This window comes from Trichomycterus rosablanca, chromosome 15 (assembly GCF_030014385.1).
Source record: "Trichomycterus rosablanca isolate fTriRos1 chromosome 15, fTriRos1.hap1, whole genome shotgun sequence".
Classification (NCBI taxonomy): Eukaryota; Metazoa; Chordata; class Actinopteri; order Siluriformes; family Trichomycteridae; genus Trichomycterus; species Trichomycterus rosablanca.
Genome location: NC_086002.1, coordinates 28,235,376 through 28,307,464, shown reverse-complemented (window position 1 = coordinate 28,307,464; position 72,089 = coordinate 28,235,376). Strand labels below are relative to the sequence as shown.

General features: G+C 39.9%; 1 protein-coding gene across 1 annotated transcript; it reads right to left on the bottom strand.

Annotated features, from left to right (window-relative positions):
- Nucleotides 1–23,800: 23,800 nt before the first annotated feature.
- LOC134328461 (NACHT, LRR and PYD domains-containing protein 4-like) lies at nucleotides 23,801–50,262 on the bottom strand. Its single transcript, XM_063009554.1, has 11 exons — nucleotides 50,195–50,262; nucleotides 49,177–49,293; nucleotides 39,282–39,398; nucleotides 36,820–36,936; nucleotides 36,548–36,605; nucleotides 35,901–36,105; nucleotides 33,393–35,148; nucleotides 31,910–32,068; nucleotides 29,350–29,523; nucleotides 24,234–24,407; nucleotides 23,801–23,981 (listed from the first exon to the last, which is right to left on the bottom strand). The coding sequence occupies exons 1-11, from the start codon at nucleotides 50,260–50,262 to the stop codon at nucleotides 23,801–23,803; spliced, it is 3,126 nt and encodes a 1,041-aa protein (XP_062865624.1).
- Nucleotides 50,263–72,089: the final 21,827 nt, after the last annotated feature.

Sequence of the window (72,089 nt, the reverse complement as noted above, 5' to 3'; positions counted from 1 at the left end):
GGGCATGGAGTTTACCAGAGCTTCACAGGTTGCCACTGGAATGCTTTTTCACTCCTCCATGACGACATCACGGAGCTGGCGGATATTCGAGACTTTGCGCTCCTCCACCTTCCGCTTGAGGATGCCCCAAAGATGTTCTATTGGGTTTAGGTCTGGAGACATGCTTGGCCAGTCCATCACCTTTACCCTCAGCCTCTTCAATAAAGCAGTGGTCGTCTTAGAGGTGTGTTTGGGGTCATTATCATGCTGGAACACTGCCCCGCGACCCAGTTTCCGGAGGAAGGGGATCATGCTCTGCTTCAGTATTTCACAGTACATATTGGAGTTCATGTGTCCCTCAATGAAATGTAACTCCCCAACACCTGCTGCACTCATGCAGCCCCAGACCATGGCATTCCCACCACCATGCTTGACTGTAGGCATGACACACTTATCTTTGTACTCCTCACCTGATTGCCGCCACACATGCTTGAGACCATCTGAACCAAACAAATTAATCTTGGTCTCATCAGACCATAGGACATGGTTCCAGTAATCCATGTCCTTTGTTGACATGTCTTTAGCAAACTGTTTGCGGGCTTTCTTGTGTAGAGACTTCAGAAGAGGCTTCCTTCTGGGGTGACAGCCATGCAGACCAATTTGATGTAGTGTGCGGCGTATGGTCTGAGCACTGACAGGCTGACCCCCCACCTTTTCAATCTCTGCAGCAATGCTGACAGCACTCCTGCGCCTAGCTTTCAAAGACAGCAGTTGGATGTGACGCTGAGCACGTGCACTCAGCTTCTTTGGACGACCAACGCGAGGTCTGTTCTGAGTGGACCCTGCTCTTTTAAAACGCTGGATGATCTTGGCCACTGTGCTGCAGCTCAGTTTCAGGGTGTTGGCAATCTTCTTGTAGCCTTGGCCATCTTCATGTAGTGCAACAATTCGTCTTTTAAAATCCTCAGAGAGTTCTTTGCCATGAGGTGCAATGTTGGAACTTTCAGTGACCAGTATGAGAGAGTGTGAGAGCTGTACTACTAAATTGAACACAACTGCTCCCTATGCACACCTGAGACCTAGTAACACTAACAAATCACATGACATTTTGGAGGGAAAATGACAAGCAGTGCTCAATTTGGACATTTAGGGGTGTAGTCTCTTAGGGGTGTACTCACTTTTGTTGCCGGTGGTTTAGACATTAATGGCTGTATATTGAGTTATTTTGAGGGAAGAATAAATTTACACTGTTATATAAGCTGCACACAGACTACTTTTCATTGTGTCAAAGTGTCATTTTGTCAGTGTTGTCCCATGAAAAGATATACTTAAATATCTGCAGAAATGTGAGGGGTGTACTCACTTTTGTGATACACTGTAAAAGGGAATTGGAAGGTGCCACTGCAGTAAAGAAATTGAGCGTGGGAAACCTGGTGCGGACAGATGGGTTTGTAATGTTGTGAATAATGCACTAGCCTCTCAGAAGGAGAAGACAAGTTGCATCTAACTAATAAACAATACAAAAACCAACTATACGTAGATATATGAAAATTGAGGATTGGTGACTGGATTGAAGAATTTATTGGATTTATGTTTTGTATGTGTCTGTGTTGTATGAGACAACGTATGTGTTTGTTGAAATAAGAAGGGGTTGGAAGGTATTGTTTGTGGTGTACTTGTGTGTCTTTGTTCTAAGTGGTACACATAAACAATTTTTTAATCATCTGTCCAGGTGAACTTAAGCAGTGGAATAAAAAGTAAGTTAGAATGGAAGGAATTGTGTAAAGTGGAATTGAGTTGTCTTAAGGGATAAAGTAGTTTGGCAGTTCGACAATACGACTGCAGCAGGTTGGAACAAGTCCAGACAGTATTGTTGTACTGTGGGGATTGATGGCGGTGTTATGTTTAGAAAACAAAGGAATGACCAAGACAGGGACAAGGAGATCGTCTGTAGATAAGGAAGAGATGATGGTAATAGTCAAATCAGAAATGGCATGAAGGGACCAATTGACTATAGAAACAGGTTATGATGACACAAATACCTGACTGGAATGGGTCAAGTACTCAGTATCTTCAGTGAAGATAGATAACTGCTTTGTTTGCGCAGCTGCAAAACCTAATTTGGCCACACATTCAGTAACTTCAGGAAATTGGACATGCCTACTCTCATTGTTCAATGAGATTGAGCCAGTAGGGTGTAAGAATTTATCCATGTCTCACCCAGTAACTCAGGAACCAACCCCAACTAACATCAAAGCCTATAAAGGCAATTACACCTGTTTCAGGAGCAGAGAAAGGTGGAGTTTGCCAGATTGTGGGGTCATCGTGTTGCACCTTCATCCCCAATAATACTGCACCCGATGGTAGTGTGACACGAGCTTTGGAAGGATTAAGGGCTTTGTCACGAGAATGGAAGGAAAATTCAGGGATAAACAATGAATGAATGGATGTCTGTCTGTCCCTAAACCACTGAATGAACTGCCAAAGGCAGCTCACTTGCGGCCCTGACGCTAACCTTCCTTACTCGCCGGCGCCACATTGGTGTCAGAAGTGGGATCGTGGTGTTTGGGTGGCTCTGATGGTTTGGTGAGCCAATATGCCCGGTCTGTCTGAGTGCGCTAGCCCAGGTGGCTGTAGGGGCAGGGTGCCCGGTCCAGCAGTGGGTGGAAGAGCGACTCGGCAGTGTAATGGGGTGCGGTCCGGACATGGAGCCACCCAGTGGACGCTGGTGAGTGGGTCACCGGGACGGTTGACCATTAGGGAGGGGGCAGTGTAGCGTCGCCACTGGGTCTGGCACGGGCTTTACCCAGAAAGCCTTGCGGCAGTGGTGTCGAAGCTCGCCGTGTATCCCGTTGTTGGGAGTGGGGTGGCTGCGGTGAGGGCTGGGTAAGTAGCTTATATGTTTGTCTGTTGTATGATTGTATGTGTGTATGAATGGGTTAAGTGGCTAGAAGGGATGTTTGGGCCATGGAAGGAAGTTATTACGAGTTTGGTGATGTCAGTATGTGTAGGAACGGCAATTTTAGTGGTATGTGGTTGTTGTGTCCCATGTATCAGGGTGTTAATGGGAAGATTTGTAATAGATATAGTGAGTAGAGGAAGCAGATGGGGGCAGGATCCACCAGTTATCCAGATGGTGTTGGCTGATTTGTCGAGATATCAGGTAGATGATGATGAGGAGGATACCCTTGAAGGTGGGCCGGAAGACCCACTTCGAGCGGCATAAGTGCTACTAACTCTGCTTAATTAAAGGTAAAACCGACCAGACAAGACGAGGAGAGAGGACCAGCACTACTAATCACACACCGTGATGAAGGAAGGAGACTCGGAAGGACTGGCAGAGGCAGACACTGAGGGGACTGGAAGACCCACTCCAAGGGACAGAAGTGCCACTAACTGGACCTGCCTACAGGGAACTAAACACAGCAGAAAGCCCGACAAAACCGACTATGTGGAAGAAGAGTCCAGCGGAATCAACGGAGCGGAACAAGACGAGGGGGGAGAATTTAGTTAGGCTAGGAGAGAAAAACATAAACATATAGTTCGCAGACACATAGACCATCTTTGAAAACACTAGTTAAGTGCAACACACATAGTTTAACTACAAAACGCAAGGGGTTAGTTCAGGATTGTTTACAATGTATATATGTTTGATACTCTGTGTTTCATCGTTTAAATGTTTGTGCTGCTGTGGAAACAGGTAAGGCCGACAGGGGAGAATCCATAAGACATTAGGAGTCATGCAGAGACACAGGAGCTATGGGCCCCTTCTGAATATCTGCAGCTCCGTCTGGTGGAGGACAACCTGAACGGACTTCCTGTAGAAGCCACGCACCCATTGTGTTTATTTTATTTTTCTTCTCTTTTTGATTTCCTATTTTTTAAACTACTTTATTTTGATTTCCTGTTTTTATTATTTTTTGTTTGTTTGTTTGTTTTAGGGTTAGGAGCTGTTGCGATAGGTACGGTTCCTTTAGTTTAACTGGTAGCCTTTTTATTTTTAGAAACGTTTTATTGTATAAAATTCAGCCCAGTGGCCATGTAGTCAAAAGGGGTTAAATTGGGGGTTGCTGACGGCTATCCTTATCTCCTGGGATCTAGAAACACCTAACCTATAGTTAAAAGTTATTGTGAAAGCATTAAGATGCTTTCAAGGGGGGGATGGTTAGGTTTTTCGGAACATAAAAACGTACATTTAATATGGGAAGTTTTACGGCATTTTCCAAGCTTTACGACATCCAGGCCACGTGGTCTTTTGTCCAACATGTCGCCGGCTAGGCTCTCTCCCTGACTACCTACAGAGGGGGGGAAGGCAGAGCCCGGGGCTTGTTAGCACACGTCATTGGCTCCACCAGCAGTAAAGGAGGAGGAGCCTAGCTGAGTTTAAAAACTGGCGGGGAGAAAGGCTCGGCCTCTTTCTTACGTGGTTTTTCTAGACTGCAGGAGTAAGGAGCGCCGGTCGGCTTAGCTCTGATATATATTCACAGATTATTTTTACACTTAATAAAGTGTTTTAAAGAGTACTTTCTGGACTTCTCGACTGCTTTCTTCAGGACCTTTTTGAACCAAAAGATTCATCCTAACATAACCAAGTGTAGTTGGACCATAGAAGATACTTTTAAATTAAAATTGCGAGTGGTAACACTGGATTCTTGGATAATGCAATTTATTAGGTAACTGGGTAACAGATCTGCTCCTTACTGTAGGTCCGTGTGTAGTGTCTCAAATCACTCCGTGTTCCCTATATAGTGCACTACACTGTCTGTGGTGGAAGCGCTAATATGTCATGTCCTACGAAGTGCACTACATAGGGAAGGGGGGGTGATTTGGTACGAAGCCTGAGAGTAAACATGAGTGCTGCTTTCTGTAAGAGGGAAAAACAACGAAGTTTCATTTAGACTTGAAAAAGATTAAACTTAAAATGAGAGTTTTTAAATGTCAGTGAAAGTGAGTTTGAGCTTCTGAACTGTTTTGAAACTGTTCATGTACAAGCGGCTCCACAGAGGGTCACTTCAGCCTGGTGAACGTGGTGTTAGGGATAGGAAAATAACTTTGTGGCGAACACAATGTGCTAAAAGTTTAAAGGTAAGGAAGAGGGTAAAAGTGTGGTGATTTATTAGATGCGTTTTGGAGGAATAACTTGTAACCATAAGTAATAAATCAGGATAAATGAATGATTATTGCAATAATATTATTGCAGTATAATCATGTCATGGCTCATGTTGTGTTATTGTGGAGCCTGTAGTGATGAACACAAGTAATAATAAGTAGTTTTGTTCTTTTTTTCTGATTGTTTACTTTGCTGCTATAAAGAACATTTTTAATCAGCTTATGTTTGTGAAATTGTCATTTGATGTATAAGAAACAGTTTTATGAAAAACATTTAGTTATTGTAAAGAATACATTTGAATGCACAGTTAATATCTGCTGTTTGAATTATTTTAGTAATTCTTGTAACTCATCTCTTAGTATTTTGTTTATTTGTAATGTTATGTAAATTATACTTTGTTTCGTTTAGAAGGCCGTGTACATAAATGTATATTTATACTTTTTGTAAACTCTTTGTTTTACATTTACATTTACATTTTCAGCATTTAGCAGACGCTTTTATCCAAAGCGACTTACACAATGAGCGGAACACGATGAGCAATTGAGGGTTAAGGGCCTTGCTCAGGGACCCAACAGTGGCAACTTGGTGGTGGCGGGGCTTGAACCGGCAACCTTCTGTTTACTAGTCCAGTACCTTAACCACTGAGCTATCACTGGCCCGTGTTTTAAATATCTCTTAAATCATATTTTTTTCTCCTTAGGGCCCAAATAAATTGTGACAATAGTGATCTCAGTTTTAGATCAGAAATAGAGATTAAATAAAAATTGAGATGCTTCAGTTCTAGTTCTCTGAAGTATTTTCTCATGACTTTGTGCTTGTTTACAGGTGATGGATGAGTTGGATGGATGAGTTGGATGGATGATTCTTTAATCTGGCAATCACAAGTACACCACAGAACTGATGGAAAGCATTCTGTTCAAAAGTTCAGTTCTTTGGAGTCATGAAAAATGTAATGAAGCCACCAGTGACTCTGGATGAAGGTAAATTCAATATAAGTCATTACTCAAAATGTATTCAGCAGTTTGTACCCCTAGAGGCACCGCTGTCTAAAATATTTTAAAGCATCACTTTATTACTTATAATGAACTTTATTCATGAAAACACATCAATGTAATTTAATATTGTAGTTAGGTTTTTTTGTAATAACTCTTACAATTATAAGTAAATACTGTAATATTGTGGCTCAGAATGCATTGTAACCAGCATGCATTGTAATGGGCATCATACACACATCAGTCGTAACATCAACACCACCTTAATCTACACTCATCGTCTATTTTATCAGCTCCACTTATCATACTGGAGTACTTTGTAGTTCTACCATTACAGTCTGTAGTCCATCAGTTTCTCTGCATGCTTTATCCCTCTTTCATCCTGTTCTTCAGGACCCCCAGAGTATCAACACAGAGCAGGTTTTCTTTGGGTGGTGGATTATTCTCAGCACTGCAGTGACACTGATGTGTGATGGTAGTGTGTTGGTGTGTGTTGCACTGATATGAGTGGATAAGACAGCAGTGCTAATTGAGTTTTTAAGCATCTCAGTTCCACTGCTGAGTCCACCAGCCAACAATGTTCTTTGGGCAGCATCCTGTGACCACTAATGAAGGACTAGTGCATGACCAACACAAACTGCAGCAAGACATGAGCGAACGTCTCAGACTTTACATCTACAAGGTAGGAGTGTCTGTAGAGTGGACAATGAGTGGACACAATGTTTTAAAAACTTCAGCAGCACTGCTATGTCTGATCCACTTGTACTAGTTCAACTCACACTAAAACACCACCACCATGTCAGAGTCACTGCAGTGCTGAGACAATCCTTCAGTGAATTAATACCTGCTCTGTGTTGGTCCTGTGGGGGTCCTGACCATTGAAGAACAGGATGGAAGATGGCTAAGAAAGTATGCAGAGAAACTGATGGACTACAGTCTGTAATTGTAGAACTACAAAGTACTCCAGTATGGTAAGTGGAGCTGATAAAATAGACTATGAGTGTAGATACAAGGAGGTGGTGTTAATGTTATGGTTAATCGATGTAAATAGCTAGCAAACAGTAATTATAAACAATTATTAACATTTATGGCTGAAAGAAAAGCCTAATTTAAGTTTTAAAATCACTAAATTGGCTAATCACTGAACACAAACATTAGATTGTTGTTTGTGAATAGTACTTAGAAGGTTGGCCAGATTAGAGTCTCTAATGTTACTTAAATGTTTGTTAGAAACTTTGTCTGTTTAAGAGTGTTAAACACGAACAGACAACTGTTAGCTTGATGCTACAATTTATTCTCATTAAAGATAGAAATTTGCGTTATGCTTGCAGTAAAAACTTGATGAAATAAAAGTGATTTAAAATAATTTCTGGATTAAATACTGCTTTATTAGTAAATGATTGTTTTATAGATGTTGAGTGTTAAGTCTTTATTTGCCACTCGACCCTGAAGCAAAACAGTTTATCAGTAATCAGTAAAATATCCCATGTGCTATTTTTATCATCCTCAACAAGCGGTAGTCTGAAGCCCCGTCTAAAGTCATGTCTGTTCATGAGAAATGTTGTGAGCTCTCAGGTTGGTCTAGAACTTTGTACACGTTTGGTGGTGTCTGTTTTATTCTGGGTAGATTTAAAGTCTGGTGGTTTCGGTGACTGAAGGTAAAATAAATATGTAATTATTGTAAATCCTGTGGTGTGGCCAGGCAAAAATTAAGTGAATTAGAAATGACATTTTGTAAAAATTCTGGAAGGGAAAAAATTTATTTTAAAAGTGATTTCAATTTCAGTAAGACATTACTTTTCTTTAAATAGTGCAACAGTCCATTGAGCTTTTGAACGGCCTTCCAGCACTCTTCCCATCAGGAGTTGCACCACCACATAAACTGGGACAGCCAAGTGAGGCTCTGTTTCATATTCTCATGGTAAGTATTGTCAACTGTTATGTATTTGTTGTTTAGTTCACTAAACTGCTTGCAAAGAAACTTTAAGTTGTGATTTAAATGCTGAATATTGTTTGTTCTGTTCATGTCTGTGGCTTATAGTGCCTTTGTTTTTTGTTTTTTCAGCCCTCTGAAAACGCTGGTGCTGTTCTTAGTAGATGCCGTCTATCAAGCCCCTGCTTCTAACTGACCAGGATAACTGCATGATCAGTGTTGGGAAGAACCCAGTGACAACATTCCCCAAAGGCCTGCTGCACCAAGGTGTTCTGTATGTCATGGCGTGCTATTACGCGCTGCAAGTCAGGTCCAGGTCCCTTTTTATTATAATTTTTTTATGTTTAAAGATGGTATATGAAGACCAAGCAATGTTGTTAATGTTGTAGACGTAGGGACATTGTTATTGGAAAGCCTTGACATCTAAGATTGACATGTTTTAATAGAATTCTCAGAAGCGGCCTGAACATGCTTGTTGTGTATTTGGATAAAGCTGCCTTGTTTGCACACTTGTAATGTATTCATATAAAGCTGCCATGATGGCACACTTGTTAAAGTTAATAAAATTGATAGCAAAATTCAGATTTTCTGTTGTATTTTTGATAAACGGATTATCGAATGATGTCTTAATTTGAGTATAAAGTACATTCTTTTGAGTCTCAGATTACTAGCAGTGCAGTCTTACCAACAAACTTAAATGAGAGAAACAGACTAGTATTGAGTCTCTATCTTTCTTTTGTGCATGGAAACTGAATTTTTAATGCTTGTCATGATTAAAATGCTCTAATTTTCATATTTTCTGACAGGTTTTAAGGCATTTAGTGTGATGCAAAAATCTATGTATTATTGCTTATTTTAAGAAGTTTTACTAATAATAATTATAATAATGTGAGGGTTTTTAATTGTTTATTTCTTATTTTGAGAACTATTTTCTGGAGTTGATCTTATTTTAAGTTTTAAAGTGTTAATTTAAGAACATTCTAAAGCCATTTTAGCTAAAAATATGTCCAAGCATTCTAATTTCAAGAAATTCTTTACCAAATAAGGTTTTATGAAAATGCTTAAAACAAGATTAATATGCTAGTTTAGCTGATTATGCTAGTTTTTGGATTATTAATATGAAATTAGAGCAAATGAGTGTTACTCAAATCTAGCCATAATGCCTTAAATCAAGTAATTTCTTACTAATTTTAAGATTATAAGATAATTTAGCACAAGATTTTTTTTCTTGTTTTAGGAAATCTTGCTAAGATAAATTTTCTCACTATACTGGCAGATAATTTTGCTTGATTTAAGCACTTTTTCTCTTGATATGCTTTTATTTTTCTTGTTTTTTTAAAGTGATTTTTTGCAGTGTATATTGTTTTGTTTGTTTGTTTGTTTGTTGAAATATTGAATTCTCTTATTTCTGTTTGAATTTTGCCTTAAAAATGTACATAAACCAGCACTGAGAATATATTTAGACATTTGTTTGCTGTAGTAATTTGTTTTTGTTAGTTAAGTCCACATAAAGAAACATTTTACCCTTAATGCACTTCAAAAATGTTCACTGAGACAATATAAATATTGTGTTCTAAAGAATGCATTAGTTTTAATAACCGTAACTGAATTGACAAACAAACAAAAGGCACAGAGTAAAAGCAGGTTAAAATGTATTTGATTTATTATATTAGTAAATATTTATAAAAGTATGCAAACTTGAATTACTTAAATTCATTAAAATGATCATCTTAATTCATGAAACATTTTTCCATATCCAGTGTTGTTTCAACAGAAGCAACATCAACATACAAAAACATCCTCTAGACAATAACCATAGCACCTGAACAACTAAAGAGAAACCATATTTGCTTGAGGGAGAGTGGTTGAGAAAAGTGATGAAAAGGTTTAAGCATGTAAGCAGAGTTTTGTACAAAGTAAATTAGAAAAAATACATGAATCTGAACTGAAGTATTGTAGAACCTGAAAATGACTGTTATTGCACTTATATGTTACTATTACTACAACTATGCACGTTCAAGCAGGTTTATCCTCCTTGATGTCCAGGGGACCCTGATAATTCGACATCAAGCAACAGATGGTCCAAAGTTGATTGACAGAGCCCGTGAGGGAAAGTGGAACAACCCCATCCCAGATGTGGTACTCCTTCACTCTGCGGATTGCCCTTTCCACCAGCACTCTTAGACGTGCTATTGCTTGTGTCACTGCCCATCCGGGACTGTAAATATCGATATAAGTATTATGGACTTGGGGTTGTTTGGTAAATAGGTAGGATTTGTTTGGTGTTCGGTAAGCTTACCACTGAGGGTGGGGATATAGGGGTATTTATATATTGATATTGATATTGATATATATATATATATATATATACAGTATATATATATATATATATATATATAGTTACAAATGCATTAAACAAAGTTTAATTAATCAAAGATGTGTGTAAGTGTGGTAAGCCCCTAAGAGAAACATTTTGCCGCCCCGACCTACAAAAAGGTGTTTTGTAAACTCTCTTATTTACTCATTTATTTAAGCAATGAGAATGTGAATTTGATTTCCTGCCAGAAATCTTTAAAATAATTAGGGAGAGGTTACACACTTATTATGGATGTATTATTATGAATTTTAACTATAAATTAAATTAAATAAAAAATAAAAGCAGTATCTATAAAACAAGTTTTGTAGGATGTGAGGGACACTAATATGTGTATACAAAAATAGTTTGGGTTTATTATATTAAATCATATTAGAGTTTAATAGATTTATCTCTGATACACACTTATTGTGGATTTAATTACCTGAACTATGAATTATTATATTAAATCATATCAGAGTTTAATAGATTTATCTCTGATCCACACTTGTTATGGATTCATTGATCTTAATTATAAATGTGAGGACATTAATATGTGTAAATAAAAAATAGTTTGACTTTATTATATTATATTATTATATTATATATATTATAATATATATAAGTTTTATATATATAAAAAAGATTTATTTGTGTCCAATATAAAAATATTATGGATTCATTGATCTTAAATATAAAAAAAAAAAAAAAAAAACAATAAAACAAGTTTTGTAGGATGTGAGGGACATTAATATGAGTATATTTAAAATAGTTTGGGTTCATTAAATTAAATCATATCAAAGTTTAATAGATTTATTTAGTTACAATATAAAAGTATTATGGATTCATGGATCTTAACTATAAATTAAAATAAATAAAAAATTAAAGCATTATCTATAAAACAACTTCTGTAGCTTGTGAGGGACATTAATATGTGTTTATAAAAAATAGTTTGGGTTTATTATATTAAATCATATCAGAGTTTAATAGATTTATTTGTGTCCAATATAAAAGTATTATGGATTCATTGATCCTAAGTATAAATAAAAATAAAAATAAAAGCAGTAATTATAAAACAAGGTTGACATGATTCCTCAATATTTAAATAATTAAAAGATTTGAATGGATTTATTTCTCTGTAATAAGTGCAGATGAAAGGTTTCCTACGTTTTTCTGTTCGCTGCCTAACGCGTTAGCTGAAGTTGGCGCTTGATCAGTGGTTTCATTTTAATCTTTCTTTAAATAAATACATTTGACCTTAAAATTATTATAAAATAATTTTTGTAGTATATTGCCTACTTCAATCTGTGTAAGAATTCGTAAAATAAGTAGGTGTTAGGTGTTTTTTCAACCATTTATATAGTCGGAATGGCGAATGTTAAACGAATGTTGAATATTAAATTAACTTTAGCGCAGTGGCTTGCCCTTTTGTACCGTGTTTTTCTATCTATTGTATCCGGTTTGCGATCCCGCTTCTGGCTAATGATTTCTCTTTTGGACTGTGTTTTGGATTTTGTTGGATTATGAGGCAGAAAGGACCCAAGGCGCAGATTCTTTTTTTTTTTTTAATGATTTTATTAAATATTTTAATACAAAAAGAACAAAAGAAAAAAAAGGCAAAAAACCAGAACAAAAACAATCGGGAGAACCCCGATTGTGCCGCAGGCTCCGCTGGCAACTGAAAGAGAAAAAGGCAAAATAATAAATAAATGCGAGTTGCGAACCCCGATCGCTCCGGTGCTGGGCGTTCGCGCTACAGTCTCGCCAACGCCTCGGCGAGGCGTGGCGCCAGACGCTGAAATCCTGCTATTAGCAACAGGGGAGATAGCATCAAGCTATAAATAAACAGACAGCGCGAGGGCTGAGCAAAATCGCACCACTTTCCCTAAGATGAAGGAAATCAAAGGACTATACCTCAGCACAGCACTTACAATTCCCGAACGGCCTAAAAACCGTTCGGGCTACCATCTTTCCCTGCAAAATGGGGACGAGAGGACGTTCTCGCCACCGGGCTACACAGGCCAACACAAACAAAAGGTGCGACGCCCGCTGCTGCACACTGGCGGATTAAATAGGCCAGGTGCAGCTGCAGGCAATCACCCTAATTAGCCGCCCCTCTACTTGAGGCCTTGCTGGGTTTGGGTCTGTAACGCCTGCTTCGCTGGAAACCCGGGGTAAGTTTGCCAGCTACCGCAGGCACCCTAACAGTACCCCCCCGTCTAGGGACAGCTCCCGAGGTCCCAAGACCTGCAGCTTGGTTCCTACGGAACTCGCGGATCAGTTCAGGGTCCAGGATCTGACGAGCCGGTACCCATGAACGCTCCTCGGGGCCGTAACCCTCCCAATCCACCAAGTATTGGGTGCTACCCTGCACCTTCCTGCTATTCAGGAGGCGACGCACCGTGAAGGCAGGGGCACCCTGGATGATACGAGGGGCGGGGGGTTGTGGGGGGGGTCTAACTCCTCCGCACATAAATGGTCGGAGTTGTGAGACATGAAAGGTTGGATGCACTTTCGTTCTGGGAGGAAGCTCCAACCTATAGGTCACCGGGTTTATCCGCCTGACCACCTTAAACGGACCAACGTATCTGGGTGCCAACTTGTGAGGGGCACCTCCGACGGGGAGATTCCTCGTCAAGACGAGGACACGTTGACCTGGCCGGAAAGTGAGAGCCAGTTGCCGCCTGCGGTCAGCATTGCGCTTCATGCAGCGCTGGGTGGCCAAAAGGACCCCCCTTGCTTTGTGCCAGGCGGCGCGGCAGCGGCGGATATGAAGCTGTACCGTCGGGACCGCCACTTGCTGCTCCTGCTCTGGAAAGAGCGGAGGAGGGTACCCAAACTGAGCTTCAAACGGTGACATACCCAAAGCCGAGTGATGCAGGGTATTGTGGGCGAACTCGGCCCACAACAACTTATCGGCCCATGCTGCCGGATTCCCTGCAGTTAGACACCTGAGCATCTTGCTCAGGTCCTGAATCAACCTCTCCGACTGCCCGTTGGACTCAGGATGGTAGCCTGAGGATAAGCTAGCCGAAGCGCCAATAAGTTGGCAGAAGGCTCGCCAACACTGGCTCACAAACTGCAGGCCCCTGTCCGACACAATGTCAGAAGGGACCCCATGTGCTCTCACCACATGTTGCAAGATGATCTGAGCCGTGCCCATGGCGGATGGCAGCTTGGGCAGTGGGACGAATATACAAGATTTGGTGAACCGGTCTACGATTACCAGCACTGCCGTGAATCCCCTGGACTTTGGCAAACCTGTCACAAAGTCCAGCGCAATGTGGGACCACGGTCTGGAGGGTACTGGCAACGGGTGGAGAAGCCCACGTGGGCGCTCCCTAGTGCTCTTATTCAAAGCACACACTGGGCAAGAACGGACAAAGTCGCGTACCTGATTCTCCATCCCCGGCCACCAAAATCTTCGGCGCAACAGAACCAGGGACTTAGTCGCGCCTGGGTGTGCCGTAAAAGGGGATGCATGGCCCCATTCAAATACCTGACGGCGAACTGTAGAGGGGACATACAGTCGGTCAGGAGCTCCCCCACCGGGGTCCGGCTCTGCCCGTTGGGCATCCCGGATGACCTTAGATATTCCCCAGGTCACTGGGGCAGCAATCTGGGTCGAAGGGAGAATGGGATCAGGCTCGGTCTCCGGTCTGGTAGGCTCCCACTGTCTCGACAGGGCATCCGGCTTACCGTTTTTGGAGCCAGGTCGATAGGACAGCGTGAAATGGAAGCGTCCAAAAAATAGAGACCACCGAGCCTCTCCACAGATTGGATCTTAGCCGGATCCATGCGTAGGGCGCCCTGTGACACGATAAACCCCAGGAATGACACTGATGGGGCGTGGAATACGGACTTCTCCAGCTTGACGAATAAACAATGATCGCACAACAGCTGGAGAACCCGTCGGACGTGCCCTATATGCTCGTCGATGGATCGACTAAAGATCAAAATGTCGTCTAGATAAACATAGACGAAGCGATCAAGGGTCTCCCGTAGGACCTCATTATAAACCGTTGGAAGACCGCCGGTGCGTTCATCAACCCAAAGGGCATCACTAAGTATTCATAGTGGCCAGTGGGTGTGAGGAACGCGGTCTTCCACTCGTCCCCCTGCCTGATCCGGATCAGGTTGTACGCGCTGCGTAAGTCAAGCTTAGTAAAAACAGTGGCTCGCTGAAGGGCTTCAAAAGCCGTAGCCATCAGCGGCAGCGGGTACCGATCCTTGATTGTAATGGCGTTAAGACCGCGATAGTCGACACAGGGGCGCAAACCGCCGTCCTTCTTCGCTACAAAGAAAAACCCCGCCCCAGCCGGGGAGGAAGAAGGACGGATGAACCCCTGTTTAAGTGCTTCACGCACATACTCCTCCATAGCGACCTTCTCCGAACCGGAGAGTGAGAAAAGGCGCCCCCTAGGAGGAGAAGTGCCGGGCAACAAGTTGATGGTGCAGTCGAATGGTCTGTGGGGGGCAAGTCCTGCGCCCTGGACTTGCTAAAAACCTCTTGCAGGTCATGGTACACGGCTGGTACCTGGGCCAGGTCCGGGAGCTCCATCTTAGGGTCCAACGGTGCGGGAGCCGTGCCAGCCTGAAGGAGGCAAGAATCCCGGCACCGAGTTCCCCAGATGAAGATCGAACCGGTGGCCCAGTCGATCTAAGGGTTGTGCTTGGTCAACCAGGAGTAGCCCAACACTACCTGGAGATGAGGAACCCATGAAGGTGATGTGTTCCTCATGGCTGCCTAGACGCAACGTGAGAGGTTGGGTCTGGTGCGTGATGGGGCTACCCCTAACCGCCCTACCATCAACGGCATAAACCGAGATGGGGGTCGGTAGTGGTTGAACCTCGATCCCCAAGCCGCGTACCAAGTTGATGTCAATAAAATTTTCTACGGCCCCAGAGTCCACACAGACCTTTAGGTTGGTGTCCCCTGAACCCCAACGCAGCTGGGCCTGTAGGAACAGACCATGACGAGGGATGTTAACGCGGCTCACTCCCAACTCCCCGAATCGAGAGTGGCCTACTCGTTTAACCGCCTCCGTGAACGAGGAGAACTCGAAGGCGGAGGAGCGGTCGCTCGAGTGGAACCCAACTGCATGGGTTCAGGATCAGGATACACCGGTCTGGACGAACCCTGAGGCCGGGAAAAAGGGAGTCAAGCACCTCGCTCGCTGGCGGAGGCGAGTGTCGATGGAGGTGGCCAGCAAGTAGAAGGCGCTAAGAGTGGTGGGGAGGTCACGAGCGGCCAGCTCGTCCTTGATGTTCTCCCCAAGGCCCCGGTGAAAGATGGCGGTTAACGCCCCCTCGCCCCAGCCACATTTAGCGGCTAGTGTGCGGAATTCGATAACGTAATCCGCCACCGAACGGCGCCCCTGTGAGAGCTCAAGCAGCCTAGGTCCGGCTTCCCGCCCTCCGGAGGAGTGAAAGAAGGTGTCTTTGAGGGCACCCCTAAACGCACCCTCTGAAGCACACTCGGGAGCATTCTGCTCCCAGAGAGCGGTGGCCCACTCCAAGGCACGGCCTGTTAGAAGGGAGATAATAAAGGCCACCTTGGAGCGTTCTGTGGGGAAACAGGACGGCTGTAATTCAAAGGCCAAAGAGCACTGTAGAAGAAACCCACAGCACTTTTTGGCCTCTCCCGAAAATCGCTCGGGGGCGGAATAGGGGTTTCGCCTCCTGAGGAAATTCCGGGGGGACCAGGATGATGACCATGATGGCTTGGACCGGCCTCAGCAGCTGGTACACGCAGGGCAAGCTCGCTTACCCGCTGTGCCAGCTCTGTGAGCGCTAGCTCATGCCGGCCCAAAGCCACCCGCTGGTAGCGCAGGACGTCAGTCACCGGGGGAGAATCTGCAGGGTCCATATTACTGGTCGCACCTTTCTGTTATGAGGCAGAAAGGACCCAAGGCACAAATTCTTTTTTTTTTTTTTAATTATTTTATTAAAAATTTTAATACAAAAAGAACAAAAGAAAAAAAAGGCAAAAAACCAGAACAAAAACAATCGGCAGAACCCCCATTGTGCCACAGGCTCCGCTGGCAACTGAAAGAGAAAAAGGCAAAATAATAAGTGAATGTGAGGCGCGAACCCCGGTCGCTCCGGTGCTGGGCATTCGCGTTACAGTCTCGCCAACTGGAGGATAGAGAGCCGCTAGGCACAAGCTAAAGATAAGCGTCTCGGCGAGGCGTGGCGCCAGACGCTGAAATCCTGCTATTAGCAACAGGGGAGATAGCATCAAGCTATAAATAAACAGACAGCGCGAGGGCTGAGCAAAATCGCACCACTTTCCCTAAGATGAAGGAAATCAAAGAACTATACCTCAGCACAGCGCTTACAATTCCCGAACGGCCTAAAAACCGTTCGGGCTACCGTATTTCCCTGCAAAATGGGGACGAGAGGACGTTCTCGCCACCGGGCTACACAGGCCAACACAAACAAAAGGTGCGACGCCCGCTGCTGCACACTGGCGGATTAAATAGGCCAGGTGCAGCTGCAGGCAATTGCCCTAATTAGCCGCCCCTCTACTTGAGGCCTTGCTGGGTTTGGGTCTGTAACGCCTGCTTCGCTGGAAACCCGGGGTAAGTTTTGACAGATTTGATGCCTTGGTTTATTGATTACATGGTTTTGACCCACGCATGTTTTTTGACTACTGTGTTTGGATTAGCGCTTCAAATGAAAGCTTCTCTCTATTTTTACCATGAGTCAATACAACTCAGTCTGTATTGTTACAGAATACTTCGCCACCATGGAGACGGCGGATATCGAAGCTTTAAAGTCAGCCGTTAGCAAGCAAAGTAAAACTCTACAACAACATCAGCAGCTGTTTGAAGGTTTTAATCAGTCTGTTGGCGCTATGGCTCAACAACAAGGAGAGCAACAGAGACAACTAGCTGAACTCATTGAAGGTATGAAACAATTATCGGCTCAAATTCAATCTTTGGGTCCTTCTGCTGCGGTAACACCAACTCCTATCTCTGCTGTTCCTGTCTGCCATAGTGAACAAGTATTTCCAGTTAGTATGCCCGATAAGTTTGATGGCTCTCCTGATTTATGTAAAGGCTTCTTGTTGCAATGTTCAATTTACTTTAGCAATTCTCTGCCTAGTTCTGACAAGTCATGTATTGCTTTTGTGGTATCTCGGATGACCGGTAAAGCTCTAGATTGGGCTACAGCAGTTTGGTCTCAGTTTCAGACCTATACTTATGAACAGTTTATTAATGAGCTGCGCACTGTTTTTGATCATCCCCATGAGGGCAAGTCCAGTGGAGAATTTTTGAGCAAAATTCAGCAGGGCAATAGATCAGTAGCTGAATATGCTCTTGATTTTCGTACCTTAGCTGCTAGTAGTGGGTGGAATGAGCCGGCATTGTTGACAGCATTCAGAAATGGTCTTAATTCAGACGTACTAACTGAATTAGCATGCAAGGATGATGATTTGTCTTTGGACGCTTTAATTAAGCTTGCTATACGGCTTGATCAATTGTTACGTGAACGAAAAACTAAAAAATCAGCTCCAGTGTCTTGTCAAACCTTTCAAAGAGACTTTACACTGCTGGTGGATTCTACCGAGAGGATATCTGTACTGAACCGATGCAGTGTGATTCGTCTCGTCTGTCGCAAGAAGAAAGACGTCGTAGATTACATGGTGGTCTATTCATGTACTGTGGTAATGCTGGTCATCTTCTCCGTGATTGTCCGTCCCGGCCACGTAAACATCAGGCAACTACCCTTGGTTGTTGGTGAGTGTTCCAACTATGGGATTCGTCTCACTGTCTTTTTTGTTACCAGTTATCCTGTACTGCCGTCAGTCTGTTTTTGTCTTTTCAGCCTTAATCGATTCTGGAGCTGAGGAAACTTCCTCCACAAGAATTTGGTGGATCAACTTAACGTCTCCGTTCGACCATTAAAGTCTCCTCTAAAGGTGTCTGCTCTGGATGGAGGCCCCGTTGGGGCAGGGACTATTTCGTTTGTGACTGAGCCTATTAAAATGGCTTTTCAGCTTTCTGGTTCTGGACTTGTCTGAATTCTCTGTCATTTTAGGCCTGCCTTGGTTAGAGAAACATGACCCACGTATCTCTTGGCCTGAACAGGAGTTGTTATCTTGGTCCCCATTTTGTATGAAAAACTGTTTAAGATCTGCTGTTAGGTCAGTTAGATCCACCTCTATTGAAAGCCCTGAGAACTCAGTTGAAGTAGAAATGCCTCTTGACTACCTTGACCTCCAAGAAGTGTTCAGTAAAAAGAGATCTACTCAACTACCTCCTCATCGATCTTATGATTGTGCTATTGAACTGACCAATGGAGCTACCCTTCCCAAATCCAGGGTTTACCCCCTCACTCAGGCTGAGGAGAGGGCGATGGAGGAATATATTGAAGAAGTTTTAACTCAGGGTTTCATACGTCCTTCTACTTCTCCTGCTGCTTCCGGTTTCTTTTTTGTAAAAAAGAAAGATGGAGGTCTTCGTCCTTGCATTGACTACCGGGCACTCAATCTTGTAACCAAAAGATACACGTACCCCCTTCCGTTAATCCCTGTAGCTTTAGTACAATTGCGTGGGGCCACTATCTTCACTAAATTAGACCTTAGAAGTGCGTATAACCTTATTTGTATCAAAGAAGGAGATGAATGGAAAACAGCATTTGTGACCACTAGGGGGTACTATGAATATACTGTGATGCTTTTTGGACTCACTAATGCCTCCTCTGTTTTCCAAGCATTCATAAATGATGTTCTCAGAGATAGGTTCTCAGAGAGAGGTCAATTTGTCATTGCTTATATCGATGATATTCTAATTGATTCTGATAATCTACATAATCATGTTCGTCATGTCCATCAGGTTCTCACTAGACTGCTTGAACATCAATTGTACATCAAGAGGGAGAAATGTGAGTTTCACTTACCTTCTACATCATTTCTAGGCTACATAATAAGTCCCTTTGGTATCACTATGGATAACCACAAGGTGCACAATCATTCGAAAATCTCAAAGACTCTTTCACATCAGCCCCTATCCTCAAACATCCGGATCCCAGTCAACCTTTTGTAGTTGAAGTCGATGCATCAGAGACCGGCGTGGGAGCTGTATTGTCACAGAGGCTGGGTATTCCACAGAAGCTATACCCTATCGCGTTCTACTCACACAAGCTTACTCAAACAGAACATAATTATGGCATTGGGGATAGGGAACTTCTTGCTATGAAACTGGCTCTTGGAGAATGGAGACATTGGTTAGAGGGAGCTAATCACCCATTTCTCGTTTTAACTGATCATAAGAATCTAGAACAAGGGTCGGCAACCCGTGGCTCCGGAGCCGCATGCGGCTCATTCATCCTTATACTGCGGCTCCGCGTGGCTTGGGAAAATAAATTATAAGTATATAATTTGTATAATATATATAATATAATATATATAATTTGCCCACATATATATGTGAGCAGCTATTCTCCACCATGAACTATGTTAAAAACAAACACCGCTCACGCCTCACAGACCGCAGCTTACAGTCCTGCGTAAAGATGAAAGTGACTTCGTACAGCCCCGATTTGCAGGGTTCAGGAGCAGAAGTCCCATTAACCAGGTAAAATAAATATTTATGCAGATATTTTGCAAATATTTATTTTTCATTGTTTAGTGGCAGTGTTTTTTTTCCAATTTATTTTTTTAATTCAGGTCAAGGCTCCGCTACAAAACCCCAAAGGCGATATAAGGATGACGGCTCACAACATTTTTTGTTTGCTAAATGGATAATTAAAGTTCAGCTTTTTAATTCAAGAGTTCAAAATGTGTTCATTACATAAATAAAATTTAATTTTCTCTGTAGCACTTCATGGATTTCATAAGCAACACACTATAGTTGTTTATACAAAGCGTAAAGGTAAAAAAAACAATATATACAGTGTCATCTTCACTTTAGATGTCAAAAAGTATTTGCGGCTCCCAGTGTTTTCTTTTCCGTGGAAACCGGGTCCAAATGGCTCTTTGGGTGTTAAAGGTTGCCGACCCCTGATCTAGAATATTTGCAGTCAGCCAAATGCTTGAACCCCCGTCAGGCAAGGTGGTCTCTCTTTTTCTCACAATTTAAATTTTCAGTCTCTTACAGGCCAGGATCTCGTAATGGTAAAGCCGATGCTCTATCATGCCTGTATGATGATGATATTTCGCAGAGCATCTCTTCTGAGACCATTCTTCAACCTGGGGTGGTATTATCCTTCATTAGGTGGGAGGTCGATGATGAGATTGAGACCGCTCTGAGAGAGGTTGAAGTTCCTGTCCAGTGTCCTTCAGATAATGTCTACGTTCCAGCATTATTTCGTGATCGTCTTATCACCTGGGCTCTTCCATATCCTCTGGTCACCCTTGTGAGACACGTACTCTACAACTCTTAAGTAATCATTACTGGTGGGAAAGTACGTCTAGTGACATCCATAGATTTGTATCCTCTGTATCCTATCCTGTTCTACTTGTTCTCAGTGTAAAACGCCTAAAACTTTAAATTAGTACTCCTGCCAGTTCCTGCACGGCCTTGGTCCCATATAGCTATTGATTTTATTACTGATCTCCCCATTTCACAAACCTATACTACTATACTCACAATAATTGATAGATTTTCACGGGGCATTAGGTTCATACCATTTTCGTCATTGCCCACAGCTTTTCAGACAGCCGAAACCCTATTTAACTTTGTATTTCGGTTCTTTGGCACACCTGAAGAAATCTTGTCAGATAGAGGTCCCCAGTTCATATCACAAGTCTGGTCTGCTTTCTGTGAACATCTAGGAGTGTCAGTTAGTCTTACTTCTGGGTATCATCCTGAATCCAATTGTCAATGTGAACGGATGAACCAAGAATTGGGTAAATTTCTAAGACTTTATTGTTTTGAAAACTAGAAAGACTGGTTTAGTTTTCTTCCTTGGGCAGAAATAGCACAAAACTCTCTAACCAGCTCCGTCACAGGAATGACACCGTTTCAGTGTATTTTGGGTTATCAACCCCCACTCATGCCTTGGTCTGGAGCTCATTCGGATGTACCTGCTGTCAACGAATGGATGAGGCGCAGTGAAGAAGTATGGGAATTTGCACATCAACGCATAGAAGCGGTCCTACATCGGCAGAAAACAAAGGCGATTCGTCATTGTGGTGAAAACCCCTTGTTTGCTCCTGGAGACGGTGTGGCTGTCAACTCGAGACTTCAGACACACAGAGGGCAGTAAAAAGTCATTTCCTAAATATGTTGGTCCTTATAAGGTCCTTAAACAGATCAATGAGGTTACCTATAAGTTGGATTTACCTAACCAGTCTTGTATGTCTAACTCCTTTCATGTCTCTCTATTGAAACCTGTGGTCACAGGTCCTTTGGACGAGGTCACGCCTGGTGAGACCCCCCTACCTCCGGTGACTGTTGATGGAACTCCCGTCTATGCTGTTCGTCGGTTGCTGGACTCGAGGAGGCGTGGGGGCGGTCTGCAATACCTGGTCGACTGGGAAGGGTATGGTCCGGAGGAGCGCAGCTGGGTTCCTGCTTCTGATGTTCTAGATCCTGGTCTAGCCGATTTCCATCAGCAGCACCCAGAGAAGCCTGCACCTCGCCCTAGGGGTCGTCCTAGACACAGATGTCCCAGTTCGGCCAGTGTTCGCACGTGTAGATGTCCTAGGGGCCGTCCCAAGAGACACGGTTCTGTCCAGCACTTGAGCAATGTCAGCAGGGCGTCGAAAGACATTGCCGGAGGCCTGGCTCGTGGTCGTCACGGGCGTCCACGTCCCTCGGCCTGCCCGGACTCTTCAGGAGGGGGTACTGTCACGCGTGCCGCTCACCCTACTGACTCATCCATCACAGCGAACTCTAACTCCCAGAATGCATCTACCAATCCCGTGACTTCGTCAGCCAATCCCAATGTGATTACCAAATCTGATTCACCTGTGTTTTAGGTTTACTTCCTGTATAAATACCAGTCTGTTTGTATTATGTGTTGCGAAGTATTGCCACTGCTTTCAGCAGCGTACCGAGTATTCTTTTATTGATCGTGCTTTGACCCGTTTTTTGTATTTCCACCCTGGTTTTTGGATTGCCCTTTTGTACCGTGTTTATCTGGCTATTGTACTTGGTTATCGTTGGCTAATGATTTCTCTTTTGGACTGTGTTTTGGATTTGATGCCCTGGTTTATTGATTACATGGTTTTGACCCATGCATGTTTTTTGACTACTGTTTTTGGATTAGCACTTCATATTAAAGCTTCCATCTATTTTTACCACGAGCGTCTCGACTCAGTCTGTATCATTACACAACTACTGTAAATAAGAACCTCAACACTAACCATAACCTCAATAAAAACCCCAAACACAACCTCAACACCCCACCCCACCCCACCCCACCCCACCCTGAAAAATAACCCCAAACAAACAAATGCTAATATAATTATTGTTATAGTATCAATATAAAGAGGTTTTTTTTTCAGTGTACCAAAATACCTGAGGAAAATGTTGAAATTCAATAAATCAATAAATTGTTTAAAAACAGTGTTTATTTGGTCTTATAATATTATAATTATTATTATTGTTTTGTGGTCTGATACATACAAGTGTGACAAATAGAGAAAAAAATAGAGAAAATTGGAAAATGAGGTAAATACTTTTTCACTGACCTGTATTACTACATGAAGTTAAAAGTAATTAAGAATATAAACTCCAGACAAAATACCAGTCATTAAAGGTAACTAACACAAGGTTTATTCAAAATATTAATCACATTAGTGTTGATATTATTATTGGTATTATTATTAGTGATTAGTCAACAGAACTGCTACACATACTGTCCCTTTTATTAAATATTTACATTATTATCATCTATATTTAACATCATTAATAAGAATCATCACTTTGTTTATCATCATTTTAATCTATTGCAGTTTAATCAACTTTTGGTTATGTAGGAAGACGTTCTGACCTCAAGATCTCACTGTAAATTCTCTGGCCACTCTTCTTCATTTTCTTCTCTGGGCAGAACATCTCCAGTAGCTTTAAACTTCTTTAAACGTCTTCATTACAGGTCAGATAGTGAACAGCATGCCAATGTCACTATGTAGAATCCCAGCGTGAAGAGTAGATGGTGTTTATCTTCACTGATCTTCATCTCATAACACATTTTTCAATGTGTTAGTATCAGACGCTGTAAAAAGATCAGACATGATCAGATGTTTCAGTCACCAATCAGACTCGACACAATCAGAACCAATATAAACACTAGCACACACACACACCCCAGCGGGAACAATGATAGAACATTTCACACGATTCATTGTTCACTGAAGAACCCTGATACTGATGAACTTCTGCTAATGTTCAGCCCCTATTCCACAACATACCACTGCATGTGTGTATAATGTATGCATGTGTGTGTCTAGGTGTGTCTGTGTATAAGTCAACAGTAAGTTACCTTAGTTTTTCTAGGTTACATTGTGGATCCACCTGTAGATCTTTGAGCAGTTTTACTCCTGATTCTCCTCGATAATTGCGGGTTAGTTGCAGTTCTCTCAGACGTGATGATGGATTTGATTTCAGAGCTGAAGCCAGAGCAGTAAAACCTTCATCTGTAATACTGCATCTCCACAACCTGTAGAAGAAAATCTGTTAATAAAAATCATACATCATCTTCTCCCACCTCCTCCTCCATCTCCATTTAGATCCACAATGAGACATCATCACTGAGAAATCTTCAACATGTAAAACTATTCTATTATATTAGTGATAAAGTGTTTTATCTTGTGTGGGGAAAATGAGTAAAATATCAAACTCCTACACACATCAATAACAGCTTCTGTATGAATGATCTTCTGTATCTACAGTGTGAAAGTGAAGATCTTACCACAGTATCTCCAGTTTACAGTGTGGATTCTCCAGACCAGCAGAAAGCAGCTTCACTCCTGAATTCTTCAGTTTGTTGTTACTCAGGTTCAGATGTTTCAGACTGGAGGAGTTTAAACTGAGAACTGAGGACAGAACTTCACAACTTTTCTCTGTTAGATTACAACCAGCCAACCTGGAGAGAAATAATCAGATCCATCAGAGAAATGAAAGACATCACCCTGCAGCAGTAGGTGGAATCCAAGTATCAGATCTGATAATATTACCCAGACTGCAGTGCAGATGAAAGTGAAAGCAGTTGAATTGATTATGCTAAATCAACAATCATTCTAACATGAACATAAAATGTGATTTCATATTTTAAAGGTTTTTAGAGTTTAAATGAGGAGTCTTTAGTTGATCTTTGTTAGCTAGAAGATCATTTAGTAACAATCACACTACAACATCTAAACATTCAAAAACAAAAACCCTCCCAAACACCAACCAGTGGAACCCAGGATTTCGGTTCTAGTTTATTTAATGATGCTTAACTAACTAGTCAGAACAACCTAGAGCTGAACACACTAAAGACTGTAGAGATGACAGTAGATTTTAAAAGAAAACCTTCGACACTGCTCCCCATCACCATATTCAACAGCACTGTGTCTACCGTGGAGACCTTCAGGTTCTTGGGAACTACTATTTCCAATGACCTAAAGTGGGAGGCCAACACCAACTCCATCCTCAAAAAGGCCCAGCAAAGGATGTACTTTCTGCGTCAACTGAAGAAACACGGTCTGCCACAGGAGCTGTTGAAACAGTTCTACACTGCAGTCATTGAATCTGTTCTGTGCACATCCATCACAGTGTGGTTCGATTCAGCCACAAAACAGGACAGATGCAGAATGCAAAACTCATCGGTGTGCCTTTGCCCACCCTCCAGGACTTATACAAAACAAGGATCAGAAACCGGGCAGAAAAAATTATCACAGACTTCTCACACCCTGGACATGAACTCTTTAACCTCCTACCCTCTGGCAGGCGCTACAGAGCCCTGAACACAAAATCAAACAGACACTCTAACAGTTTTTTTCCAAATGCCATCAAACTCATTAATAACTAAAACTGAACTACTGTTTACATGCCACACTGCACTTTATACATGCTGTATAATACTGTAACTGCACCTTACCTTACTTTTGTTACGTGGGGAAGAAATTAGGACCCAGGATGCAGAGAATAGTAACAAAAATTTTTATTAATAAAAGTAAACAAATAATAACCAGGGATATAACATTTAACAAAAGAAAACTTAGCTGAGTCGCGAATCCCCATCGCCGCTTGCGAGGCCGTCGCGACTAGCATTGCTGGGATGAAGCTTCTCCATAAAGGAAATGAGAGAAAACCCCGAACTTGCCTCAGCGCAGCTCGGGGATCAGATGGCTCTGTCACCAGCCGCGTTTCACAACACAGCTGGTGATAGAGCCGACCGATAGGAAACGAGAGAAAACCCGAGCTCGCCTCGGCGTAGTCCGGGAAAACCGGTGGCTCTGGCTCCAGGCGCACTATGCTGTCACCGGGCAGAAGCACACCTATAAGAAACGAGAAAACCCGAGCTCGCCTCGGCGTAGTCCGGGAAACCGGTGGCTCTGGCTCCAGCCGCACCTTGCTGTCACCGGGCAGAAGCACACCTATAAGAAACAAGAGAAAACCCGAGCTCGCCTTGGCGTAGTCCGGGGAAACCGGTGGCTCTGGCTCCAGCCGCACCATGCTGTCACCGGGCAGAAGCACACCTATAGCACAAGGAACACCCCGAACGCGCCGCCGTCGCGACGGCGAGTTCGGTGTGTTCCCGAGCGTTGCGACGGCGGTTCGGGGAATCGGGAGGCTATGTTGTCAGCCGCAGCTGGAAAGAAGCCAACCCGATTAGCGCAAGGAACACGCCGAAACTTGCCGTCGCGCAGTTCGGGGAATCAGATGGCCATGTCACTGATCGCGCCTCAGCACGATCGGGAAGGAGCACACCTGTTTAGCACAAGGGACACACCGAAATCGCCATCGCGAAGTTCGGGGAACCCAATGGCTAAGTCACCAACCACACCTTGCTGTGGCTGGGACTGAAAAAACAAAAAGCCGACTTTAACTAAAATAACCAAACCAAACGAAACAGGGCTAAAGGCATGACAACCTGTGGCTGCATGGTGCCAGCTTAAATAAGCAGGCACAGCTGCAGGTCGTCAGCCTTAATTAGGAGGCCTCTAATTTAAGGCCTTTGTTCCAGAGGATCTGTAATTCCTGCGACGCCGGGAACCAAGGTAGGTTAACCCCAACGCCGCAGGAAACCTTACAACTTTACTATTTATCTTATGCTATTTTTATATTTTCTGTACATATGCAAATTCTGCTGAACATGTACATTTGTACATTGTCCACATATAGGCTTGTCTGTATATTGTATTGTTTGTAAATTGTAGAGAGCTAACAACAGCCGGAAACACATTCCTTGTGTGTGTAAACATACTTGGCGAATAAAGCTGATTCTGATTCTGATAAATCATAAGAGGTGAAATCAGATTAGCTGCTGTTTTTAAAGTGGTGTTTAGAGTCTTAGCTTGCTAATAGAGAACTAAACAAATTAGGTTAATCACATGACACTTTTAATGTATGAAACAGTGCAGCTAGTACTGCATCATTTGTAGTTATTGTGATATGAACACTGAGTTTTTTTATTATGGCTGAACAATTCATTAAGTGGATGTCAAATAATAATGTTCAATTTGTATGTTCATTTTAACTGTAACACCTTTAAACATCTACAATTAACACGAATAATACAAGAAATATGTAAGCTTGACAGCCTCAATATTTTTTATCTTCCCACACAAACTATGTGAACACGGCCAAGTCAGGTAACCGAGTTTGATCTCAGTGAAACCTTCTGCCTGACATTAATTTAAAAGCAGCATCTGTTCAGGGTGTCTTTCCAATTTGTGCTGCTTTTTTCCCACTACACCCCCAACCTGGTTGGTTTTTGATTGTTTATTAGAATTTTAACATCTTGTTTTACACTTTTGTTTACATTCATGACAGAAATGGTAGTTACTCATTACATAATATTCATCAGTTCACACAAGGTTATATCAAACACAGTCATGGACAATTTTGTATCTCCAATTCACCTCACTTGCATGTTTTTGGTCTGCTGTGCGGCGACAGTGCTACCCACTGAGCCACCATGACGCCCAACTGGTTAATGTAACTGAGTCAATTAGTAAAGATGTATAAACTAGGGCTGTCAAACGATAAAAAAATTTAATCGCGATTAATCTCAGAATTTCATAGAGTTAATCGCGATTAATCACATAAAAAAAAATCTGTGTAAATGTTATAGAAAACAAGGATTTTTAAGTGAAATGTTACAGTTAATATGGTGAACACATTTTTTAAGGAAGCAGCTTTTGTACAGACACTGGGAACTATTTTGGCTAGGTTTGGCTCTGTATGTCTCTGGTCTCGCTCTCTTCAGGTTAACTCATGTTTCTAAGTCATGTTTCTAGGTTTTGTTATCATGTTGTTTTGTTGGATTTCCTTGTGCCATGTTTCTGCTCCATGTTTCTGCTCCATGTTTCCACTACATGCTAAGTTAGCCCTTTGATTATTGCTCATGCTAAGTTAGCCCTTTGATTATTGCTCATGCCAAGTTAGCCCTTTGATTATTGCTCATGCTAAGCTAACCCTTTGATTATTGCTCATGCTAAGCTAACCCTTGGATTATTGCTCGTGCTAAGCTAACCCTTTGATTATTGCTCATGCTAAGCTAACCCTTTGATTATTGTTCATGCTAAGCTAGCCCTTTGATTATTGCTCATGCTAAGCTAGCCCTTTGATTATTGCTCATGTTATGCTAGCTCTTTGTTTTGTCTTTTCAATAAATAATCCATTGGTTAAGCACATCTCTGTGTGTGTGTCCGCCCCTTCGTCTCGCCTTAGCCCCCCGTTCGTGACAAAGGGAGTTTTATTCACTCACATACTAGGCAGTAATACGTATATATGTCAGATTGTAGGTTAAAATTTCTCCATCAGCGAATATTGTAGATCAGCGGTGCTTTAGGTGGGATAAGGCGTGGTTATTGTAACAGACTTTTCTGTGGTTGTATCGTGACAATGATTTGATGGACGTTTCTACACGAAGTGAGTGTGTTTTGACCCTTTGGGGCTTCCATAGTTCATGGAATAGCATGCTTGGCTAACAACTCTAGCTGTCTGCTATTCGGTACCGTAACAGAAAAAGTAATAAAAGTGTTCTGCTCCCGACAACTTGTGAATATACTGTGTATTTATTTCTTCATTAAGAAAGTGCATCACTACGACGCTTGGTTACATTTGAGAAACGCTGTCTTAATGAGAGATGCCGTGCGCGGTCAAGTCTCAACATGAACTACGGATGACTCGCAGAGCCAAATAGAATTTGCGTTAACGGCACTATTTTTTTTTTATCGCGTTAAATTGAGATCGTGTTAATGCGTTATCACGTTAACTTCGACAGCCCTAGTATAAAACTTTGTGTCCATGAAGAACCTGATTTAGTTCCACAAATTAATTTCAGATCATTAAACTGCCAGCTATTCAGAGCTAAGTCAGAGCTAAGAAGCTAAATGAACCAAAATAACTGATGATTTCTGGTTAATATCTCTGTCTTAGGATCCTGAAGCAGCAGTAGAGGTGCTTACGCTGCTGTGGAATTGATCACAGATGAATATAAACTGGTTGTTAATGGCTTGTTGCTAAAAATGTCACTGTTACCTCTGTGAATGGTACTAAAGCTAATCCACAAAAATCATTTTATTCCTGTATAGAAGAACAGATAAAAATAGCACTTATGACTTTTTTTTTTTTACACTGGATCACTTTTTCAACAACAGGTTCAATGCCAGAAACTCAAGTGCTGCTAGTTTAGGATCTAATCTCAGGTAAGTTAGTGAGCTACAGTAAATAAACAATCATGATATGATGTGATGATGTATAAAGACTCAGAAGAGTCCTAAACAAACCATCTGCCAAAGTTCTGTTTTTATTAAAATGATGCTTCAGAGTGAAACAGATCTTCTGTATCTACAGTGTGAAAGTGAAGATCTTACCCCAGTATCTCCAGTTTACAGTGTGGATTCTCCAGTCCAGCAGAGAGCAGCTTCACTCCTGAATCCTTCAGTTTATTGTTACTCAGGTTCAGATGTTTCAGACTGGAGGAGTTTAAACTGAGAACTGAGGACAGAACTTCACAACTTTTCTCTGTTAGATTACAATCCCTCAACCTGGAGAGAAATAATAGATCAGTATTTTTTCTTTATTAATTACAAACACAAAACTGCCGTTTCAGCTCTGTATAATGTATAAACTGCTCTATACTGTAGAGCAGGGGTCACCAACACGGTGCCCGCGGGGACCACGTAAGTCGCCCGCAGGGCATGTTCCAAAATAGCACTATAGTGACTATAGAGCTCCGTCTAAAAATATATATTTGTGTTGCTGTTCTTTTTAAATTAATAACACTTGCATTGATGTAGATTTGAAAATGACAATAGTGAATATAACATTTAAAAAACAAAACTGTTTGATGTTTATTTGAGCTCTGATCTCGGAGTGCGGAGTTTTAAAACGTGCGCATAACGCTGAGACAAGCGAGCTACGCATGCGCAGCTGCGATGCGGAGCGAGATGCGGGTTTTACCCTGAAAAAATAATAATAAAAAACACAAGAAAAGCAAAAGAGAACTTCATATTTTCACAGTGATTGGGAGGAATGTGGAGAGACGCTTCAGTGCGTGTCACTAAACCTTCCCTGTACATCGCAGGGAAGGGGCTCGCACTTACGTGCCTGCGTCACACGTAATCGTTCCTTATTTGGAAACTGAACGAGGTGTTCCGTATTTTTATCAATGGGAGAGAAAAGCTGCAGATTAGACTGAGACGGGTTGATGTGTATGAAACAGAAGGAAATTGCTGCTACCGCGGGAATTTTAAAATGGTTCGGTTATTATTGTAAGTAGTGTTCACTTTTAGTCCTAGTAACGCCGTGTGTAGGGCGAAAGTAAAGTAACAGGGTCGGTACTTTTCTCACTGCCCCCCTAAGCATTGCAGTCCAGAACTGGGGCTGCATGTCAGTGTGAAGATGGATTATGTAAAAATGTTGTTTGCACTATTGAGAAATTTTTTTACATGATGTTCTTTATGCATGTTGTTTTACCTAAAATATGGTTTTGATTTATTATTATAAAGAATGAATATAATAAATGTTAAACAGCCTAAATAAAACTGTGTATGACCCGTTATATATTTTATAGGTGCAACCCTAACCGCCTACGGTTTGGGTTGCACAGTTCTGAAAGTTGGCAACCCTAGTTGGAGCAGCTAGCACCTAAAATAAAATGCTGATGAAGACTGAATTAAATTGTTAGTGTGAAGGCTTTACTTAATTTTATTATTAATGGTAAAGCTGGTCTCTCTCCATGTTTAAAGTTATGGGTGAGGGCAAACTAACAGATGACTTAAGATGTTAATTATTTAAGCATTAATTTACCCATTGAACGGGTCACCTTGGCCATCATCGCAACAATTGCCCCCCCTGAGAGATTTGGCAGGAACCGCCACTGCTCTGCACTCATTACAGAGAAATAAATCCATTCAAGTTTTGTAATGTATTGATGGATTAATGTCAAACTATTTTTATACAAACACATTAAATACTACAAACCATATTTTTTGAAAAATATATTTATTTTCCATTAATTTTAAAGTATCAATAAAGTATGAAAAATTTGTCACAAATTTATAATGGAGATGTATAAATCTATAAAGATCTCAATTTTTTTTTAAAGCATTTTTATATACAATCTTCCTTACCAATCCATAATGTGATGATCATTTGTAAAAAAAAAACAATTGTGATTTTGATCAAAATGCTACAGATGTGCTCATTCATACAAAACTGTCAAGAAAGATATTTACAAAAATATTAAAGATGTGACTCTGCTCTGACAGATTTAGATTAATAGAGATAAATAATGTTACATTAATGTTGAAATATATGTTTTCTACCATGGTAAATCATTGTCAATAATTATTCTGAGGAATCATTAACATTATCATATGATCGGACAGTCTCTTCATATATATATGAATATTGATAATAATATTAATAATAATAATAATAATACCATTAAAGGTGAACCATGCAACTTTATGTTATTCAGGAAGTTTGTATCACCAAGTAGCCCTTCGTATTATTCAGTAGCCTTGAAGTAGCTCTCGGTCTCAAAAAGGTTGGTGACCCCTGCTGTAGCGTCTAATATGGAAAAAACACTTTAAATAGTTTTATTTATTTATTTGTCAAACATTTGTTTATTCAATGTTTTTTTACGTTCCACTGTTCACTGTATTTTAAGCAACAAATATATGTAATATTGTATAATTATTTAAAAAATGTTGTTTTCACTATTTGTGGCTCTGTGATTGTGCATGTATTATAATAAAAAAAGTTTTATTCCTGAAAAGAAAAAAAGGTAAAAGAAACAATCCTGTTAGGATGTGATGATGTATGATGACTTCTAAACATTGTCTATTAAATTCATTTTCTGGTTTAAATGATGCTTTTAATGAGAACAGATCTTCTGTATCTACAGAGTGAAAGTAAAGATCTTACCCCAGTATCTCCAGTTTACAGTGTGGATTTTCCAGTCCAGCAGAGAGCAGCTTCACTCCTGAATCCTTCAGTTTATTGTTACCCAGGTTCAGATGTTTTAAACTGAGAACTGAAGACAGAACTTCACCACTTTTCTCTGTTAGATTACACTTACACAACCTGGAGAAGAATTAATTAGATCAATCAGAGAAATGAGATCCAATTATTTAAGCTCCACCTGTTTTATGTGTAAATATGACTGGGATTTGTCTGCTGCTTCATAAATCATTTGGTATTGGAACCCTTTCTCCATCTCTAGTAAAACTGTTCTTTGGTCTGGTTTCCTGCTCATGTGTTCAGGGTGGTGTAGTGAGCTACACAAATAATTACAGCAGTTTATTTAACAGAAATCATTAAAACATTTTTTTCCATAATTACTCCTTACTTTACTCTGTAAACGTTTCACTCTCATTGCTGTATTTCTGCACAGCATGACTATGAATTAACTATAGTTCTTCTGATAGTAACTGAGGAACCCTACAGGAACCATGAGGGTAGAAGTGAAACCAGAATACATTTATAAAAGAGAAAGTAAAAACAGTTTCATACCAGCGTACAATAAACAAGAAAGAACATCTCTAAAAAGAAAAACTTTGTAGGAACTGCAGTCAATAACATTCTGCTTTCAGGTGAAATTCTACATTCTGTATAAAACTAGTGCATGAGTCAAAACATGTAATTTGCACGTCATGTTTATGTAAACTGAGCTCTGTTTACTCCACATCTGATTCATGATACTGTCAAATCTATCTAATTATTATTAGTGTTTTCATCAGTAAAATTAAAATCTAATTACACATCAGTCAGATCAATTCCCTCCATGCTAACATCCTGTCACAATTGCAGCCTCTCTGCTTCTAGAGCTCCTAAGTACCACACCCTCCTTTAGATTAGTTAATTAGCTTAGCTTAGAGTTTAGGTTTCTGTTTCATGTTTAGCTTTAGCTTAGCATAGGTCTTGTGTAAACCCTGTCTTGTCTTTGTTATTATTTAATACCTTTGTCTATTCATCTCTGAGTGTGACCACCCTCTTGTTTCGTCCAAGCCCAGTGTTACACATCCTAAGATCCCAGCAACATTAAACTAGTGTACTTTACCGCTGCACCACCTGAGCGCCCCAGTCATGCTATCATTATTATTAATGCATTTCTCTCTTTATTACTGAACTTCACCATTCAGTCCTGATGTTTTTGGAGCGCTGTGGTTGATGATTTCCACCATCTCACGTCAGATTTTTTACTCGGTAAAATGAGCAGAGTGCAAGTTAGTAGGTGGTGCAGAAACAATTAGCATTATTATTTAAGTTATTAAATTAGATGTAAGTTTCAGACACATTTTGAGATTAGACTGCAACACTGCAGTTTTGCACCATCTCACTTTCATACATTTAACTATTAGTGTTTGTGTGATGAACTCAATCAAACATTTATTAATAAATGACTCACTTGGCTCTTCTAGAAACTTTCACCACTGGCAGCATCTTCAGAAGACCTTCATGTGATGGATAATATTTCCTTAAATTAAACTCATCCAGCTCCTGATCTGAGTTCAGCAACAAAAACACCAGAGCCGACCACTGAGCAGGAGAGAGACGATGAAGAGAACCTCTTCTGTTCAGGTATTTTTGGACTTCCTGCACTAGAGAATCATCGTTCAGTTCATTCAGACAGTGGAACAGATTGATGGATTTCTCTGGAGAGGGATTCTCACTGATCTTGTCCTTGATGTACTTGACTGTTTCCTCTTTGTTGTAAGAGCTACTTCCCGTTTGTAGCAGTAGGTCTCGTAAGAGAGTCTGATTGGACTCCAGTGAGAGACCCAGGAGGAAGCGGAGGAAAAGATCCAGGTGTCCATTCTTACTCTGTAAGGTTTTGTTCACTGCACTCTTCAGAAAGTCAGACATAGAGTTTCTAGAGATGTTAAAGAATCCAGTGTTTTGCATCACCTGCACAGTTCTGTTTTTGTTGATGAAGGTGAGAAATACATATAAAGCAGCCAGAAATTCCTGAACACTCAGGTGCACAAAGCTGAAGACCTGACCCAGGTGTAGTCCAGCCTCTTTTCTGAAGATTTGGGTACAGACTCCTGAGTACACTGATGTGTTTTTGACATCAATGCCACACTCTGTCAGGTCTTCTTCATAAAAGATCAGGTTTCCTTTCTCCAGCTGTTGGAAGGCCAGTTTTCCCAGTGCCAGTATCATCTCTCTGGTCTGGTGTGGATCAGAGTCACATTTCCCATGGTACTTTTGTTCCTTGTGTTTTATCTGAAATATCAGGAAGTGGGTGAACATTTGAGTCAGAGTTTTGGGGATCTCTTTCCCCTCGGTTTCATACAGAATTCTCTCTAGAACAGAGGCTGAGATCCAGCAGAAAACTGGAATGTGACACATGATGTAGAGGCTTCTTGATGACTTCATGTGAGCGATGATTTTACTAGCCAGGTTCTCATCACTGATCCTCTTCCTGAAGTACTCCTCTTTCTGAGGGTCACTGAACCCTCGTACCTCTGTTACCTGGTCTACACACTCAGGAGGGATCTGATTGGCTGCTCCAGGTCGAGTGGTGATCCAGAGGTGAGCAGAGGGAAGCTGGTTCCCCTTGATGAGGTTTGTCAGCAGCACATCCATTTTTACTGACTTTGTTATGCTACACAATTGCTTATTATTTTGAAAATCTAGAGGAAGTCGACACTCATCCAGACCATCAAAGATGAACAAAACTTTATAAGCATCACAATCTATTGATGGCAGAACTTTCATTTCTGGGAAAAACTGATGAAGAAGATCCATCAGACTGAGATTTTCCTGCTTCATCAAGTTCAGCTCTCTAAAAGGAAGTGGAAATATGAAGATGACGTCCTGATTTGCTTTTCCTTCAGCCCAGTCCAGAATGAACTTCTGCACAGAGACTGTTTTTCCAATTCCAGCGATTCCTGTAGTCAGCACAGTTCTGATGGACGTGTCTTTAAAGAGGTCATTGCATTTGATGGGTTTCTCCTGTGCTGCTGGTCTCCTGGATGCTGCTTCAATTTGTCTCACCTCATGTTCATTATTGATGTCTCCACTCCAACCCTCTGTGATGTAGAGCTCTGTGTAGATCTCATTCAGAAGTGCTGAGCTTCCATGCTGGGAGATTCCTTCACTGATCCTTTTACATTTCTCTCTCAGACTGGATTTGAGTTTTTTTTTTGAGACCAGTTCTTATAAAAAAAGATAATCAATATTTTAATGTATGATTAATACTCAGTTTTTTATAAATAGTAGGTTCATTAATTAATTGTTTTGTATTTTTAAGTATTAACCTCTATGAATGTAACTGGAAGATTTGTAGAGATGTATTGACCAATATCATTGATTGATTGATTGATTGATTGCTTTATTGATCCTCGAGAGGACATTGTAATGTTGCAGCAGAAATTTACAACTATCACAAACATCACACAACAACATTACTATGTAGTACAGGAGAAAATTAAAAAGGTATTACAGTAATGTAATACAAGTAAGATATAAAAATATAAAAAAATATAATAATATAAAAAACAAGAATAAGACATCTAACAGGACAAAAAATAAAGGGGGGTAGACTAAAAGATGCAGTTATAGACATTGTGTGCAATAAGACTGTGCAAATAAAAACAGTACCATGTGCAAATTGCAAATAGTACCAAGGTTTATTGTCTTCCGTGGGTACTATAGGTTCTGTCCTTTTCCTGCTCCTTGTTGCAGTGGAGTTGGCGGAACCTACCACTAAAAGTACTTTGCTGTTTAATCAGCAGGTCGTGTAAAGGGTGTGAGGTGTTAGAATTCTCATCTAATATCAAGTACCTGATGCTCATAAAAAGAATCTAATGACCAATTAAAAGCCTAGATGATTCAGAACCAAGATTATTATATGAAAGTTTTATCTAGTGTTACAGAAGTTAATAATTTAAGTATTTAGGTCTCTTACTACTCTGCAGGGTGTTAGCGAGGTCTGTCTGGTTCATGATCTTCAGAACATTCAGTGTGATCTTTAGTGTCCCCTCTCTGAAACTACTCAGATCTTCTACATCCTTCACCTCCTGCTCGGAGCATGCTGGGTAATCTTCATTCAGGAGCTTTTTGAACTTGTTTAGTTCATTTTTTAACATGTTGATGACTTTGAGCTCCAGTTCCTGTTGAGGAATTTAGAGGAACAGATCATCACAATAAGCACCATGAGGTAAAAAAGAAAGATGAGTGATGTGACCATATAAAAAGTGCTGTAGTTCTAACATTATACTGAAACTAGTTGTTGTGATACATTTAGTATAATAACCTGGGTGTGCCACATTGTTTTGTTTTTCTCTGCATGTTAAGTTTGCTAAATGTGGTTAAGTTTTAAACTGGGATTTGACCTCTGCCTGTACCAGGTTCAACTATTAAAATGTAGAAGGTTGTGTGTTTAATACCCCTAATTAGTCCTATTATTCGCATATGACAAAAGTAAAGACCAGAACAACATCTAAGGAGGGTCCAGAATCCAAAATCAATATACTATCCCTCACGGTATTCATTTAACCAACAGCAAACTAGACAAGCATCATTATTATTACACACATACACATATATACAAACCTTAAATATGGATTCCAGCTGATCTTTGTAAGTAACATTTAATTTCTTCTTTTGTGGTCTGTAAATAAATACAATATAAGCAATTGTGCAGCTTTTCAGTCTTTATCATACAACACCAATAAATATACAGAACAGTACTGAACACTAGCATGTTCCAACATCCAGTTATTAAAACATTTCCTAGCTGATAAGAAGATTTTTCTAAATTAATTAATTGATCAGATGAATAAGTTAAAATAGTTTGAAGCACCAGAACCTGAGATTATACTGACCTCAGATTAGTAAAACATTCTCCATCTTTAAAGTGAGGTGGTGATGACATTGACTGGTTGCTCTTCATGGAAACACAGTTGAGTTCAGGTGAATCTGGTCTCGTACCCTCCATCACACTGGAGCACACGTAAAACAAAACATAAAAAAAGTAAAATGAATGTGTAGAGGTTAAAATCTGAAATGTGAAACTTGCACCCTAATTCAAGCTGTATGGCAGATTTAATCAGTAAACATTTATTACATTTAGAGGAGTTTCACTCTGAAATGTTCACAGTAATGTAATCTTGTTAGAAGTATCACAGTTTTATCAGATGAAGCCACCATTTAAAGCACCAGCAGGTGGTGGCAATTAAAGAATTTTATATGTAAAGCACTTCTGTTTCTGTTTTATTGCAGAGAAGCTTCAAGTGCAGTGCTGTACAATATAAAGTCTCTTTATACAAGTTTAATCCAGAGATAAACCAAATGAATCTAGCAGTCGTAATACGATCACAAACAATTGACAATGTATTGTTGTACATTTTTTTTATTATTATTTTCCTTCTTGAAAGAAACAATATAATTACCGAAAGGATTGTTCATGTGAACTGGTCTTTCCAGTGGCGCTTTGTACATGGCTGGAGAGCTTGTGCAGTTGCAGAATACAGTCTGAATTAAAGGATTGTATATGTGTTTATGCAGGAATGTGTAGCAGGGTGGATTGTAGCAGGATGGGGTATTGATTTAATCTAAATTGCTCTCCAGCTGAGGATGATTTGTAGGTACCTTTAAATTGCTGGGTGGTCCTTTCCCATGCTATAAGTATGGGCATTGGTTGACTACCTGTGGTGCACTTCCTGCTGTTTCCTCTTCCGGGGCATCTGACGTCCGTGCCGGCGGCGTTCGGCATGGACGAGTTTGGCTTCGTGTCTCCTGGTGAATCGCTTCTTAACAATTAAAAGCCATGTGGGCTTGTGTTTGTGGTACCGGTGCTATGTTGCAGGTTTTCTCTGCGTTTCTGTCGGCGTGTTTCGCCTTCAGTCGAGTGAAAATAGCGGCTACATTGCACTACTGTGACTACCGTAGCTGTCGTACCCGCTGGTCTGTACTCTGACTTTCACTGCGCTGAGAACTGCATTGCTGTATCCTGGTAGGTATACGATCTATTTTAAATTGGTCATCATGTAAATTGATCATTTTAAGTGTTGTTTATTTTATAGGTCCTTTAGCCTGGATCGTGCTGGCTCGGGTTCCAGTTTCCTGAGTGCTGCTGTTTTCATTTTGTTTTGTTTCATTGGTGTTTTGCCTTCATTGGTGTTTTGCCTTTATTGGTGTTTTGCCTGCATTGGGTCTTGCTAAACTACTGTTTGGTCAGACTTTGTCATTTTTGTTTACATTATTGTTTTGTCTGAATCGCATTTGAGTTATTGTTTTGTATAAATGTTTTGTCTATATGATTGTTTCCATATTCATGTTTCTGTTTTCATGTTTATTTTGATTTGTGGTTTATTTTATTGGAGCATTGTGGTTTGTGTATTTTCTATTTTTGTCTTTTGTTCGTGTGGTGTAAGGGGGCTGTAAGAGACTAGGACCCTGTGTTTACCTCATTGTGTGAGAATCAAGAGAGATAAGTGTCCTTTGCCTCTTGAGTTATTAATTATTATTGGTTGCGCCCCCCCCTCCCTTCACTTGCCCTAGAGCACATTGTGTGTTATTGAGGTGTGCGGTGTGTAGTGTAGGAGATTCCTTTACTTCCATATTTCCCGCTGTCGTGGTAAGCCCTCAGCCCTGTTCCTTCCTGCCATGGTTGTCTTTATAAATTATAAATGGACCCATAGAGTATTAAATGTGATGTGGCTAATCATTTTATACTAATTGTGTCTGTCTCAGAACGTGGCTTGTACTGTGTGGAAACTTTTAAAAAACAATTGTTAATAAAATTAACTAAGTATTGGAAGTGCGTCTCTGGTCTCCAAGTGTGTTTATCTTTCTTTCTGGGCCTTAAGTGCCCATTATATAAATATTCCTAGGGGTGAAATTCCCCTAGGTGGCGTTGTCGAGCAACTAATTAAACAAACCAAACGCCGACCACTCCATCACATATGCAAGTGTAATAAAGACAGAGAGAGGAATCATTGTGTTCGTCTCTTGATTGCATTAGTTCAGTGAAGACCATTACATGGGTGATTCATCATTAAGAACAAGCAGAGACTCGTTACATATGTGCGCAAAGAATGAGGTCAGCTGACAACCTGAATATACTGAAAGACTAGGTTATTCCATCAGTTTTTTTCTTCCCTGATGGCATGGGCATATTCCAAGATGACAATGCCAGGATTCATCAGGCTCAAATTGTGAAACAGCGGTTCAGGGAGCATGAGACATCATTTTCACACATGGATCCAACAAAATTTTAGTGTGTGACCTTTTTTTTTGGCCAGGCAGTGTAGTTTGAAGCACTAGAACATGAGATTATACTGACCTCAGATCAGTAAAACATTCTCCATGTTTAAAGTGAGGTGGTGATGACATTGACTGGTTGCTCTTCATGGAAACACAGCTGGGTTTAGGTGAATCTGGTCTCGTACCCTCCATCACACTGGAGCACACATAAAACAAAACATAAAAGAAGTAAAATGAATGTGTAGATGTTAAAATCTGAAATGTGAAACTTGCACCATAATTCAAGCTGTATGGCAGATTTAATCAGTAAACATTTATTACATTTAGAGGAGTGTTCACAGTAATGTAATCTTGTTAAAAGTATCACAGTTTTATCAGATGAAGCCACCATTTAAAGCACCAGCAGGTGGTGGCAATTAAAGAATTTTATATGTAAAGCACTTCTGTTTCTGTTTTATTGCAGAGAAGCTTCTAGTGCAGTGCTTTACAATATAAAGTCTCTTTATACAAGTTTAATCCAGAGATAAACCAAATGAATCTAGCAGTCGTAATTGTTCATGTTTCATATTTAAGCAGATTGTGATACAGAAACTGATCATCTGAATGATTCTGAGATAAATTTTAATCTTTAAAAAATTAATGCATGTCTGATTTATAAATGTCTGTAAGTTTAGCAGTTTACAATGATTTTTTGTTTAACACAGTATGCCAATAACTCAACCACGGCGGATCTGAATTTACATTCTTAAATAAATCAGCAATCCATATTATTATTGGATGCTCCACTAACCTTTATTAATAAATAAATAAATAAGTATTTTTTTTATGTTACTCAGTTTTGATCAGGAATCACCAGCCCAGAAACCCTAATGCATTAACACACCATGATATTATACTGATCTCAGATCAGTAGAACATCCTCCATCTCCAGCATGAATGTACCTGAAACTTTCAGTTCGGATAAACACCTCCAGGTTAGGGCTGGACGATATGGCAAAAATTTATATCATGATATAACTCCTAATTTCAGTCGATACGATATAATTCCGATAACGATATGAATAATACAAATGTCAGAAAAACTGCCAAGAACACCAACATTGAAAGGCTGTAACTGCAAAACTCTGAAAAATTTATCATAATATTTTAGAAATAATAATAATAATAATACAAATAAATTAGCTTTCACCTTTTACTTGTATTCAGCATCAAAAACACAACATCATTCTCAAATAAACACAAGCTTTGACAATATATAATACTGGTGCTGGTCATGAAATTAGAATATCATGGAAAAGTTGATTTATTTCAGTAATTCCATTCAAAAAGTGAAACTTGTACATTATATTCATTCATTACACACAGACTGATATATTTCAAATGTTTATTTCTTTTAATGTTGATGATTATAACTGACAACTAATGAAAACCCCAAATTCAGTATCTCAGAAAATTTGAATATTGTGACAAGGTACAATATTGAAGACACCTGGTGCCACACTCTAATCAGCTAATTAACTCAAAACACCTGCAAAGGCCTTTAAATGGTCTCTCAGTCTAGTTCTGTAGGCTACACAAACATGGGGAAGACTGCTGACTTGACAGTTGTCCAAAAGACGACCATTGACACCTTGCACAAGGAGGGCAAGATACAAAAGGTCATTGCTAAAGAAGCTGGCTGTTCACAGAGCTCTGTGTCCAAGCACATTAATAGAGAGGCGAAGGGAAGGAAAAGATGTGGTAGAAAAAAGTGTACAAGCAATAGGGATAACCGCACCCTGGAGAGGATTGTGAAACAAAACCCATTCAAAAATGTGGGGGAGATTCACAAAGAGTGGACTGCAGCTGCAGTCAGTGCTTCAAGAACCACCACCATAAAATTTGAATATCATGAAAAAGTTGATTTATTTCAGTAATTCCATTCAAAAAGTGAAACTTGTATATTATATTCATTCATTACACACAGACTGATACATTTCAAATGTTTATTTCTTTTAATGTTGATGATTATAACTGACCACTAATGAAAACTTCAAATTCAGTATCTCAGAAAATTAGAATATTACTTAAGACCAATACAAAAAAAGGATTTTTAGAAATGTTGGCCAACTGAAAAGTATGAAGATGAAAAGTATGAGCATGTACAGCACTCAATACTTGGTTGGGGCTCCTGTTGCCTGGATTACTGCAGCAATGCGGCATGGCATGGAGTCCATCAGTCTGTGGCACGGCTCAGGTGTTATGAGAGCCCAGGTTGCTCTGATAGTGGCCTTCAGCTCTTCTGAATTGTTGGGTCTGGCGTATCGCATCTTCCTCTTCACAATACCCCATAGATTTTCTATGGGGATAAGGTCAGGCGACTTTGCTGGCCAATTAAGAACAGAGATACCATGGTCCTTAAACCAGGTACTGGTAGCTTTGGCACTGTGTGCAGGTGCCAAGTCCTGTTGGAAAATGAAATCTGCATCTCCATAAAGACTGGACCTCAAGCAACGTGGATTCTGTGCCTTTCCTCTCTTCCTCCAGACTCTGGGACCTTGATTTCCAAAGGTAATGCAAAATTTACTTTCATCAGAGAACATAACTTTGGACCACTCAGCAGTCCTTTTTGTCTTTAGCCCAGGCGAGACGCTTCTGACGCTGTCTCTTGTTCAAGAGTGGCTTGACACAAGGAATGCGACAGCTGAAACCCATGTCTTGCATACGTCTGTGCGTGGTGGTTCTTGAAGCACTGACTCCAGCTGCAGTCCACTCTTTGTGAATCTCCCCCACATTTTTGAATGGGTTTTGTTTCACAATCCTCTCCAGGGTGTGGTTATCCCTATTGCTTGTACACTTTTTTCTACCACATCTTTTCCTTTCCTTCGCCTCTCTATTAATGTGCTTGGACACAGAGCTCTGTGAACAGCCAGCTTCTTTAGCAATGACCTTTTGTGTCTTGCCCTCCTTGTGCAAGGTGTCAATGGTCGTCTTTTGGACAACTGTCAAGTCAGCAGTCTTCCCCATGTTTGTGTAGCCTACAGAACTAGACTGAGAGACCATTTAAAGGCCTTTGCAGGTGTTTTGAGTTAATTAGCTGATTAGAGTGTGGCACCAGGTGTCTTCAATATTGTACCTTGTCACAATATTCAAATTTTCTGAGATACTGAATTTGGGGTTTTCATTAGTTGTCAGTTATAATCATCAACATTAAAAGAAATAAACATTTGAAATATATCAGTCTGTGTGTAATGAATGAATATAATATACAAGTTTCACTTTTTGAATGGAATTACTGAAATAAATCAACTTTTTCATGATATTCTAATTTTATGACCAGTATACGGCTCTTTAAAAGGAACCGAGACAAAAGATCCGACTCCCCATATCAGAATTCACTGCAGCAGTTTCCCAGACGCGATTTCTTTAGCGGTTTTTATTTTACTCAGCAACGGATGTTATTTAAAATGTAGTGAATTACAATTCTTACTACAAAACATATTTAAGTAAAAGTAAAATTACAGGCTGTGAAATCTATCTAAAAAGTATAAGTACACAAAAAAACTACTCAGTTACAGTAACGTGAGTAAATGTAATTTGTTACTTTCTACCGCTGGTCTTAACTAACCTTAATCTTTAATGGACTGATTATTATTTGTATGTAAACATTTTCGAACAAAAGTGCTCAACCAGGATAAAGAATATAAAAAAGTGCTTAAGAGTTGCTGCAGAATTTGCTATATCAGGTGTTGTGCTTGAAGAATACAGAAAAAATAGTCTAGTCTTTTTTCTCTTATTAACTATTTCTACTGCTTTTTTTTCAGCTGTGGATGCTCATTCCCTCACAGATGTTGAACTCATTTAGCCGCTAATATCCACCGTGTTGTAGGTAGTGGAGTGTAATCAGAGCGGTAACTCTGGCTTCGTGCCTGTGGCGTACGTCATCACGCACTGACGTATGCATATCGATCGAATTTGTTTAAAAATCATATCACCGTTATTGAAACATTTTCTATCGCGATATATATCAACATTGAATTATTGTCCAGCACTACTCCAGGTACATGACAAAGTAATCAGTCAGCTGGCTTAACTAGCAGTTGCTTTAGTTAATCTAAACTCACAACTTGCTGTGTTTATGTAATTACAAAAAAGATGAGGTGAAGTTAAGTAAACTAGAGTAGAGATCAGCTTTGTACCTTTAAATTCAATTACACTGGACAAACTTCAATAAATTTAAACACCCAAGGGAAATGGGACTTGATCTTATTGAGAAAAAAGATACTAAATATAACTCTAACCGTAACTACAGTACGAGCGAGCTTTCTTGAGCTCAGCCTGAATTTTTCCTTCAGTAAAATATTAAGTTGTTGTAATTATAAAACAGTAAATATGTGTTAAATACGTGCAGTAAATACGGGCATAAAAAGAAACATTAAAATCTATGTAAAATATGTCATTTACATAAAAGGTTTTAAAAGCATCAGAACTTTATTCATTAAAACTGCAGTAATTTTTATGAATACTGTGTTAGTTACACAGACATCATACTTTATTACAACCATATTTTACTACAGCTGGACTTTACAACAACTGTACAACTATACTCCACTATAATTATACTTCAATACAACTATACTCCACTATAATTATACTTCAGTACAACTATACTCCACTATAATCATACTTCAGTAAAACTATACTCCACTATAATCATACTTTAGTAAAACTATACTCCACTATAATTATACTTCAGTACAACTATACTCCACTATAATCATACTTAAGTAAAACTATACTCCACTATAATCATACTTTAGTAAAACTATACTCCACTCTAATTATACTTCAGTACAACTATACTCCACTATAATCGTACTCTACTATATTTATATTTCAGTCAAACTATACTCCACTACAATCATACTTCAGTAAAATTTAGCTGAGAGAATGAATGAATGAACAAATGAACAAGCAAGGGTCAAACCAAGAGAGAAACCAAAACAGAAGTGGAAAGACACACAGTCCAAAAGAGAAAAAAGGGAGTGAAAAATTGGCGAGACACAAGGTAAACACACAGAGAAATAACGCTTGGTATGCATCTGAAAAACAGAGACAAAACTTCACAACCGGCTAAACCGGTCCGTGTATCTTTGGAATCCATCAAATGACCTTCAGTCATTCGCTTTTCACTTCAAATCCCAAAGTTGATAAACAAGAAAACTGGGCGTCCTTCGTTTTTTTTCTTTTAATAACAACACTGTAAAGCAATACAGCCTCAATATGTTATGTGAACTAATTTCTTCTTTTCAACTCCAATTGTCATGACAACTTTTGGATATTGAACTCAGGTTAATACGTTTTCAGAAAATATAACGTAAAATAATCAGCAACACACGTTAAACAAGAACGCATGTTATACGATAGTGGACTACTTTTAGTGGCAGAGAGACACATCACATTTTCAGCATTTAGCAGACACTTTTATCCAAAGAGACTTACACAATGAGCAATTGAGGGTTAAGGGCCTTGCTCATGGACCCAACAGTGGCAACTTGGTGGTAGCGGGGTAAACCTTCTGTTTACTAGTCCAGTACCTTAACCACTGAGCTATCACTGGCCCTGACACACCTGACTCTGGGCAACAGTTTGAGGCAAATAGGTTGAGGTTTGATACACCGAGTGGAGTTTGGCAAGTTGGAGTAGCATTTACTACTGTTATTACACTGTGTTGATCTGCTAAGTGTTAAATAATTTTTATTTCTTTTTAAAGACGTTGACAGAGCCGGGTTCTGCTAAAGGATGGTATTGCCGGGTGTTCAGCTTGAAATTCAAGATGGGCAATTACCATCAGAGACTGATGGCAGCTGGATGCCCTGAAGTTGTTGTAAATAAAAGAAAGAGGGGCCAGACAAACATCAAGGGGATTAAGAAGTCCAAGAAAAGAGAGGTTCACTACTTGCCAGACTGAAGGCCAAAGTGCAGTTACATCAGAGGAGAAATGTAAGATTATGCTTCTAGAGGTGCCTAAGCGTGAACCAAACTTGCAGCTTTTGGATGAACTGATGACCGCAACATTATCTCAGATGACCGCAACATCTCTGTAGTCATGGAAAGATGGCCTGCATTGTTTAGTGAGAGACAGGAAACCAATGACATCTGTATAATAAACAGCATCTATATGATTTTACTCTCTGTGGCTATTTGTAATTCCCATCCTCTCTGCTGTTCTGTGTGTCTTCCAGATAACTTCAGAGTTCACTAGAATTGTCACCACTGATCTGGTGCAGTAATTACTGGATGGATTAGATGCCTTGTTGCCCTACTTGGTCTTCCATGATTCTTTTTAGAGGATACTTCTGAGATAATCAGGATTTGTGACGTAAGAAAACATTTGCACTTAAAATATTGCTCTCCAAGCTTCTGTAGTGGAAATCACTGAATGGACTCAAGAACATTTTCCATAACTGTTGTCTGTGAAAACAGCTCATCACTGCACCCACAAACATGAGTTCTTTGCCATGCAAAGAAGAAATCAAATATAAACAAGCTCCAGAAATGCTGCTACCTGTTCTGGGCCCAAGCTCATTTAAGACACCACATCGCCTCCGTTCATCTTAAATGAGCTCACGCCCAGAGAAGGTGGCGGCATGTCTGGATCTTGATAAAGTATGGTTTCTTCTTTGCAACCATACTTTATCAAGATCCAGACATAACACCACCTTCTTTGCATGGTAGAGTTTTAACTTGCATTTGTGGACGCGGTGACAAGCTGTCTTCACAGACAATGGTTTTGGAAAGTGTTTTTGGGTCCATTCAGTGAATTCCCCTACAGAATCATGTCTGTTTTCCTTCAACATCTGAAATAGTCTTTATTACTTTCAATTAAATATAGGGTTTACATGATTTGCGCATCACTGCATTCTGTTTTTACTTACATTTTGTGCAGCATATCAACCTTATTGGAAATGGGGTTTCTGTATCTTGACTAATTGCAAAGTGTTTGTAAATATTTCCATTTGTTTTAGGTTCATGATACCACCCTGGATGTTCTCATGAAGGGAATGCATGTTGGACTTCTGATGGGATATGAAGGTGTCTTGCATGATGCTTTTCCTCTTGAAATCTTTTACGTGGCTGTGGTGGTAGAGGAGACTACCGTTCTTCATCAAATCAAAGATGTGCCTACTGGTTTTGCTATGCTAATGGGCACCATCTATTGTCTTAATCTGGAGTACCCTTGCAAAATGAGGTACTCATTTCAATTCCTGCAGAGGGTCATCATGAAGATCAAACCAGACCAGTGTTCAGCTAGGATACATGGACTGAGAAACAAACTGCTCAGGTATCATTTATAGACTGATATATGACTGCACATATCAGGCCTTAATTCGACTGCTGTGTTGAATCTTGCTTCCTCAGGTTAAAAATGTGTTGTTAGAAAAACACAAGCTGGTACAAGTTTGGTACATCACATATCATTGGTATTAGGGTGCCTGCAGCTGCTGGTGAACTTACCCCAGTTTCCCAGCGTCGCAGAGCAAAGGAAACAAATGCCTCAAATAGGAGGCCTTCCAATTAGGGCTGACGACCTGCAGCTGTGCCTAACTTATTTAAGCTGGTGCTGCACAGCAGCAGGCATTGCACCTTTGGTTCGGTTCATATGGCAGCGTGGCTTAACACTTTTTATAGGGACAGAAGGTACCCCCCGGGTGGCAAAAGGTAGGCCGGATGTGTAGGCTTGAAGGCCGAGGTAGACAGTCCTTTTATTTTCCTCTGGCAGGGAAAGTGTGGTGCGATTACTAGTGATGGGCAGATAAAGCCTCACTGAAGCTTTTGAAGCTTCTTCCTGATTGTGCTGAAAAGGATTTGAAGCATTGAAAGTGGACATCACAGCAGAGTGACACCAGGTGGCTTTAAAAATGTATTACAGCCTGCAGCTACTGAACACTGAAACATACGAACCCTTGGTGGTTTAATGGATCACCAAATATTTTTAATCTGCAAATAATTATCTTTACTTATTAAAACATTGGGCTAAAATTTGTCATGTACAATTCTCTGACACTCAAAAAGCTTTGAATGAGTCCCGCCCATTTTTGGTGGTTCATTGACGTTTTCGAAGCTTCTGATGTTATAGTCACGTGACGGTAAGGACTTCAATACAAGCACCGATACACTGAGTCAAATCAGTGAGTGTTACAAAAGTGAAGCAAGCTTCGAAGCCTCGGTATCGAATGTCCCATCCCTAGTTTTTAGCATGTTGCACTAGCATATTCCTACAGTGATAGCAGGAAGCTAGCTTTAGCATTTACGCCGGCACTTCAAGGCACTCATATTGTGCCGAGCCTAAATGCTTTGCTACTTCTGGCTTGGCGCAGCAGGTTAAGAGCTTGCCACTGGTGCCGGCATCCTAGGTTTGAATCCGCTCTTCTATTTGCCTTGTGTTTTACAGGTCGACTCTCAGCCGATCCTGTCTCCCTTGATCGGACTTTTTAGTTTGGGACAGTATTTAGGTCCCTCCTCTCTCACACCGGCGAAACCCTCACTCACCGGTCACTAATAGATAGTGCGGTGGTGAACGCGACCGGCTCACAACTAGGTGACCGGGTTTCGAGTCTCGAATTTTCTAATTTTGCGGCGCCCAGCGGCATCAATCGGGGTTTTCCCAATTAGTTTTTAGTTTCTCGTTTGCCTATTTTGTTCATAATATTCCTTATTTAAAAATAAGATTTTTAGTTTACTCTGCATTTTGAGTCCTGGTCCTTTCCACATAATAATTGGGGGACACCATGTTTAGTTTAAGGTTCTTACAGGCCATGTAAAAAAAAGAGGAAACATTGTAATCTGTTCCACATTGTTTTTGCAGAGAAATCTTGTATGGATCCAGTAAAAAAAAATTGCCAAAGGCAGAAATGTATTGTTTTTAAACGTGCATTGCTCTTAAAAGAATATCTGTCTCTAGACGTATGCAAAAAAAAAATTGCACTTATGGGCAATGAGTAGAGGAGAAAAACTTGCTTGTTGCATGTGCACAAGTGTTTTGTAGAAATAATATTTGGAATCTTTAGTCTATTCATAACTTGTCAGTGACCAACTATTGTTAAAGCCATGTAAGGCCTAGTCTCTCTTGCCCATTTGCTGCCACTTTGTCCTCTCCCATATCCAGTTTAGGCAGATTTATTCCTAAACAACATTTATGGAACCTGTTTGCAATAAATGTGTTCAAAAGTGGCATTGTTTTTATTTTGGGCATGCATTGCCTTTTTAAAAGATTTACCAAAAGCCAAGGTGAAAACTTATGTAACATTTGTTGTTTAAATAAATGTTATTTATGAACATAAGTTGAAACAATGAATAATTATTAGTTAAGAACTTTTTAAACTTAACTTCTTGAGTTGTTACAATGGTTTTCTTCAAGTTGAGTTTACTCAGTTTACTCGGCTTTTTAAAGCAGCAGGTGAACTTTTGTTTCTAAGTTTAACCAACTTGAAATGTTTTACAGTGCACCTGGATTTAACTAAGCAAATAGGTAAGATAATTACTGGATAATTACTGCATGGGTGATTATGTTTCAGCTGGCAACAAGTTATTTAGCCCTAACTGATGCAGTGAGTAGCTTCTCATTTGTTAAACTGAAGTGATGCACCCATCATGCCTACCGTTCAAGCCTGTAGGGGCAGTGCTGTGATCTGGGGTTGCTGCAGTTGGTCAGGTCTAGGTTCAGCAACGTTATGTGCGCAAAGAATGAGGTCAGCTGACTACCTGAATATACTGAACGACCAGGTTATTCCATCAATTTTTTCTTCCCTGATGGCATGGGTATATTCCAAGATGACAATGCCAGGATTCATCAGGCTCAAATTGTGAAACAGCGGTTCAGGGAGCATGAGACATCATTTTCACACATGGATCCAACAAAATTTTAGAGTGTGTGACCTGTTTTTTGGCCAGGCAGTGTAGTTTGAAGCACTAGAACATGAGATTATACTGACCTCAGATCAGTAAAACATTCTCCATCTTTAAAGTGAGGTGGTGATGACATTGACTGGTTGCTCTTCATGGAAACACAGCTGGGTTTAGGTGAATCTGGTCTTGTACCCTCCATCACACTGGAGCACACGTAAAACAAAACATAAAATAAGTAAAATTAATGTGTAGAGGTCTGAAATGTGAAACTTGCACTATAATTCAAGCTGGAAACTGTATGAAAGATTTTATCAGTAAACAGTTTCACTCTGAAATGTTCACAGTAATGTAATCTTGTTAAAAGAACCACAGTTTTACCAGATAAAGCCACCATTTAAAGCACCAGCAGGTGGTGAAAATTAAAGAAGAATTGTATATGTTAAGCACTTCTGTTTCTGTTTTATTGCAGAGAAGCTTCAAGTGCAGTGCTGTACAGTATAAAGTCTCTTTATACAAGTTTAATCCAGAGATAAACCAAATGAATCTAGCAGTTGTAATTGTTCATGTTTCATATTTAAGCAGGATGTGATACAGAAACTGATCATCTGAATGATTCTGAGATTAATTTTAATCTTTGAAAATGTGTGTATATATAATGTATGTCTATGTATGTGTATTTAATGTATGTCTGCGTTAATGTCTGTAACTTTAGCAGTTTACAATGATTTTTTGTTTAACACAGTATGCTAATAACTCAACCAAGAATTTACATTCTTAAATAAATCAGCAATCCATATTATTATTACAGTTGTTATTATCACTCTCACTTGGACTTGGTCTTAGACTCAAGCTATTCATAGTTTTGGACTTAACCAAAGAGGTCCTGCCACTCCTACACAGTTTAGATTGTCAAACATCTATTTCACCTCAGATCAGTAGATGCATTTCCAAATTGGTTTGGGTGCTCCACTAACCAGTCACTCTTTATTATTAAATTAATAAATAAATAAATAAGTATATATTTTTAATGTTACTTAGTTCTGATCAGGAATCACCAGCCTATACTGAAACTAATGCACTAACACACCATGAGATTATACTGACCTCAGATCAGTAGAACATCCTCCATCTTTAAAGTCAGGTGGTGATCCTATTGACCTGTCACTCTTCATGGAAACACAGCTGGGTTCAGGTGAATCTGGTCTTGCACCCTCCATCACACTGGGGTACAGTAAAAAAAAAAAAAAAAAAACTATATAAAAAGGCATGAAGTTACCTGAAAGTTTCATTTCAGATAAACACCTCCAGGTACATGACAAAGTAATCAGTCAGCTAGCTTAACTAGCAGTTGGTTTAGTTAATCAACTCACATCTTTCTGTGTTTATGCAAATACAGAAAAGAGGAGATTAAGTTAAGTAAACTAGAGTAAAGATCAGCAATGTACCTTTAAATTCAATTACACTGGACAAACTATCAAAAGAAACTTGATCTTATTGAGAAAAAAGGTACTAAATATAACTCTAACCATAACTACAGTACACAAATTGTGAGCTTTCTTGGGTCTATGCAAGTACTGTAGACTATGAGACACACCATCATACTCCCTCTCACACACTACTATACTCCCTCTCACACACCATCATACTCCCTCTAACACACTATCATACTATCTTTTATTTACTATTATACTCTCATACATGGATTACTATACTCTTTCGCATATACTACTATATGCTCTTACAACTATAATCACACTTTCTTTTATTTACTATCATACTCTCATACACACAGCACTATTCTCTCTTGCACAAATAACTATAGCTACTTAAACACGTATTATGTGTTTCCATGATAATCTGTGTAACAGAGAATTATATTAAATGTATGTAAGTTTGGTAGTCTGTGTAAGGGACGTCAACACTGTATGTAAAACAAAGATCTACTATATGTGTAAGAGAATATTATTATATGCAAAATAGAATAATAGCATTGGTAAGCGTAATAAATAGTGTATGTTTAAAAAACAGTATGACAGTGAATGCAAGACAGAATGATAGTGCATGTGAATAAGAATAGACGTTTGTGTGAGAGAGTTTGATTGAAACGGAAACGAGTTTGATTGAAACAGAAGTAATATTAAATTTTCAGGACCTGATTGGTAGAAGACGCGGGATTTCACAGACATGTCACACCTTCCTCATTATTATTACTGATAATTAGTGCTTGTAGTAGCATTATAACATTAAAATGTATTTGAGCATAGAGCATGAACGATAAAATATTCTTAACGTGTTTAGTTAGGCTCTAAAGTATTGTTTTGTGTCTTTGTTTGTTTATTGTAGAGGGCTGGAGTGAATGTAGAGCGTCAGCCGCTGTTCTTTTCTGCCAGTTTTCTTTGTTTTATGTGTGTGTTTTCTTTTGTATTTTGTAATTTTTATACGTAGGTAACCACATTTTTAATGTGGTTCTTTTAAAAATTGTACTAGTGTAAAGCCACTTCCAGAGGAGTAAGCGGCTCCAGTAATAGTCTTACCCCAGCCAGACTAGTTTTAAAGCGTGTGGGAATTGTTCACTATAATTACATTGAATGTCCAATTGTGTAGTGGTCTTGCAGTGTTGGACTTAAAGGTTGAAGTGTAATGTAACACTTTGTGATTGGAGTGTATTTTGGGTACTCGATATGGTTAGTAATAGTATAGTACACATTAATAGTTCTGGCTAGAGGTGGACTACTGGGTTTGCTTTTATACACTAAATTATTAATACTAATCCAAGTGGCGATCTTATTGTTTTTAGTACGCTTTGCTACTTAGTGTTATAATAAAGAACTTCATATTGATTTTTCTTTGTGACGGTGTATTTATTGGTTTGGACTGGAGTTCCCCTTATCTCCAGGTTTAAACTAAGGGGTGGCGTTGTCGGTTAATTTTATTTCTGGGATAGCCATGCTACACAACATTTTAAACTTTTCCACCGCTACCACATCAATGTCAGAAATGTGGATTTAATGTGGACAGCCTGACAGGAGTCTAAACGTGGCCGCTGAGGAAGAAATGCGGTGAAGCTTTCTATTTGAATCATCAGCCAAGTGATGCGACCTCCATATCAGCCTCAACCACAGAGAACAGAGGCTTCAGAGTCAGGGAGGAGGTGAGTTCACTACATATCATTCAACTCTTCATTTAGCTTCTGCTAGATTTGGTTTTAGATTGGGATATTTAATGAATATTCGTCTTTATAAAGGACCGCCTGCAAATTACACTTTTTAAACGTTCTAGCAATGCCAAACTAAGTAAGTGAGTTCTCATAAGCAAATTTATAAGAAACTCTGATTTGGAAGCTTTCTTAAAGAACAATAAATAAAATTACTTTATCGTTTTGATGGCTGTAGTTGCTCCACATTGGTGTGTCACTACATTAGATTTTTTTTAGGTCGAATTACATGGAACTAAGAGATTTGTTTTCTTTTTAGATGTCCCATGCTGTCAGTTTTCCTTTCAAAGTTCTGAATGCGTGTCACTGTGATAATAAACAAAACATTAAAACATGTCCTCCAGGGTAAAACATTTTACCTTGTAAAAGAAGGTAAATAAGTAGAAATATCATGGCTAGCTCACCAAAGCTCTACAAAGGTGTAAAGTAATTGCTAAAAGTTCTGCTGCCAGATTTAAATGTTTTTTGTAGCTCCAATTTATGTGCAGGCTCTGTTCTTACAGCTGTAAGCCAATCAGGTAATAAGAACTGTCTTCCTTCCTGTTTGATCACCTTGATGGTGTGTGAGATGGAGTATGATATAGTGTGTGAGAGGGAGTATAGTATTGTGTGAGAGGGAGTATAGTAGTGTGTGAGAGGGAGTATGATTGTGTGTGAGAGGGAGTATGATGGTGTGTGAGAGGGAGTATGATTGTGTGTGAGAGGGAGTATGATGGTGTGTGAGAGGGAGTATGATTTTGTGTGAGAGGGAGTATAGTAGTGTGTGAGAGGGAGTATGATGGTGTGTGAGAGGGAGTATGATGGTGTGTGAGAGGGAGTATGATTGTGTGTGAGAGGGAGTATAGTAGTGTGTGAGAGGGAGTACAGTAGTGTGTGAGAGGGAGTATAGTAGTGTGTGAGAGGGAGTACAGTAGTGTGTGAGAGGGAGTATAGTAGTGTGTGAGAGGGAGTACAGTAGTGTGTGAGAGGGAGTATAGTAGTGTGTGTGAGGGAGTATGATGGTGTGTCAGAGGGAGTATGATGGTGTGTGAGAGGGAGTATGATGGTGTGTGAGAGGGAGTATAGTAGTGTGTGAGAGCGAGTATGATGGTGTGTGAGAGGGAGTATGATTTTGTGTGAGAGGGAGTATGATGGTGTGTGAGAGGGAGTATGATAGTGTGTGAGAGGGAGTATAGTAGTGTGCGAGAGAAAGTACAGTAGTGTGTGAGAGGGAGTATAGTAGTGTGTGAGAGGGAGTATAGTAGTGTGTGAGAGGGAGTACAGTAGTGTGTGAGAGGGAGTATAGTAGTGTGTGAGAGGGAGTATAGTAGTGTGTGTGAGGGAGTATGATGGTGTGTCAGAGGGAGTATGATGGTGTGTGAGAGGGAGTATGATGGTGTGTGAGAGGGAGTATAGTAGTGTGTGAGAGCGAGTATGATGGTGTGTGAGAGGGAGTATGATTTTGTGTGAGAGGGAGTATGATGGTGTGTGAGAGGGAGTATGATAGTGTGTGAGAGGGAGTATAGTAGTGTGCGAGAGAAAGTACAGTAGTGTGTGAGAGGGAGTATAGTAGTGTGTGAGAGGGAGTATAGTAGTGTGTGTGAGGGAGTATAGTAGTGTGTGAGAGGGAGTACAGTAGTGTGCGAGAGGGAGTACAGTAGTGTGTGAGAGGGAGTATTGTAGTGTGTGAGAGGGAGTACAGTAGTGTGTGAGAGGGAGTACAGTAGTGTGAGAGGGAGTATGATAGTGTGTGAGAGGGAGTATAGTAGTGTGCGAGAGAAAGTACAGTAGTGTGTGAGAGGGAGTACAGTAGTGTGTGAGAGGGAGTATAGTAGTGTGTGAGAGGGAGTACAGTAGTGTGCGAGAGGGAGTACAGTAGTGTGTGAGAGGGAGTATTGTAGTGTGTGAGAGGGAGTACAGTAGTGTGTGAGAGGGAGTATGATGGTGTGTGAGAGGGAGTATGATTGTGTGTGAGCGGGAGTATAGTAGTGTGTGAGAGGGAGTATGATGGTGTGTGAGAGGGAGTATGATTTTGTGTGAGAGGGAGTATAGTAGCGTGTGAGAGGGAGTATGATGGTGTGTGAGAGGGAGTATGATAGTGTGTGAGAGGGAGTAAAGTAGTGTGCGAGAGGGAGTATGATAGTGTGTGAGAGGGAGTATAGTAGTGTGCGAGAGGGAGTATGATAGTGTGTGAGAGAGTTTAATAGTGCATGCGAGGGAGTATAGTAGTATGTGTGAGAGAGAATTCAGCTTAGAATTATGGCCTACACTGCCTCTCATAGTAGACCCTGTGTATAATCTTATGCTGCTATTTTACAACCACTGTACAATCTGCATAAAGGTAACCCTGTGGAACATGACCCTGTTGTACACACAACTGCTTTTGTGAAGCTAAAATCCTTGTTTTTTTCCTTAGCAAAATGTTAGGTTGTTGTAATTATAAAACAGTAAATGTGTGTTAAATACGTGCAGTAAATACGGGCATAAAAAGAAACATTAAAATCTATGTAAAATATGTAATTTACATAAACGGTTTCAGAAGCATCAGACTAAATTTATTTTATTAATTAAAACTGCGGTAATTGATATGAATACTGTGTTGGTTATGCAGACATCATACTTTATTACAATCTTACTACAGCTGAACTTCACAGCAACCGTTCAACTATACTCCACTATAATTATACTTCAGTAAAACTATACTTGGTTATAATCATACTTTAGTAAAATTATACTCCACTATAATTATACTTTAGTAAAACTATACTCCACTATAATTATACTTCATTAAAACTATACTCAGCTATAATCATACTTAAGTAAAACTGTACTCCACTATGATTATACTTCAGTACAACTATACTCCACTATAATCATACTTCAGTACAACTATACTCCACTAAAATCATAATTATAAAATTATACTCAGCAATAATCATAGTCAAGTAAAAATACACGCCATTATAATCATACTTCAGTAAAACTATATTCCACTATAATTATACTTCAGTAAAACTATACTCTGCTATAATCATACACCAGTACAACTATACTTCACTATAATCATACTTCAGTACAACTATACTCCACTATAATCATACTTCAGTTCAACTATGCTCTACTAAAATCATAATTCAGTAGAACTATACTCCACTATAATCATACTTCAGTAAAATTATACTCAGCAATAATCATACTCCAGTAAAACTACACTCCACTATAATCATACTTCAGTAAAACTATACTCGGCTATAATCATACACTACTAAAACTACACTCCACTACAATCATACTTCAGTACAACTATACTCCACTATAATCATACTTCAGTACAACTCTACTCAATTATAATTATACTTCAGTACAACTATACACCATTATAATTATACTTCAGTAGAACAATAATCCACTATAACTGTACTTTAATAAAACTATACTCAGCTATAATCATACTTCAGTACAATTATACTCCACTATAATTATAGTTCAGTAAAACTATACTCCACTATAATTATAGTTCAGTAAAACTATACTCCACTATAATTATAATTCAGTTAAACTATACTCCACTATATTTATACTTCAGTAAAACTACACTCTACTATACTCATACTTCAGTAAATCTAGGGCTGGTTGATATGGCTAAAATTTATATGACGATACAAACTCCTAATTTCGGTTGATACGATATAATTCCGATATCGATATGAATAATACAAATGTCAGAAAAACTCACCAAATTCACCAAAATTGGATGGCTGTACCTGCAAACCTCTTTTATGGTTTCTGGCAAGAAATACAAGCTGAATACACCACTGAATTAGTCCTTCCTTTCTTATCAGCTTTTTCGTCTGCTTCTTTTTCAACTGTGGACAGTGGCGGAGCCAGACAATTTTCATAGAGGTGGCCAGAATGAGACCATTGCTCACACAGGGGTGACATGATAGAGACTGACCAACACTATTAAGCCAAATCAGCACTGAAAATTGACTTTACGTTGAACTCATTTTGCCGCTAATATCCACCATGTTGTAGGTAGCGTAGTGTAATCAGAGCGGTAAAGCTGAGCACTGGCTTCGTGCCTGTGGCGTACGTCATCACGCACTGACGTAATGTATATCGATCGAATTTGTTTAAAACTCATATCACCCTTATTGAAACATTTTCTATCGCGACATATATCGATATCAAATTATTGTCCAGCACTAAGTAAAACTATACTCAACTATAATCATTCTTCAGTAAAGTTATACTCTACTATATTTATACTTCATTAAAATTATACTCCACTATCATTATACTCCACTATAATTACACTTCAGTTGTTGTGTTTTTTAATGGGAAAGACCACTTTACTTCAGTTAAAAGTTAACAAATTGGTTTATTACAAATTGTAGGAAAATCAAGGGTACAACTGCTTGACCGAGGACTCCTTTTTACCTAATATCAGGCGCATGCAAAAAAGAAGCCCCGATTGTCTCTCCATACACACTCTTATAGTCCCCATATCTATGTCGGGGGCATGCTCACATTCTTACACATTCTTTGTTCTCAAACTGATTTCATCAAGCCTTAATCAACTAAGGCATAGTCCAGTCTCTTTCTGCTTTCTCTCTTACTGAGGACATTAATTGTTGAAGCTTTGTAGGTGGAATTCTTTCCCATTCTTGCTTGTCGTACAACTTCAGGAGCTCAGCAGTCCAGGGTCTTCGTTGTCGTATTTTGTGCTTCATAATGCGCCACACATTTTCAATGGCGACAGGTCTGGACTGCAGACAGGCCAGTCTAGTACCCGCACTCTTTTACTACGAAGCCACACTGTTGTAACACGTGCAGAAGGTGGCTTGGCATTGTCTTGCTGAAATAAGCAGGGACGTCCCTGAAAAAGACGTTGCTTGGATGGCAGCATATGTTGCTCCAAAACCTGTATGTACCTTTCAGCGTTAGTGGTGCCTTCACAGATGTGCCAATTACCCATGCCATCAGAGATGCTGGCTTTTGAACTCAGCGTTGATAACAATTTGAAATGTGGACTTGTCAGACCACAGGACACTTTTCCACTTTGCGTCAGTCCATCTCAGATGAGCTCGGGCCCAGAGAAGCCGGCGGCATTTCTGGGTGTTGTTGATATATGGCTTTCTCTTTGCATGGTAGAGTTTTAACTTGCACTGGAGCGACGAACTGTGTTCACTGACAATGGTTTTCTGAAGTGTTCCTGAGCCCATGTGGTAATATCCGTTACAGAATGATGTCGGTTTTTAATGCAGTGCCACCTGAGGGATCGAAGGTCATTCAATGTTGGTTTTCGACCTTGCCGCTTACTTGCACAGATTTCTCCAGATTCTCTCAGAGTCTTTTGATGATATTATGGACTGTAGATGATAAAATCCCTAAATTCCTTGCAATTGCACGTTGAGAAACGTTGTTCTTAAACTGTTGGACTATTTGCTCATGCAGTTGTTCACAAAGTGGTGAACCTTGCTAGTGAAGGACTGAGCCTTTCGGGGATGCTCCCTTTATACCCAATCATGACATTTACCTGTTTCCAATTAACCTGTTCACCTGTGGAATGTTTCAAACAGGTCTGAAGTATGATTACACTATAATCATACTTCAGTAAAACTATACTCCACTATAATTATAATTCAGTACAACTATACTTCACTATAATCACACTTCAGTACAACTATACTCCACTATAATTATACTTCAGTAAAACTATCAGGGCTCTAGAGTGCGACTAATTTGGTCGCACATGCGACCTAATTTCTCAATGGTGCGACTAAAAAAAATCTGAGGTCGCACCGGTGCGACCAGCCGTTCGAGGGGAAAAAAGTATCCGCTACTCTGAAAGTCTCCCTGTGGTAGAACAAGAGACACACATCAGGCCCATATCATGGTCTAAACCAATCAGAGACAGTGAAGGGCGGGACATTATTGTAGCGGCGATATGTGAGCGACATTCAGCTCAGCCAATCAGAATGCAGCACCAGGTTTATACACGTGCGTTTGGACGTTCAGTTGGTTTAGTTTTGTATATGAGACTCGCCGGATGGCCCCAGCATTAAAGTTTGGTTTCTGGAGCTAGACAGTGAAGTCTAACTTGTCGTGTGCTTCTATTCCCACACCTCCATCACCACACAGCAAGAGACCTGTAACATCCCGGACAGTGGTGAGCCGACCCTCTAGTAGCAATAGGCTAATGCTAGCGGTAAAGTGCGGCGATAGCGAAAGTAAAAACACCACAATATTTTCGTTAAGTAAAATATAAAAATAACTAAAAGACAGTGAAATATTAATATAAGTGCACCGCAAGTGATTTTGGAAATCTGTGTAAAAGATCCAGTAAAGCCGATAATATAATGCACTGTATTTAAGATTACACTCTAGAGCCCCATACACACACACACACAAATATATATATATATATATATATATACATATAATTTTAAATATACACACACATATAAATAGACACACATACATACAGTGTATCACAAAAGTGAGTACACCCCTCACATTTCTGCAGATATTTAAGTATATCTTTTCATGGGACAACACTGACAAAATGACACTTTGACACAATGAAAAGTAGTCTGTGTGCAGCTTATATAACAGTGTAAATTTATTCTTCCCTCAAAATAACTCAATATACAGCCATTAATGTCTAAACCACCGGCAACAAAAGTGAGTACACCCCTAAGAGACTACACCCCTAAATGTCCAAATTGAGCACTGCTTGTCATTTTCCCTCCAAAATGTCATGTGATTTGTTAGTGTTACTAGGTCTCAGGTGTGCATAGGGAGCAGGTGTGTTCAATTTAGTAGTACAGCTCTCACACTCTCTCATACTGGTCACTGAAAGTTCCAACATGGCACCTCATGGCAAAGAACTCTCTGAGGATCCTAAAAGACGAATTGTTGCGCTACATGAAGATGGCCAAGGCTACAAGAAGATTGCCAACACCCTGAAACTGAGCTGCAGCACAGTGGCCAAGATCATCCAGCGTTTTAAAAGAGCAGGGTCCACTCAGAACAGACCTCGTGTTGGTCGTCCAAAGAAGCTGAGTGCACGTGCTCAGCGTCACATCCAACTGCTGTCTTTAAAAGATGGGCGCAGGAGTGCTGTCAGCATTGCTGCAGAGATTGAAAAGGTGGGGGGTCAGCCTGTCAGTGCTCAGACCATACGCCGCACACTACATCAAATTGGTCTTCATGGCTGTCACCCCAGAAGGAAGCCTCTTCTGAAGTCTCTACTCAAGAAAGCCCGCAAACAGTTTGCTGAAGACATGTCAACAAAGGACATGGATTACTGGAACCATGTCCTATGGTCTGATGAGACCAAGATTCATTTGTTTGGTTCAGATGGTCTCAAGCATGTGTGGCGGCAATCAGGTGAGGAGTACAAAGATAAGTGTGTCATGCCTACAGTCAAGCATGGTGGTGGGAATGCCATGGTCTGGGGCTGCATGAGTGCAGCAGGTGTTGGGGAGTTACATTTCATTGAGGGACACATGAACTCCAATATGTACTGTGAAATACTGAAGCAGAGCATGATCCCCTCCCTCCGGAAACTGGGTCGCAGGGCAGTGTTCCAGCATGATAATGACCCCAAACACACCTCTAAGACGACCACTGCTTTATTGAAGAGGCTGAGGGTAAAGGTGATGGACTGGCCAAGCATGTCTCCAGACCTAAACCCAATAGAACATCTTTGGGGCATCCTCAAGCGGAAGGTGGAGGAGCGCAAAGTCTCGAATATCCGCCAGCTCCGTGATGTCGTCATGGAGGAGTGGAAAAGCATTCCAGTGGCAACCTGTGAAGCTCTGGTAAACTCCATGCCCAGGAGAGTTAAGGCAGTTCTGGGAAATAATGATGGCCACACAAAATATTGACACTTCAAGAACTTTCACTAAGGGGTGTACTCACTTTTGTTGCCGGTGGTTTAGACATTAACGGCTGTATATTGAGTTATTTTGAGGGAAGAATAAATTTACACTGTTATATAAGCTGCACACAGACTACTTTTCATTGTGTCAAAGTGTCATTTTGTCAGTGTTGTCCCATGAAAAGATATACTTAAATATCTGCAGAAATGTGAGGGGTGTACTCACTTTTGTGATACACTGTACATTTACTCTATTATTATTGTTATAATTTTTATAATAGTGTACTATAATGAGACTGTAATACTATAATTAACTGTAAAGAGCATGGGAAGACCATGGCCGGCAATAGTATATTTGTGACTGGTTCTAATACATTTCGAATTGAAAGGCTGAAAAGCACAATGCATCTATAAAACACATTACATGCCCCAATAAATGCACTGCCCAAGTGTCCCCCTCTCCCCACTGCCTTTTAGCGGCAGGCAGCAGCAAACAGATCATCAGACGAGGCCATGTTGACCATATTGTTAGTTAATCATTTACAAGTCAATATTGCCTATATGGACAGCAGAAAAAAAAAAGTGAACCTGTAAAACTGTGGTGTTAAATGCGATGCGGTCGAAAATTAGGGTGCACCTAACTTTTGTGCTGGTGCACCTAAGAAAAAAAGTTAGGCGCACCAGTGCAACCAGTGCAAAAAGTTAGTCTAGAGCCCTGACTATACTTCACTATAATTATACTTCAGTAAAACTATACTCCACTATGACTGTACTTCACTAGAGAGCAGTTAGAGAGGTTGGATGATGAAAGTGAAGCCTAGATGAGAGAATGAATGAATGAACGAATGAACGACTTAATATAAATGAATGATAGTGTGACGTCACAGACTGAAATGAAACTATCTTCCACTATAAATATAAAAGCTTTAATTTGTAGGACTGAACCAAAAAAACAAACGAGGGTCAAACCTAGAGAGAAACCAACACAGAAGAGGAAAGACACACAGTCCAAAAGAGAAAAACATGAGAGAAAATGGGTCAGGCACAAGGTGAACACACAGAGAAATAACGCTCGGTATGCAGCTGAAAAACAGAGACAAAACTTCACAACCAGTTAAACCGGTCCGTGTATCTTTGGATCATGTGTACCTTCGTCATTCATTTTTCACTTCAACACCCAAAGTTGATAAACAAGAAAACTGGGCGTCTTTCGTTTTTTTTTTTTTAAGATCAAAAATCAAATAACAAACAAGCAGAAATTGAAAAACGGTCGTATTTAAATAAATCCGAAATCAACATTCTTAATCAGTACATGTGCTGACGTGTTTATTATTTGCCATTTGCTTCAGTGTTAATCAAGCACAAGTGTTGAGAAGACGCAAAAAGTAGTAATAACGTTACACCGCGTCCCCTGTTCTGACTTTTGTGTCTGCTGTACTTTATCCTGCCCTTGTGATTCACACGAACTATTTTTCCTAAAATAAAAGGGCTTTTCTAAGAAAAATTGTTGTTTACTAACGTCTCACCGTCGTTACAAAATTTACATTAATAATTTTTTTTACCTTATAGAACTCAATTCTGTAATTCAGGCATAACTGATCATACACATCACTGTGTAACTATTATAACATTTAATGCATTTTAATCAGGGTTCTGCTTTATGCACTTTTAAAAAACAGCTTTAATTAAAAATTTCACCCCAAATAACTTTAAATTTAAAAAACCAAATACCTTTTTTTTTAAAACATATTTAAACATTTTATGTTGTTTGCTCCTTGTTTACTGCAGTTAGTTTGTGTAATTTTATTAATTTTGGATGTTTATTGGACGTTTATTATTTATGTTAACAAGAACTAATATAATACAACAAAAATAAATAAATGACGTCTCGGACGTCAGGTGATCATCCAGTATTGTTCTTCCCCTTACAAAAAAATACATTTATTTATTAAATACAGAGTTATAACATTTACATGTTACATTTTATATTCAGATACTCACCATGAATTTCTCTAAAACTTCTTTACGTTTATCTCCTCCATACTAAATCAAAATCACACTTTCACTTTCATTTTAACCAAACCGGTTTTAAAGCTACCTTCAACTGCTCCTCCAAATCTCTCACTTTTCTGAGTTCAATAGTCATGAGTACAATCTAAATCTACACTAAAATGATTTTACATTTTAAACAGTTAGACATACAGAATCAGACAGTCATCAAAATTATATTTTTGTTTATGTGAATAAGATTTAACAACACTCATGTGGTAATACTGAACAAAAGAAATAAAACCTTATTACATTTTAAACAACAATTTGTCTACATTTGAACGCTGCAATCACACTCTCAGCCGTCCCTGATAGCACATCTACTGTACATCTCAGAGACGTCTGTTGGATGTAACCCAGTTCGTCTGGAATACGTATTTAATAGAGCGTTTGCTCATCTGCAATACGTCTCTGATAGGTCGCTGGTGGATCGTGGAAGATCTTCAGCTGCTGCGTTCCAGATCAATTTTACTACGTCATCATCATGCCTGCGTCTCAGAGACGCTTATGAGAGCTATCCGAGACCATTTCATAGAGCGCTTATTCATCTGTAATACATCTCCTAAATATCAGGCCTGGATGCTGAAATGGCGTTCAGACGCTGTATTCCAGACTTATGTGTACAGTATAGCTAAAATACAGCGTCTGAATGTAACTGAACGTGTGTGTGTGTGTGCACTCCCCTCTCATGTACTGCTTTAAAAAAAAATTTCATAATAATAGATAATACAGATAATAAATCTATAAACAACTGACATTATAATCAGTGGTAGTAACATTCTTATTTATTATTGTTCCTTGACACTCACAAAATTAAGTAAAATATGAATTCATGAATAAAAATTTTTATATATGATAAATAAACATTAGAATAATAATTACGATGAAGACAAATAACAAAACAAAAATAGCAATTAACTACTAAATAAAATAGAAATGAATGTCTCCTTCCCGGTGCCAGCCGCAAGTAATCCTTTAAGCAGTTCTCCGCTTCCACCTCAGTCGGCACTGGCAGCACTGGATTTTTCATCGCGGCAGCTGTATGTGAGAAACTGTTATTAAAAAACTGTATTAAAAGAGTCACAAAATAAGCGCTACACTTATGCTATATTAAAGTGGATAAATGGCACTGTATGTAAGCAAAATGTAGCCTAATGTGACAAAAGGGCATGGTTTTAACTTAATACAGTTACTAGATAACGGTACGGTAGTAGTGAAGCGCATGGAGCAACAATGAGACGACCCCCAAAACAGGAATGGTTTAATAGGAGGCCATTGACATTTTGTCCCTCCTCATCTTTTCTGACTGATTTTTCACTAGTTTTGCAGCTGGCTAGGGTCCATGGTGCGGTACCTGGACCCTACAGACAAGGACGGATTAAGGATAGTCTGGCCCCCCCCCATACTTTAAACAACCTGTCAATAACTAACCCTAACACAAGAATCTATTTTATATAAGTTTCTTTCTACTCTTCTTTCTTGCAAAGTCATCCACTAATTCATCAAAATTAAGCTGTCTGACCAAATCTGATTCAATGGCCAGAAGTGACAGTGAGTTCAGGCGGTTTTGGCACATCCTAATCCTGAGTTCATTCTTAATACGAGCCAGTTTGGAGAATGAACGCTCCCCTTCACAATTTGTGATAGGCACAGTCAAAAAAAGTCTAAGTGCTATGTAGACATTTGGAAAGGTTGACTGTAAATTCAAATTTATCATGGTTTTGAGCATTTTACTAGGACATTTTTCTTTTTCTGTTATGAATGATTTGTATTGTATCAATTCATCTGCCAGGCTCATGTTCAGATCTGAAGGATATGCTGCAGCGAGTGAGTTAGCCTTTAAAGTGAGCTCACTGTTGGACATATTGTCAGGCATGAAAAGAACATCAAATAGCTCAGTTAAGTGCGTGTATGCATTCAAACTGCTTGAAATTGCTTGTCTTAAATGTAAATAATTGCAAAATTGCTAAATTAATTTGTGTCTCTGCGCTTAAGAGAAATTGAACATAATAATTTTGAAACAATACAAATTCAGAAACATTAAGTAAGGGCCTGAATCGCATATTTGCAACAAAACGTCTGTTATGAAATATGGTAGCTTGCCTGGCAATTTGTAGGTCCCTATAAAGTCAAGGAGCCATGGTAAACGACTTCTATGGAAGTCAAGGGCCCCATAGCAGGGGCCCTCATGATCAAGGGCCCTCTAATGGTATGCCCTGCTCTTCTCTAGGGCCCCCTGGTAGGGGCTCTCATAACCAGGGCCCTCTAAAAATATGCCCCCCTCTTTCCTAGGACCCCTAATAGCCAGAAGTCGAAGTCAGAGCAGTGCCACAACGCCTCATCCATTTTCATAAGGGGCCCAAAAGCATGGCTAGGGCCCAAAAGCATGGCTAGGGCCCCCAAAAGCATGGCTAGGGCCCAAAAGCATGGCTAGGGGCCCCAAAAGCATGGCTAGGGCCCCCAAGAGGCCCTGGGGTCAAAGTCCCTAATAGTCAGAGGATCCTTAAAATGGAGGGTCCTCGGAAATAAAAATATATTGTATCATAAATGTTGATAGGCATCGCAAAATGTTTTGGGCCAGGGCCCCCCCGGGGCCCCCTGACCTCAAGGGCCCCTGGGCGCTGGCCCCACTGGCCCGGTCAGTAATCCAGCCATGCCTACAGAGGTTGCACAGGTAGTCCAACTCCTGCAGGATGGCACATCAATACGTGCCATTGTCAGAAGGTTTGCTGTGTCTCCCAGCACAGTCTTAAGAGTATGGAGGAGATTCCAGGAGACAGGCAGTTACTCTAGGAGAGCTGGGCAAGGTCGTAGAAGGACCTTAACCCCTCAGCAGGACCAGTATCTGCTCCTTTGTGCACAACAGTGCCCGGCCTCATGTGACGAGAGTATGCAGGCAGTTCTTGGAGGATGAAAGACCTGACCTAACCTAAATCCAGTAGAACACCTCTGGGACATTATGTTTCGGTCCATCCGACGCCGCCAGGTTGCGCTTCAGACTGTCCAGGAGCTCAGTGATGCCCTGGTCCAGATCTGGGAGGAGATCACCAGGACACCATCCGTCGTCTCATTAGGAGCATGCCCCGATGTTGTCAGGCATGCATACAAGCACGTGGAGGCCATACAAACTACTGAGTACCATTTTGAGTTGCTGCAATGGAATTTGGGCTAAATGGACTAGCCTGCTGCATAATTTTTTCGCTTTGATGTTTGGGGTGTCTTTGAATTCAACCCTCTCTAGGATTATAATTATAATTTCCATTAAACTATGTGGCATCCTTTCATTCCTAACACATTACCCAGTCCATATCAGGAAGGATAATCTGCATGATTTTTTTCCCCCATTGAAATCTGATGTGTTTTCTAAGTGTTCCTTAAATTTTTTTTGAGCAGTGTATTAGGCTCCATATAAACATCCTGATTGTTTCTTTAGGTGTAAATTGTTTATCTTGACTTACCAATAATAACTTGTCCACATGCGGTTTGTTTTAGACCTCGCTTGTCTCCCCTGCCGCACCAGTTAAGGCTTTTCGCAAAGTTGGGGGTGAACACCTTGCTGGCAACTCTCCAGATTGTCTTTTTCATGGTATGTCCACCACTTAGTGACAGCATGTTAATCTGAAATAATGCACAGTAATAGAAATGTATAAACTTAATACATTTTGTTGTTACTATTAAATGTCTTATTTGCATTTTATTTTAAAGGTTATTTTTTTAAATTAAGTATGAATCCTTATATATAAAGTTACATTCTCCCATTGTCACTCACCCAAATGTTATTTGTATTTTTTTTCTTGCATTTGTATTACATTTTTAAAGTTAAAGCTATCATACGCTTAAAAATATAAAACAACAGGAAATATTTGTGAATACTTTGTGATTCATGTCATGGTCTTATTTGATGGGAAATAATTTATAAATTAGCTTTACCATCCTTTGTTTCAGTCCATTGCTCAGAAGCCTTTCTTCTAAATTTTCTAGGGCTTCTACTGAATCCAGAGGGATGAGATTCAAGTCTTCATCATCTTGCTCTTGTGGGGGCAAAATTCGACAACCACCCACAAGAGATTCTACAAGAGATGTCAGGTAATTTATCTTCAGGTCCATCTCTCTCAGTGCCTCCAGGACAGTTCTGTCTACAGCTGCAAAATAAAAAAAAAATATCATTTTACAAGATCTAGTCCATTTTCTAATAATGATTAATGTGTTGTAGGGCTGTTCATTCTAACTGATCAAACTTACGTGTGCACTGATTGGGTATGAAACGCTTTGACAGTCCCTGCTGTATGGTTGGTGCTGTTAAAGCAGAAATTAAAATAAAAAAGTTCACTCTACAGAAGATGCATTTTGCAACTTAAGACGTTGTTTTTACCTATAATATTTATGTATTAATAAACTAATAAATTGCTTTTCTCCTTCTTCATTAAACTCACCGTTGACATGAGGTAGGACACCCTGGCCTTGTCCTGTCCCCTGAGAAGCAGCTGCCCATGTACACTGGTTGGACATGGGCCACCTTGATGGATCTCGTTGTACGGTAGGTGCTGTTTACAGCGAATAAAAAAAAAATAGAAAATATATGACTTTTTTTTTATTTATTTTTTAATTATTAAATTTTTTTTTTTTTTTACAGTGGTGCTTAAAAGTTTGCGAACCCTTTGGAATTGTCTATATTTCTGCATAAATTTGACCTAAAACTTCATCAGATTTTCCTAATAGTAGATAGGGAGATTCAAATCAAACAAATAAGACACAAATATTAGACTTGGTCATTTATTTATTAATAAATAAATAATCCAATATAACATATCTGTGAGTGAATCTTCAGGATTAGCAGTTAATTTGAAGGTGAAATTAGTCAGGTGTTTTCAATCAATGGGATGACAATCAGGTATGAGTGGCACCCTGTTTTATTTAAAGAACAGGGATCTATCAAAGTCTGCTTCTCACAGCACACATTTGTGGAAGTGTATCATGGCATGAACAAAGGAGATTTCTGAGAGAAGTCATTGATTCTCATCAGGCTGGAAAGGGTTACAAAACCATCTCTAAAGAGTTTGGACTCCACCAATCCACAATCAGACAGGTTGTGTACAAATGTTGGAAATTCAAGACCATTGTTACCTTCCCCAGGAGTGGTCAACCAACAGTGATCATGACAAGAGCAAGGCGTGTAATAGTCTGCGAGGTCACGAAGGAACCCAAGGTAACATATAAGCAACTAAAGGCCTCTCTCACATTGGCTAATGTTGATGTTCATGAGTCCACCATCAGGAGAACACTGAACAACAGTGATGTGCATGGCAGGGTTGCAAGGAGAAAGCCACTGCTCTACAAAAAGAACATTGCCGCCCGTCTGCAGTTTGCTAAAGATAAAGAAGACAAGCCAGAAGGCTACTGGAACAATGGAACAGATCTTTTTGGTTTAAAAGAGAAGCGTTATGTTTGGAGAAAGGAAAACATTGCATTCCAGCATAAGAACCTTATCCCATCTGTGAAACACGGTGGTGGTAGTATCATGGTTTAGGCCTGTTTTGCTGCATCCGCAAGAGAACGTGGGTCACGCAGCAAGACAACAACCAGAAGCACACAGAAGTCATTTTTACCAAAGAATAGTTAAAGAAGAACAAAGTTAATGTTTTGGAATGGCCAAGTCAAAGTCCCGATATTAATGCAATAATGTTGTGGATGGACCTGAAGCAAGCGGTTCATGGGAGGAAACCCACCAACATCCCAGAGTTGAAGCTGTGAAGTTGTACGGAGGAATGGGCTAAAACTCCTCCAAGCTGGTGTGCAGGACTGATCAACAGTTACCGGAAACGTTTAGTTGTAGTTATTGCTGCACAAAGGGGTCACACCAGATACTGAAAGCAAAGGTTCACATACTTTTGCTATTCACAGATCTGTAACATTGGACCATTTTCTTCAAGAAAAAATGACAAAGTCTAATACACTGCTCAAAAAAATAAAGGGAACACTAAAATAACACATCCTAGATCTCAATTAATGAAATATTCCAGTTGAAAATCTTTATTCATCACATAGTGGAATGCGTTGAGAACAAAATAACATAAAATGATCAATGTAAATCAAAATTATTATCCCATGGAGGTCTGGATTTGGAATCATACTCAAAATCAAAGTGGAAAATCCAATTACAGGCTGATCCAACTTCAGTGGAAATTCCTCAAGACAAGTTAAAATGAGGCTCAGTAGTGTGTATGGCCTCCACATGCTAGAGGTGGCATGAGACGGTGTCTACAACCCACAGAAGTTGCTCAGATAGTGCAGCTCATCCAGGATGGCACATCAATGCGAGCTGTGGCAAAGAAGGTTTGCTGTGTCTGTCAGCACAGTGTCCAGAGCATGAAGCAGATACCAGGAGACAGGCAATACACCAGGAGACATGGAGGGGGCCGTAGGAGGGCAACAATCCAGCAGCAGGACCGCTACCTCCTCCTTTGTGCCAGGAGGAACAGGAGGAGCAGTGTCAGAGCCCTGCAAAATGACCTCCAGCAGGCCACTAATATCCAAGTTTCTGCTCAAACTGTCAGAAACAGACTCCATGAAGGTGGTATGAGGGCCCGACGTCCACAAGTGGGGCTTGTGCTTACAGCCCAACACCGTGCAGGGCGATTGGCATTTGGCAGAAAACACCAAGATTGGCAGATTCGCCATTGGTGCCCTGTGCTTTTGATGGATGAGAACAGGTTCACAGTGAGCACGTGACAGACTTGACAGAGTCTGGAGACGCCGTGGAGAACGTTCTGCTGCCTGCAACATCCTCCAGCATGACCGGTTTGGCAGTGGGTCAGTAATAGTGTGGGGAGGCGTTTCTTTGGAGGGCCGCACAGCCCTCCATGGGCTAACCAGGGGTACCCTAACTGCTATTAGGTACCGGGATAAGATCCTCAGACCCATTGTGAGACCATATGCTGGTGCAGTGGGCCCTGGGTTCCTTCTGATGCATGACAATGCTAGGCCTCATGTGGCTGAAGTGTGTCAGCAGTTCCTGCATGATGAAGGCATTGAAGCTATGTACTGGCCTGCCCGTTCCCCAGACCTGAATCCAATCGAGCACATCTGGGACATCATCCACCAATGCCACGTTGCACTACAGACTGTCCAGGAGTTGACTGATGCTTTAATCCAGGTCTGGGAGGAGATCCCTCAGAAGAACACCCGCTGCCTCATCAGGAGCATGCCCAGGCGTTGTAGGGAGGTCATACAAGTACGTGGAGGCCACACACACTACTGAGCCTCATTTTAACTTGTCTTGAGGAATTTCCACTGAAGTTGGATCAGCCTGTAATTGGATTTTCCACTTTGATTTTGAGTATGATTCCAAATCCAGACCTCCATGGGATAATAATTTTGATTTACATTGATCATTTTTATGTTGTTTTGTTCTCAACGCATTCCACTATGTGATGAATAAAGATTTTCAACTGGAATATTTCATTAATTGAGATCTAGGATGTGTTATTTTAGTGTTCCCTTTATTTTTTTGAGCAGTGTATTTGTGTCTCATTTGTTTGATATGGTTCTTCTTATCTACTTGTAGGACTTCTGATGACATTTTAGGTCAAATGTATGCAGAAATATAAAATTCTAAAAGGTTCACAAACTTTCAAGCACCACTGTAGTTTTGGTTTTGACAAGGCATGATGAGAAATTTAGCTTGGTTATGGCAATTATGGCACATCCTGTGCTTTTGAGAATGCCTGACTTTTGTTATTTGCATTGCAGTGACTTAAGGCATCATTCTTACCTGTAGTGTTAACGTACTAATACCCAACTGAAAAATTGCTATTCTCCTTCTTCAGTAAACTTACCATTGACATGAGGTAGAACACCCTGGCCTTGTCCTGTACACTGGTCAGACATGGGCCACCTTGATGGTTCTTGTTGCATGGTATATGCTGTTTACAGGGAATAAAAAAAAAAAGATACTCAGAAAATGTGTGACTAGTTTTTTTTTGACTGGGCATGATGAGAAAATTAGCTTGGTTATGGTGATTATGGCTCATCCTGTGTGTCACAAGAAGACTAACTAACCTGGGCCCAGATTCTTAAAAGAATCTTGGTGTAAAGATAAACTTAACTGGTAGAGCAAGCATCACACTAAACACACACTCTGACATTTAAGATTATCTTAACGCTATTTTAAGCATCATATTCGTGCTCAGATGCTTTTGAGATTAAAAGTGTACTTAACTGTCATAGCTGTATGGTGGGTGCTGTTAATGGAGAAATTAAAATAAAAAATGGTTACTCTACAGAAAATGCCTGACTTTTATTCTTAGTATTTTAGCGACCTAAAGTGTCATTGTTAACTACAGTATATTATTCATGTATTAATGCCCAACTGGAAAAAAAAATATTTTTCTGCTTCTTCAGTAAACTCACCACTGACATGAGGTAGAACACCCTGGCCTTGTGCTGTCCCATGAGAAGCATCTACCCATGTACACTGGTTGGACATGGGCCACCTTGATGCATCTTGTTGCATGGTAGGTGCTGTTTACAGAAAATTAAAAAAATAATAATTACTTTGTGATATTAAATTTTTCCATATCACCCACCTCTAACTCTGAGATTATTTATTTATAGTTTTGGTATTGACAGGGCATGACTAGATGTTTGGTTATGACAATTATGGCTCAATTATGGAATGTCACAAGAAGACTAACTAAACTGGGCCAAGATTCCCAAAAGGATCTTAGTGTTAAGATTATCTTAACTTGTAGAGCGAGCATTACACTAGACTAGTTAAGATTCATAAACACTAATTTAAGAATCATATTCATGCTAAGATGCTTTTAAAAACCCCATACCTGCTTTATAACTAACTCACATGGCTGTTAAGTCCTGTGTTTAGTTAATAATTGCTCGTTAATCGCAGGACTTCTCATGAATTCAAAAAATTGTTTCACCATGTGTATTGTCATCATAGAAACTATTTGCAGTGCTATGTCCAGCTTTATTAGCTGATACAGCCCCATCTAATTAAAGCCAAGAGTGATGATTTTGTACACTAGCATTTTATTTTTAAACAGGCCACTAAGGTGGATACTAAACAAAGCAACCAGCAGCTAAGCAGCCCACTTAAAACACTTGCTGTACTGAATTACTAAAAATGAAAGTTCCAAATCTTTAAGGGCCTAGATAGTATACAAAATTTATAGAATTTAGAGAATTAAACATTCTCTCTGACTGATAAGAGGAACAAATGGGGTAATCTTAAAAAATAAATCACAAGTTTGTTGTGTGCTCATGTTAGCTTCAAATCAGAAGTGCTTCTTGGTAAATAGCTTACCATAGAATCCTGTACTTAATGTTGATGCCTTGAAGTCTCAGTTGTAATTTGACGTATGTAACTATGATCCCAATTTATCCTTGGCGTAAAAGTAATCTATTGTTCCAAATGCACAAACACTTTCAAATTGCAAATTTCACATCTTTTTATGGCAAACTAGCATTGACGTTATGATAACATCAACTTTTTTCTTAAATGTAATTAAAAATTCCTTGAATGTTGTCATTGTTGTGTTTAACATTTGGGAGCCCTTGGTAAGTGAAAATAAGTACAGATACTCTACAGAGAACAAAATTACTATTTTTAGCTGAATTTAACATGTTGGAAAAAAATAACAAGGAAATGCTTCTGATTTGTCGTCATTTAGGACAGTGTTGCTGTGGTGATCCGTGTGTTGAATAAAGCAGAAAAGACCGGGTAAGTATTTAATTTTTTTTTCCAGAAGTGCCAATATCTATAGTGGACAACAGTCATTTCCTTTATGTGGGGAAACAAAAATGGCTTTCTGATCATTAACGAAACATGATATTAACAAGTTGGATTGATGACA

Bases quoted from the DNA above. Each gene is read 5' to 3' on its own strand.
- LOC134328461 (XM_063009554.1), bottom strand. From the start codon at position 50,262: ATGAAGAGTGACAGGTCAATAGGATCACCACCTGACTTTAAAGATGGA. The intron at 36,937-39,281 runs GTCAGTATAATC...CGTGTGCTCCAG, and splicing joins GAATGTTTTACTGATCTGAG to TGTGATGGAGGGTACGAGAC. The intron at 35,149-35,900 runs GTAAGAGACCTA...TTTTTTTATAAG, and splicing joins CGCTAACACCCTGCAGAGTA to AACTGGTCTCAAAAAAAAAA.